The following is a 59,315-nucleotide window of genomic DNA, read 5'->3' as shown; positions in this document are numbered from 1 at the left end:
GTATGAGATAAGAATAACAAATAATTAAATAGCAGCAGTAAAATAATAATAGAGGTGCTATATACAGGGGGTACCAGTGTCGAGGTAATTGAGGTAATATGTACATGTAGGTAGAGTTATTAAAGTGACTATGCATAGATCATAACAGAGAATAGCAGCAGCTAGAAGGGGGATGAGCAATGCAAATAGTCTGGGTAGCCCTTTGATTACATGTTCAGGAGTCTTATGGCTTGTGGGTAGAAGCTGTTTAGAAGCCTCTTGGACCTGGACTTGGCGCTCCGGTACCGCTTGCCGTGCGGTAGCAGAGAGAACAGTCTATGACTAGGGTGGCTGGAATCTTTGACAATTTTTAGTGCCTTCCTCTGACACCGCCTGATATAGAGGTCCTGGATGGCAGGAAGCTTGGCCCCGGTGATGTACTGGGCCGTACGCCCTACCCTTTATAGTGCCCTGTGGTCGGAGGCCGAGCAGTTGCCATACCAGGCAGTGATGCTACCCGACAGGATGCTCTCGATGGTGCAGCTGTAGAACCTTTTGAGGATCTGAGGACCCATGCCAAATCTTTTCAGTCTCCTGAGGGGAATAGGCTTTGTCGTGCCCTCTTCACAACTGTCTTGGTGTGCTTGGACCATGTTAGTTTGTTGGTGATGTGTACGCCAAGGAATTTGAAGCTCTCAACCTGCTCCACTACAGCCCTGTCGATGAGAATGGGGGCGTGCTCGACCCTCCTCTTCCTGTAGTCCACGATCATCTCTTTTGTCTTGATCATGTTGAGGGAGAGGTTGTTATCCTGGCACCACACGGCCAGGTCTCTGAACTCCTCCCTATAAGCTGTCTCATCGTTGTCGGTGATCAAGCCTACCAAATCAAATCAAATCAATTTATATAGCCCTTCGTATATCAGCTGAAATCTCAAAGTGCTGTACAGAAACCCAGCCTAAAACCCCAAACAGCAAGCAATGCATGTGAAAGAAGCACGGTGGCTAGGAAAAACTCCCTAGGAAAAACTCCCTAGAAAGGCCAAAAACCTAGGAAGAAACCTAGAGAGGAACCAGGCTATGAGGGGTGGCCAGTCCTCTTCTGGCTGTGCCGGGTGGATATTATAACAGAACATGGTCAAGATGTTAAAATGTTCATAAATGACCAGCATGGTCAAATAATAATAATCATAGTAGTTGTCGAGGGTGCAACAAGCACGTCCGGTGAACAGGTCAGGGTTCCGTAGCCGCAGGCAGAACAGTTGAAACTGGAGCAGCAGCATGGCCAGGTGGACTGGGGACAGCAAGGAGTCATCATGCCAGGTAGTCCCGAGGCATGGTCCTAGGGCTCAGGTCCTCCGAGAGAAAGAAAGAAAGAGAGAAAGAGAGAATTAGAGAGAGCATATTTAAATTCACACAGGACACCAGATAAGACAAGAGAATACTCCAGATGTAACAGACTGACCCTAGCCCCCGACACATAAACTACTGCAGCATAAATACTGGAGGCTGAGACAGGAGGGATCAGAAGACATTGTGGCCCCATCCGATGATACCCCCGGACAGGGCCAAACAGGCAGGATATAACCCCACTCACTTTGCCAAAGCACAGCCCCCACACCACTAGAGGGATGTCTACAACCACCAACTTACCGTCCGAAGACAAGGCCGAGTATAGCCCACAAAATCTCCGCCATGGCACAACCCAAGGGGGGGGCGCCAACCCAGACAGGAAGACCACGTCAGTGACTCAACCCACTCAAGTGACACACCCCTCCCATGGACGGCATGGAAGAACACCAGTAAGTCAGTGACTCAGCCCCTGTAATAGGGTTAGAGGCAGAGAATCCCAGTGGAAAGAGGGGAACCGGCAAGGCAGAGACAGCAAGGGCGGTTCGTTGCGCCAGCCTTTCCGTTCACCTTCACACTCCTGGGCCAGACTATACTTAATCATAGGACCTACTGAAGAGATAAGTCTTCAGTAAAGACTTAAAGGTTGAGACTGAGTCTGCGTCTCTCACATGGGTAGGCAGACCATTCCATAAAAATGGAGCTCTATAGGAGAAAGCCCTACCTCCAGCCGTTTGCTTAGAAATTCTAGGGACAATTAGGAGGCCTGCGTCTTGTGACCGTAGCGTACGTGTAGGTATGTACGGCAGGACCAAATCGGAAAGATAGGTAGGAGCAAGCCCATGTAATGCTTTGTAGGTTAGCAGTAAAACCTTGAAATCAGCCCTTGCCTTAACAGGAAGCCAGTGTAGGGAGGCTAGCACTGGAGTAATATGATACAATTTTTGGGTTCTAGTCAGGATTCTAGCAGCCGTATTTAGCACTAACTGAAGTTTGTTTAGTGCTTTATCCGGGTAGCCGGAAAGTAGAGCATTGCAGTAGTCCAGCCAAGAAGTAACAAAAGCATGGATTAATTTTTCAGCGTCATTTTTGGACAGAAAGTTTCTGATTTTTGCAATGTTACGTAGATGGAAAAAAGCTGTCCTTGAAACAGTCTTGATATGTTCTTCAAAAGAGAGATCAGGGTCCAGAGTAACGCCGAGGTCCTTCACAGTTTTATTTGAGACAACTGTACAACCATCCAGATTAATTGTCAGATTGAACAGAAGATCTCTTTGTTTCTTGGGACCTAGAACAAGCATCTCTGTTTTGTCCGAGTTTAAAAGTAGAAAGTTTGCAGCCATCCACTTCCTTATGTCTGAAACACAGGCTTCCAGCGAGGGCAATTTTGGGGCTTCACCATGTTTCATTGAAATGTACAGCTGTGTGTCGTCTGCATAGCAGTGAAATTTAACATTATGTTTTCGAATGACATCCCCAAGAGGTAAAATATATAGTGAAAACAATAGTGGTCCTAAAACGGAACCTTGAGGAACACCGAAATTTACAATTGATTTGTCAGAGGACAAACCATTCACAGAGACAAACTGATATCTTTCCGACAGATAAGATCTAAACCAGGCCAGAACTTGTCCGTGTAGACCAATTTGGGTTTCCAATCTCTCCAAAAGAATGTGGTGATCGATGGTATCAAAAGCGGCACTAAGATCTAGGAGCACGAGGACAGATGCAGAGCCTCGGTCTGACGTCATTAAAAGGTCATTTACCACCTTCACAAGTGCAGTCTCAGTGCTATGATGGGGTCTAAAACCAGACTGAAGCGTTTCGTATACATTGTTTGTCTTCAGGAAGGCAGTGAGTTGCTGTGCAACAGCTTTTTCAAATTTTTTTGAGAGGAATGGAAGATTCGATATAGGCCGATAGTTTTTTATAATTTCTGGGTCAAGATTCGGCTTTTTCAAGAGAGGCTTTATTACTGCCACTTTTAGTGAGCTTGGTACACATCCGGTGGATAGAGAGCCGTTTATTATGTTCAACATAGGAGGGCCAAGCACAGGAAGCAGCTCTTTCAGTAGTTTAGTTGGAATAGGGTCCAGTATGCAGCTTGAGGGTTTGGAGGCCATGATTATTTTCATCATTGTGTCAAGAGATATAGTACTAAAACACTTTAGTATCTCCCTTGATCCTAGGTCCTGGCAGAGTTGTGCAGACTCAGGACAATGGAGCTTTGGAGGAATACCCAGATTTAAAGAGGAGTCCGTAATTTGCTTTCTAATGATCATGATCTTTTCCTCTAAGAAGTTCATAAATGTATTACTGCTGAAGTGAAAGCCATCCTCCATTTGCGAATGCTGCTTTTTAGTTAGCTTTGCGACAGTATCAAAAAGACATTTCGGATTGTTCTTATTTTCCTCAATTAAGTTGGAAAAATAGGATGATCGAGCAGCAGTGAGGGCTCTTCGATACTGCACGGTACTGTCTTTCCAAGCTAGTCGGAAGACTTCCAGTTTGGTGTGGCGCCATTTCCGTTCCAATTTTCTGGAAGCTTGCTTCAGAGCTCGTGTATTTTCTGTATACCAGGTAGCTAGTTTCTTATGACAGATGTTTTTAATTTTTAGGGGTGCAACTGCATCTAGGGTATTGCGCAAGGTTAAATTGAGTTCCTCGGTTAGGTGGTTAACTGATTTTTGTCCTCTGACGTCCTTGGGTAGGCAGAGGGAGTCTGGAAGGGCATCAAGGAATCTTTGGGTTGTCTGAGAATTTATAGCACGACTTTTAATGCTCCTTGGTTGGGGTCTGAGCAGATTATTTGTTGCAATTGTAAACGCAATAAAATGGTGGTCCGATAATCCAGGATTATGAGGAAAAACATTAAGATCCACAACATTTATTCCATGGGACAAAACTAGGTCCAGAGTATGACTGTGGCAGTGAGTAGGTCCAGAGACATGTTGGACAAAACCCACTGAGTCGATGATGGCTCCGAAAGCCTTTTGGAGTGGGTCTGTGGACTTTTCCATGTGAATGTTAAAGTCACCAAAAATTAGAATATTATCTGCTATGACTACAAGATCCGATAGGAATTCAGGGAACTCAGTGAGGAACACTGCATATGGCCCAGGAGGCCTGTAAACAGTAGCTATAAAAAGTGAGTGAGTAGGCTGCATAGATTTCATGACTAGAAGCTCAAAAGACGAAAACGTAATTGTTTTTTTTTTGTAAATTGAAATTTGCTATCGTAGATGTTAGCAACACCTCCGCCTTTGCCGGATGCACGGGGGGTATGGTCACTAGTGTAACCAGGGGGTGAGGCCTCATTTAACACAGTAAATTCATCAGGCTTAAGCCATGTTTCAGTCAGGCCAATCACATCAAGATTATGATCAGTGATTAGTTCATTGACTATAACTGCCTTGGAAGTGAGGGATCTAACATTAAGTAACCCAATTTTGAGATGTGAAGTATCACAATCTCTTTCAATAATGGCAGGAATGGAGAAGGTCTTTATACTAGTGAGATTACTAAAGCGAACACCGCCATTTTTAATTTTGCCCAACCTATTTTAATTTTGCCCAACCTGCACCCTATTTCATTGTGGAGCTAGAGGAGTTAGAGCCCTGTCTATGTTCGTAGATAAGATGTGTACTTCCGGTTTGGAGCGAGCAGTCGCACTACGCTTCACTCCACAGGTAATATTACACTTCACTACATTACAACGGTTTGATTTGTTTGATCCGAGCAATTCTTTTCTTAGCTAGCTACATAGCCGTCTTTGTATCAAAGATAATCGTGTAGCTTAGAGTAATTATCGAAGTTAGCTATCTTCGTCCTCCTAACGTAGTCATCACTGCTAGCTAGCTAGTCAACACTGCTAGCTAGCCAACCAGCCAACTTCCACCGACTAGCTGCACTGTAGAATCTATTACATTACAACGGAACGACTTGACTAGTGTAGTGTTAGTGAGCCAGCTACATAGTTGTCTTTGCATCTAAGATAATTGTGTAGTTAAGAGTAATTATTAGTAAGTAGCCAGCCGCGACGCCAGACGTAGTCAACACACCTAGTCATCATTAACCCACTGCTAGCTAGCTAGCCAACAGCTAGCCAACCGTTACCGACTAGCAGCGCTGTAGATACCAATACTTTACAACGGAACGATTTGACTAGTGCAGTGTTGGCTAGCTAGCTACATAGTTGTCTTTGTCATAGCTTGATAATTGTGTAGTTTAGTAATTACCGAGGTTAGCTAGCCAGCTATTGCCGTCCCCCGCGACGCCATTTTTCCAAACCCAGCCAAGTAGTAACACTGTAGAAACTAAAATACATTACAAAGGAACGTCTTGATTAGTGTTATGTTAGCTAGCTACAAAGTTGCTTTTGTATCATGACAAGGTGTAGTACTGAAACTATCGAGGTCACCTAGCCAGCTACACCTAGCCAGCTACACGGTCAAACAAAGTCAACAACGCAGCCACTGCTAGCTAGCCTACTCCACCAGCCAGCAGTACTGTATCATTTTCGTCATTTCAGTCAATAAGATTTTTGCAACGTAAGCTTAACTTTCTGAACATTCGAGACGTGTAGTCCACTTGTCATTCCAATCTCCTTTGCATTAGCGTAGCCTCTTCTGTAGCTTGTCAACTATGTGTCTGTCTATCCCTGTTCTCTCCCCTCTGCACAGGCCATACAAACGCTTCACACCGCGTGGCCGCTGCCACTCTAACCTGGTGGTCCCAGCGCGCACGACCCACGTGGAGTTCCAGGTCTCCGGCAGCCTCTGGAACTGCCGGTCTGCGGCCAACAAGGCTGAGTTCATCTCAGCCTATGCTACCCTCCAGTCCCTAGACTTCCTGGCGCTGACGGAAACATGGATCACCACAGATAACACTGCTACTCCTACTGCTCTCACCTCGTCTGCCCACGTGTTCTCGCATACCCCTAGAGCATCGAGCCAGCGGGGTGGTGGCACTGGAATCCTCATCTCTCCCAAGTGGACATTCTCTCTTTCTCCCCTGACCCATCTGTCTATCTCCTCATTTGAATTCCATGCTGTCACAGTTACCAGCCCTTTCAAGCTTAACATCCTCATCATTTATCGCCCTCCAGGTTCCCTTGGAGAGTTCATCAATGAGCTTGACGCCTTGATAAGTTCCTTCCCTGAGGATGGCTCACCTCTCACAGTTCTGGGTGACTTTAACCTCCCCACGTCTACCTTCGACTCATTCCTCTCTGCCTCCTTCTTTCCACTCCTCTCCTCTTTTGACCTCACCCTCTCACCTTCCCCCCCTACTCACAAGGCAGGCAATACGCTTGACCTCATCTTTACTAGATGCTGTTCTTCCACTAATCTCATTGCTACTCCTCTCCAAGTCTCCGACCACTACCTTGTATCCTTTTCCCTCTCGCTCTCATCAAAAACTTCTCACTCTGCCCCTACTCGGATGGTATTGCGCCGTCCCAACCTTCGCTCTCTCTCTCCTGCTACTCTCTCCTCTTCCATCCTATCATCTCTTCCCTCTGCTCAAACCTTCTCCAACCTATCTCCTGATTTTGCCTCCTCAACCCTCCTCTCCTCCCTCTCTGCATCCTTTGATTTTCTCTGTCCCCTATCCTCCAGGCCGGCTCGGTCCTCCCCTCCTGCTCCGTGGCTCGACGACTCACTGCGAGCTCACAGAACAGGGCTCCGGGCAGCCGAGCGGAAATGGAGGAAAACTCGCCTCCCTGCGGACCTCGCATCCTTTCACTCCCTCCTCTCTACATTTTCCTCTTCTGTCTCTGCTGCTAAAGCCACTTTCTACCACTCTAAATTCCAAGCATCTGCCTCTAACCCTAGGGAGCTTTTTGCTACCTTCTCCTCCCTCCTGAATCCTCCTCCCCCTCCGCCCCCCTCCTCCCTCACTGCGGATGACTTCGTCAACCATTTTGAAAAGAAGGTTGACGATATCCGATCCTCGTTTGCTAAGTCAAGCGACACCGCTGGTCCTGCTCACACTGCCCTACCCTGTGCTTTGACCTCTTTCTCCCCTCTCTCTCCAGATGAAATCTCGCGTATTGTGATGGCCGGCCGCCCAACAACCTGCCCACTTGACCCTATCCCCTCCTCTCTTCTCCAGACCATTTCCGGAGACCTTCTCCCCTACCTCACCTCGCTCATCAACTCATCCTTGACCGCTGGCTACGTCCCTTCCGTCTTCAAGAGAGCGAGAGTTGCACCCCTTCTGAAAAAACCTACACTCGATCCCTCCGATGTCAACAACTACAGACCAGTATCCCTTCTTTCTTTTCTCTCCAAAACTCTTGAACGTGCCGTCCTTGGCCAGCTCTCCTGCTATCTCTCTCAGAACGACCTTCTTGATCCTAATCAGTCAGGTTTCAAGACTGGGCATTCAACTGAGACTGCTCTTCTCTGTGTCACGGAGGCTCTCCGCACTGCTAAAGCTAACTCTCTCTCCTCTGCTCTCATCCTTCTAGACCTATCTGCTGCCTTTGATACTGTGAACCATCAGATCCTCCTCTCCACCCTCTCCGAGCTGGGCATCTCCGGCGTGGCCCACGCTTGGATTGCGTCCTACCTGACAGGTCGCTCCTACCAGGTGGCGTGGCGAGAAGCTGTCTCCGCACCACGTGCTCTCACCACTGGTGTCCCCCAGGGCTCTGTTCTAGGCCCTCTCCTATTCTCGCTATACACCAAGTCACTTGGCTCTGTCATATCCTCACACGGTCTCTCCTCTCATTGCTATGCAGACGACACACAATTAATCTTCTCCTTTCCCCCTTCTGACAACCAGGTGGCGAATCGCATCTCTGCATGTCTGGCAGACATATCAGTGTGGATGACGGATCACCACCCCAAGCTGAACCTCGGCAAGACGGAGCTGCTCTTCCTCCCGGGGAAGGACTGCCCGTTCCATGATCTCGCCATCACGGTTGACAACTCCCTTGTGTCATCCTCCCAGAGTGCTAAGAACCTTGGCGTGATCCTGGACAACACCCTGTCGTTCTCCACTAACATCAAGGCGGTGACCCGATCCTGTAGGTTCATGCTCTACAACATTCGCAGAGTACGACCCTGCCTCACACAGGAAGCGGCGCAGGTCCTAATCCAGGCACTTGTCATCTCCCGTCTGGATTACTGCAACTCGCTGTTGGCTGGGCTCCCTGCCTGTGCCATCAAACCCCTACAACTCATCCAGAACGCCGCAGCCCGTCTGGTGTTCAACCTTCCCAAGTTCTCTCACGTCACCCCGCTCCTCCGCTCTCTCCACTGGCTTCCAGTTGAAGCTCGCATCCGCTACAAGACCATGGTGCTTGCCTACGGAGCTGCGAGGGGAACGGCACCTCCGTACCTTCAGGCTCTGATCAGGCCCTACACCCAAACAAGGGCACTGCGTTCATCCACCTCTGGCCTGCTCGCCTCCCTACCTCTGAGGAAGCACAGTTCCCGCTCAGCCCAGTCAAAACTGTTCGCCGCTCTGGCACCCCAATGGTGGAACAAGCTCCCCCACGACGCCAGGACAGCGGAGTCAATCACCACCTTCCGGAGACACCTGAAACCCCACCTCTTTAAGGAATACCTGGGATAGGATAAAGTAATCCTTCTAACCCCCCCCCCCTTTAAAAGATTTAGATGCACTATTGTAAAGTGTTTGTTCTACTGGATATTATAGGTGAATGCACCAATTTGTAAGTCGCTCTGGATAAGAGCGTCTGCCAAATGACTTAAATGTAAATATAAATGAGAGCACCCCTCCAGCTAGGATGGAGTCCGTCCCTCCTCAACAGGCCAGGCATGGTCCTGTTTGTGGATGATTCCCAGAAAGAGGGCCAGTTATCTACAAATTCTATCTTTTGGGAGGGGCAGAACACAGTTTTCAACCAGCGATTGAGTTGTGAGACTCTGCTGTAGAGCTCATCACTCCCCATAACTGGGAGGGGGCCAGAGACAATTAATCGATGCCGACACATCTTTCTAGCTGATTTACACGCTGAATCTATGTTGCGCTTGGTGACCTCTGACTGTTTCATCCTAACATCGTTGGTGCCGACGTGGATAACAATATCTCTATACTCTCTACACTCGCCAGTTTTAGCTTTAGCCAGCACCGTCTTTAGATTAGCCTTAACGTCGGTAGCCCTGCCCCCTGGTAAACAATGTATGATCGCTGGATGATTCGTTTTAAGTCTAATACTGCGGGTAATGGAGTCGCCAATGACTAGGGTTTTCAATTTGTCAGAGCTAATGGTGGGAGCCTTCGGCGTCTCAGACCCCACAACGGGAGGAGTAGAGATCAGAGAAGTCTTGGCCTCTGACTCCGACTCACTTAATGGGGAGAACCGGTTGAAAGTTTCTGTCGGCTGAATAAGCGACACCGGTTGAGCATTCCTACAGCGTTTCCCTCCAGAAGCCATGAGAAAGTTGTCCGGCTGCCGGGACCGTGCGAGGGGGTTTATACTAACGTTACTATCAGTACTTGCTGGTGGCACAGACGCTGTTTCATCCTTTCCTACACTGAAATTACCCTTGCCTAACGATTGCGTCTGAAGCTGGGCTTGCAGCACAGCTATCCTTGCCGCAAGGCGATCGTTCTCCTGTATATTATAAGTACAACGACTGCAATTAGAAGGCATCATGTTAATGGTACTTAGCTTCGGCTGTTTGAAGTCCTGATGAACCATGTCCAGATAAAACCTCCGGGGTAAGAAAGTTGAATGAAAAAAGTTGAGTGAGGGTAAAAAGTAAAAATATACGGTAATGAAAAAGTAAAAACCGTCAGGTAGCAAAGTAAGATCGGCAACAAAAACCACTGTTGTGTCATCTGCAAACGTAATGATGGTGTTGGAGTCGTGTATGGCCATGCAGTAATGAGTGAACAGGGAGTACAGGAGGGCACACACCCTGAGGGGCCCTCGTGTTGAGGATCAGTGTGGCAGATGTGTTGTTACCTACGCTTACGACCTGGGTGCGGCCCGTCAGGAAGTCCAGGATCCAGTTGCAGAGGGAGGTGTTTAGTCCCAGGGTCCTTAGCTTAGTGATGAGCTTTGAGAGCACTATGGTGTTGAACGCTGAGCTGTAGTCAATGAACAGCATTCTCACGTAGGTGTTCCTTTTGTCCAGGTGGGAAAGGGCAGTGTGGAGTGCTATAGAGATTGCGTCATCTGTGGATCTGTTGGGGCGGTATGCAATTTGGAGTGGGTCTTGGGTTTCTGGGATAATGGTGTTGATGTGAGCCATGACCAGCCTTTCAAAGTACTTCATGGCTACAGATGTGAGTGCTATGGGTCAGTAGTCATTTAGGCAGGTTATCCTGGTTACCCTTGGGCAAAGGGACTATGGTGGTCTGCTTGAAACATGTTGGTATTAAATCAAATGTATTTATATAGCCCTTCGTACATCAGCTGATATCGCAAAGTGCTGTACAGAAACCCAGCCTAAAACCCCAAACAGCAAGCAATGCATGTGAAAGAAGCACGGTGGCTAGGAAAAACTCCCTAGGAAAAACTCCCTAGAAAGGCCAAAAACCTAGGAAGAAACCTAGAGAGGAACCAGGCTATGAGGGGTGGCCAGTCCTCTTCTGGCTGTGCCGGGTGGATATTATAACAGAACATGGTCAAGATGTTAAAATGTTCATAAATGACCAGCATGGTCAAATAATAATAATCATAGTAGTTGTCGAGGGTGCAACAAGCACGTCCGGTGAACAGGTCAGGGTTCCGTAGCCGCAGGCAGAACAGTTGAAACTGGAGCAGCAGCATGGCCAGGTGGACTGGGGACAGCAAGGAGTCATCATGCCAGGTAGTCCCGAGGCATGGTCCTAGGGCTCAGGTCCTCCGAGAGAAATAAAGAAAGAGAGAAAGAGAGAATTAGAGAGAGCATATTTAAATTCACACAGGACACCGGATAAGACAAGAGAATACTCCAGATGTAACAGACTGACCCTAGCCCCCCGACACATAAACTACTGCAGCATAAATACTGGAGGCTGAGACAGGAGGGATCAGAAGACACTGTGGCCCCATCCGATGATACCCCCGGACAGGGCCAAACAGGCAGGATATAACCCCACCCACTTTGCCAAAGCACAGCCCCCACACCACTAGAGGGATGTCTCCAACCACCAACTTACCGTCCTAAGACAAGGTCGAGTATAGCCCACAAAGATCTCCGCCATGGCACAACCCAAGGGGGGGTTGTACACACTGCTGCAACATGTCTGAATCCTTGGCACCTAAAACACCGAAGCGGGTTCAGAACCCTCACAGAATGCAAATATAACCTAACCTGATCAGGTAGAAGCTCTGTGTCAAAGCTCAACAAGACAGACAGGGTATTCTCAGACTAGCCATTGCCACTGGGTCTACGTCTCACCAAACGGTGGACACATACTCCCTTCAATTTTGTCAACCTCTACACTCAATGCTACCCCATTGATCACCACTTTTAGTTGCACCTTACTCCGGAGAGCAAAGCACACCACAGGTTGAGCCCAAACCGTATGACTCGAAGTGCCCGCTTCCTCTGGGAGGCAGATATACAAAAAATTGAAACAACCTTCACAGATCTAACCATTCCCAGTTTGTCCTTAACCCAGTTTTACACATATGGGTCAGCCAAAAAACAGGAATCCACTCTTTCCAAAAATCTCACTCCTACCGTTCCAAAATCATCTTTGGTAGGATTCTCAGAGCAAACGTTGGAAGACTCTACCACACCTGTCGCCACATTTAGGCCCACTATATCCTGGACTGCACAGGAGGCTGCTGAGGGAAGAACAGCTCATAATAATATCCGGAACGACACAAATAGAATGGCATCAAACACATGGAACGCATGTGTTTGATGTATTTGATACCGTTACACTTATTCTGCTCAAGCCATTACCACGAGCCTGTTCTCCCCAATTAAGGTGCCACCAACCTCCTGTGCTGGACTGGCTCAACTTCAGAGCTCACATCTGCTGACTGACTCCATTTTGAGATCATCAAGGTTCTCAAGACAGCATGAAGACCTATAAGTAAGACTACTTGGTTTGTAATCTGGAGATGTACACCTCGAACAAAGGTGTATACTCAGGAGACAAATCTCTGATCTTAACAGTGCCATTCTTACACTTTCACACCGTCGCACTTCTTCCAGCAGTCTAATGTCCTATCCAGATTCCCGACAATCTACTTCTGTGCAGAACAAGATTATATAGGCAGGAACTACATAAATGCTGTATACTGAATTAAGTGATGATACAACTGCAGAATTTGTTTTTAACATTCTCCGACCGTAGCTATTAAATGGAATAAAAAAAAACTAATCATACAGCTTTCAAAATATTATTTTCAGATAAAACTTAAGACTTTTATAGGAAATGGCAGTCAATGGCAGTAATTGACGTTACATAGTGTAACGACCCTGGGTTTATAAGCGCGGAAATCGACTCTGCCGGACGAGCATGCTTTTGCGGCACAGTCGATAGCGCGCCGGACTTCGGGCTTGAAGGTCGAGGGTTCGAGACCTGCTCCCTGCTTGCCTGTTTCATTACAATAGTGTATATCTGAATGAACTGATCTATCACTAAAAAAATAACAAATATTTCCTTACAGTATTTGAGTACACCTCTCAAATTGTTCCCTGTACTATGAAAAGCATATCATAAAAGCATGAAGCTTATAAAAGCCTATCCCCTCCTCTCTTCTCCAGACCATTTCCGAGGACCTTCTCCCTTACCTCACCTCGCTCATCAACTCATCCTTGACCGCTGGCTACGTCCCTTCCGTCTTCAAGAGAGCGAGAGTTGCACCCCTTCTGAAAAAACCCACACTCGATCCCTCCGATGTCAACAACTACAGACCAGTATCCCTTCTTTCTTTTCTCTCCAAAACTCATGAACGTGCCGTCCTTGGCCAGCTCTCCTGCTATCTCTCTCAGAATGACCTTCTTGATCCAAATCAGTCAGGCTTCAAGACTGGTCATTCAACTGAGACTGCTCTTCTCTGTGTCACAGAGGCTCTCCGCACTGCTAAAGCTAACTCTCTCTCCTCTGCTCTCATCCTTCTAGACCTATCTGCTGCCTTTGATACTGTGAACCATCAGATCCTCCTCTCCACCCTCTCCGAGTTGGGCATCTCCGGCGCGGCCCACGCTTGGATTGCGTCCTACCTGACAGGTCGCTCCTACCAGGTGGCGTGGCGAGAATCTGTCTCCGCACCACGTGCTCTCACCACTGGTGTCCCCCAGGGCTCTGTTCTAGGCCCTCTCCTATTCTCGCTATACACCAAGTCACTTGCCTCTGTCATATCCTCACACGGTCTCTCCTATCATTGCTATGCAGACGACACAATTAATCTTCTCCTTTCCCCCTTCTGATAACCAGGTGGCGAATCGCATCTCTGGCAGACATATCAGTGTGGATGACGGATTACCACCTCAAGCTGAACCTCAGCAAGACGGAGCTGCTCTTCCTCCCGGGGAAGGACTGCCCGTTCCATGATCTCGCCATCACGGTTGACAACTCCATTGTGTCCTCCTCCCAGAGTGCTAAGAGCCTTGGCGTGACCCTGGACAACACCCTGTCGTTCTCCACTAACATCAAGGCGGTGACCCGATCCTGTAGGTTCATGCTCTACAACATTCGCAGAGTACGACCCTGCCTCACACAGGAAGCGGCGCAGGTCCTAATCCAGGCACTTGTCATCTCCCGTCTGGATTACTGCAACTCGCTGTTGGCTGGGCTCCCTGCCTGTGCCATTAAACCCCTACAACTCATCCAGAACGCCGCAGCCCGTCTGGTGTTCAACCTTCCCAAGTTCTCTCACGTCACCCCGCTCCTCCGCTGGCTTCCAGTTGAAGCTCGCATCCGCTACAAGACCATGGTGCTTGCCTACGGAGCTGTGAGGGGAATGGCACCTCCGTACCTTCAGGCTCTGATCAGGCCCTACACCCAAACAAGGGCACTGCGTTCATCCACCTCTTGCTTGCTCGCCTCCCTACCTCTGAGGAAGCACATTTCCCGCTCAGCACCGTCAAAACTGTTCGCTGCTCTAGCACTCCAATGGTGGAACAAGCTCCCTCACGACGCCAGGACAGCGGAGTCAATCACCACCTTCCGTAGATACCTGAAACCCCACCTCAAGGAATACCTAGGATAGCATAAAGTAATCCTAACCCCCCTCCCCCCTTAAAGGATTTAGATGCACTATTGTAAAGTGGTTGTTCCACTGGATATCATAAGGTGAATGTACCAATTTATAAGTCGCTCTGGATAAGAGCATCTGCTAAATGACTTAAATGTAAATGTAATTGTATTAAAATGATAGCACGATTCAGCCTTTTACTTTGCATGACAAGGGCAATGTCAGACTCGACGAGAACGATCATTTCAAATGGGACTGGTCTTTGAAGTGTCCAAATGGAATATGTTGGTTATTATATGTACAAATCAGTATTATGAAGTCTTGGGCAAATTGTTTTCAGGTGCTTCCCAAGTAGTGAATAGCAACATTTATATGAAACATACAATAGCTGAAATATATTGTTGACAGCAGTTCAAAATTGGTATCCACATATGCTTTCAAGTACACAATTCCCATAGATCCAAATTTACATTTAAAAATGGCATGACCAACACTACAATAAATGAACAGCTAACACAATACCAAAGTAAAGCAGTGTTTTATGCCTTCAGGAGTACAACAATTTTAATCCAATCGTTTGAATTCACTCACTATAGGGCAGCATTTTTTAATTGCTAAAGGATGTGCATAGGAAGAGAAAGATATCCTGCACAATGTGTGTAATGCAATAGAATTAATCCAGGTTATAATACATACCAATTCTCATACTTAATGTTTAAAGCATAGTATCACCAAATAAATGCTTAGTGTAAAATGGGGATAAGTACATTTCACTTTAAATAATCAAGACATCAAAAGAGAATACTGTACATGGCGTGCAGTCTTTGTAATGCAAAATGTAGATTGGGAGAAGGAGGCCTAATCTAAATCACTCTATGCATGCAACGCAATAATCATAGCTGAACATAAAGTACTTTTAATGAGGCATATTGTTCAAATCAATGATTTAAGTTTGAAATGACAAAATTGCATGACAATGTACACTCAAGCAAACAGATGTGTTATTCAGTCACCAGAAATTAAATACTGAGCAGCAGTCTGAGAATTAAGACTCACAAGGAGTAAGTAACTCAACCTAAAAAACATGCTATTCAGATTTCACCATAAGAAAACAGCATTATTTCTTATAGATATGACCCCATAACCTGTGTTGCTATGCTCTACTACACAAATAAATGTCTACTTCCTAGACCTACAGTCAAACAGATGTTGGGTTAGCCACAAAACATGTCTGAACAAATTGAGAGAAACACAGAAAGCTCCAAAAGTATTAAGACAATGAAGTGACACACCAAAACCCCACCACCACTTTAACCGCATAGTCATTGTATCATTTAAAGTCTAAAGTGCTGAGTACAGAGATCATTTTTTAAATATAATAATCACTGTCCAAATAAGTTGAGCTCACTGTGAAAGTCCCAAAGCAGATATACATTACAGATTAGATCACTTGCATATTAAGTAATTTAAGACACCACACAATAAGTATTACAAAAGGCAGAGTGAGTAAACAATATGAATAGATTAGAAACCAATTTAAAGAGACTAAGGGCAGAAAGTTTCCAGATGCATCTCACCCCAAAGCCTGTTGGATGAGGTGTAGAAAAGAAAGCCGAGGGGCAAGGTGTGGGCACTGAGTTGAGTGGGGGCGCACCTCTGAAAAGTTGTGCTCAATAGAAGGGAGGGGGGGGGGGGTGACGGGGGTTTGGGCAAACATGTCAAGGCCTCCAAACAGAAAGAATGAGAAGAGACGACAGCATCAGGACTCAGGAAGACTTGCGCTCCTTCGTGTAGCATCGATGCATGATACCCACAACAACTGCAACTATGGCATGCATCAACCATGTTATCCACGAGCTAGAGGAAGACAGAAAGAGCACTTAAACATTGAGCCAGGGAACAAAAAAACTCAGTTAAGAATGATTAGGAGACAGAATACTTAGTCAATGCAAATGGAATAATCAAATTCTTATCACTTATGACTGACCTGGAGCCATCTGAAGTTGATATTAATTTTTCCTGTGGGAGAATTTTTGTTGTAGATTAAACAAAGTTCAAGACTTAGCATTAGCAAACTAGGTATAACATTATAAAACATTTTTACAGAACATTAACTTGAATACTTTACCTTTGCACTGTCCTTCTGGTCATCCTAAAAGACAAGGTGAAATAATCATTTATACACTTTTTACAATCCAAATAAATCATGCCACAGATATGTTTTTGTTCCATCATTAATTGATAACTGTTTCAAAGACACTTGTGAACAAACACATTTGCAATGATTGAGAAAAAGCAATCTCTACCATCTGGAGCTCCCCAATGTAGAACTGGATGAGCATCCCTCTGGCATCTGGAGAGTGACCAACAGACTCAAAGCTCTCTGTGGCATCTGCACCTGCCTCCATCATCACAATTTCCACTCCTCCTGGATGCTGGAAACAAGCAGACTTACTTTCATCATGATCTGTCACGACCAACAGTTGGAATGTAATCACACTACACAATTGTAGCATATGATGTCCTACATGACATGGATGGCTTGCTTATGTCAACCTAAATGTCAATATGATAAGTGTTAAATAAAACTCTGAACTCTTAATTCTCTGATATCCCCAAATGATTACGCATTGACATTATTGGGATAGATTGCATCATCATAATGGTTAAAGCTCTATTTACCTTTGTTGGCAGGCTTACTAACGTTAGGCTATGGTAGTTAGTTAGAAAGACCCATACCTTCACAGGTGCATTGTTACTTGGTTATCTAGCTAGACGTTTAGATTGGCGTTGGATACGAAATTAATTTGAAACCAGGCAACGGACAGAAGTGACCAAGATTTTAGCTACCTAGTAATGTCGTAGTTAATGTGTTACGTTAGCTAGTAAAAGGTGGTATTTTGAGCTTACCTCTTGCAAGAAACTGGTGACGTTATACACTTTATCGTGGATGATAAGCCATGCGTCCGTGATCGTATTATGAGTCTTTACTTCTTCCAAGGTGTAGTATGTCACATCGCTGTCTGCTGTCTCTTCTGCTGTGTGAGTCACGTCCATGTTATCGTTAATTTCCTCGGCCACTCTGTCTAGTTTAACACGCGAAGTCCCTTGGCTATGCACTTTGATTATCCAACGTTAATGATAAATAATGAAGGCTCGTGTATCCAAATGCCTGTGTTTCGTAGGAAAATACACAGCAAGCCACGGTTTCCCCCTTTTGAACCGGCATATGGAAAGGAAAGGACCAATGATTTCATTCCGGTGTCACCTTCCAATTAACGTGTATTACATTTTAGACAAGTAACCAATGAAAGGCAACGTTGTAGAATTGTAACCAATCACAGCTGACCTTTGAATGATCACGAGACCTCGTCAATTAGCACGTCAAATCAAATCAAATCAAATTGTATTTGCCACAAGCGCCGAATACAACAGGTATTACAGTGAAACGCTTACTTACAAGCCCTAAACCAACAATGCAGTAGTAAGGAAATACCCCACCAAAAAGTATGAGATAAGAATAACAAATAATTAAATAGCAGCAGTAAAATAATAATAGTGGTGCTATATACAGGGGGTACCAGTGTCGAGGTAATTGAGGTAATATGTACATGTAGGTAGAGTTATTAAAGTGACTATGCATAGATCATAACAGAGAATAGCAGCAGCTAGAAGGGGGGGGGGGGTAATGCAAATAGTCTGGGTAGCCCTTTGATTACATGTTCAGGAGTCTTATGGCTTGGGGGTAGAAGCTGTTTAGAAGCCTCTTGGACCTGGACTTGGCGCTCCGGTACCGCTTGCCGTGCGGTAGCAGAGAGAACAGTCTATGACTAGGGTGGCTGGAATCTTTGACAATTTTTAGTGCCTTCCTCTGACACCGCCTGATATAGAGGTCCTGGATGGCAGGAAGCTTGGCCCCGGTGATGTACTGGGCCGTACGCCCTACCCTCTGTAGTGCCCTGCAGTCGGAGGCCGAGCAGTTGCCATACCAGGCAGTGATGCTACCCGACAGGATGCTCTCGATGGTGCAGCTGTAGAACCTTTTGAGGATCTGAGGACCCATGCCAAATCTTTTCAGTCTCCTGAGGGGAATAGGCTTTGTCGTGCCCTCTTCACAACTGTCTTGGTGTGCTTGGACCATGTTAGTTTGTTGGTGATGTGTACGCCAAGGAATTTGAAGCTCTCAACCTGCTCCACTACAGCCCTGTCGATGAGAATGGGGGCGTGCTCGGCCCTCCTCTTCCTGTAGTCCACGATCATCTCTTTTGTCTTGATCATGTTGAGGGAGAGGTTGTTATCCTGGCACCACACGGCCAGGTCTCTGAACTCCTCCCTATAAGCTGTCTCATCGTTGTCGGTGATCAAGCCTACCACTGTTGTGTCATCTGCAAACGTAATGATGGTGTTGGAGTCGTGTTTGGCCATGCAGTAATGAGTGAACAGGGAGTACAGGAGGGCACACACCCTGAGGGGCCCTCGTTTTGAGGATCAGCGTGGCAGATGTGTTGTTACCTACCCTTACGACCTGGGTGCGGCCCGTCAGGAAGTCCAGGATCCAGTTGCAGAGGGAGGTGTTTAGTCCCAGGGTCCTTAGCTTAGTGATGAGCTTTGAGAGCACTATGGTGTTGAACGCTGAGCTGTAGTCAATTAACAGCATTCTCACGTAGGTGTTCCTTTTGTCCAGGTGGGAAAGGGCAGTGTGGAGTGCTATAGAGATTCCGTCATCTGTGGATCTGTTGGGGCGGTATGCAATTTGGAGTGGGTCTTGGGTTTCTGGGATAAGGGTGTTGATGTGAGCCATGACCAGCCTTTCAAAGTACTTCATGGCTACAGATGTGAGTGCAATGGGTCAGTAGTCATTTAGGCAGGTTATCCTGGTTACCCTTGGGCAAAGGGACTATGGTGGTCTGCTTGAAACATGTTGGTATTACAGACTCAGTCAGGGACAGGTTGAAAATGTCAGTGAAGACACTTGCCAGTTGGTCAACGCATGCATGGAGTAAACGTCCTGGTAATCCGTTTGGCCCTGCGGCCTTGTAAATGTAGACCTGTTTAAATGTCTTACTCACATCGGCTACAGAGAGCATGATCACACAGTCGTCCGGAACAGCTTGTGCTCTCATGCATGCTTCAGCGAGCATAGAAGTAATTTAGCTCGTCTGGTAGGCTTGTGTCACTGGGCAGCTCACGGCTGTGCTTCCTTTTGTAGTCTGTAATAGTTTGCAAGCCCTGCCACATCTGATGAGCATCGGAGCTGGTGTGGTACGATTCAATCTTAGTCCTGTATTGATGCTTTGCCTGCTTGATGGTTCGTCAGAGGACATAGCAGGATTTCTTATACGTGTGCAGGTTAGAGTCTCGCTCCTTGAGAGCGGCAGCTCTACCCTTTAGCTCAGTGCGGATGTTGCCCGTAATCCATGGCTTCTGGTTGATTGTATGTATGTACGGTCACTGTGGGGACGATGTAATCGATGCACTTATTGATGAAGCCAGTGACTGATGTGGTGTACTCCTCAATGTCATCGAAAGAATCCCGGAACATATTCCAGTCTGTGCTAGCAAAACAATCCTGTAGCTTAGCATCTGCGTCAACTGACCACTTCCGTATTGAGCAAGTCACTTGTACTTCCTGCTTTAGTTTTAGCTTGTAAGCAGGAGTCAGGAGGATAGAGTTATGGTCAGATTTGCCAAATGGAGGTCGAGGGAGAGCTTTGTATGCGTCTCTGTGTGTGGAGTAAAGGTGGTCTAGAGTTTTTTTCCCTCTGGTTGCACATGCTGGTAGAAATGAAGTAAAACGGATTTAAGTTTCCCTGCATTAAAGTCCCCAGCCACTACGAGCGCCGCCTCTGGATGAGAATTTTCTTGTTTGCTTATGGCCTTATACAGCTCGTTGAGTCCGGTCTTAGTGCCAGCATCGGTTTGTGGTGGTAAATAGACAGCTACGAAAAATATAGATAAAAACTATCTTGGTAAATAGTGTGGTCCACAGCTTATCATGGAGATACTCTACCTCAAGTGAGCAAAATCTTGAGACTTCCTCTTAATATTAGATATCGTGTACTAGCTGAAATAGTGTGGTCCACAGCTTATCATGGAGATACTCTACCTCAGGCAAGCAAAATCTTGAGACTTCCTCTTAATATTGGATTTCGTGCACTAGCTGTTATTTACATATAGTCACAGACCGCCACCCCTTGTTTTACCAGAGGCAGCTGTTCTGTCTTGCCGATGAATGGAAAACCCAGCCAGCTGTATGTTATCCATGTTGTCGTTCAGCCACGACTTGGTAAAACATAAGATATTACAGTTTTTAATGTCCCATTGGTAGGATAGTTTTGATCGGAGCACATCCAGTGATTGCACATTGGTTAATAGGACTGATGGTAGAGGCAGATTACCCACTCGGATTAACCACTCTGTCTCTTCTTCATGCGAATGATGGGGATTTGGGCCTTGTCCTGTGTCTGAAGTAAATCCTTTGCGTCCTGATATCCAGAAGCTCTTTTGGGTCATAAGAGATGGTGGGAGAAACATTATGTACAAAATAAGTTACAAATAACGTGAAAACACACACACAATAGCACACAGATTAACTTCCCTGAGACGGTTTCTGACAGTTTGTGCAGAAATTCTGTGCAAACCCTCAGTTTCATCAGCTGTCAGGGTAGCTGGTCTCAGACGATCCCGCAGGTGAAGAAGCCGGATGTGGAGGTCCTGGGCTAGCGTGATTACACGTGGTCTGCGGTTGTAAGGCCGTTTGGACGTACTGCCAAATTCTCTAAAACAAAGTTGGAGATGGCTTATGGTAGAGAAATGAACATTAAATTATCTGTCAACAGCTCAGGTGGACATTCCTGTAGTCAGCATGCCAATTGCACGCTCCCTCAAAACTTGAGATATCTGTGACATTGTGTTGTATGACAAAACTACACATTTTAGTGGCCTTTTATTGTCCCCAGCACAAGGTTCACCTGTGTAATGATCATGCTGTTTAATCAGCTTCTTGATATGCCACACCTGTCAGGTGGATGGATTATCTTGGCAAAGGAGAAATGGTCACTAACAAGGATGTAAACAAATGTGTGTCCAACATTTGAAGGAGAATAAGCTTTTTGTGCTTATATAAAATGTATGGGATCTTTTATTTCAGCTCATGAAACATTTGCTATTTTTATTTAACCTTTATTTAACTAGGCAAGTCAGTTAAGAACACATTCTTATTTACAATGACGGCCTATAATGCCAACACTTTACATGCGTTTATATTTTTGTTCAGTGTAGTATATTTCTCTGCATCCAGTGATAAGGAGGCAGTGGGAGGCTACATGTACAACATTGATATGCTGGGGGGGCACTGACAGGAGTGTAGCAGAGAGTTTTTATCAGGCCTGCCTGATAACATACACACAGATGTCGTGCATTACTGTCATCTCATCACCAATATAGACAACCCCAAGCAAACATTGCTCTGAGTTTGAACTAATAACAGCTGATAATGTAGTAACCTGAATAGGATTTCATAAAACGTCATGTAATTTTCAAGAAAACAGGAAATACTTCCACTTACATCATGCATTTCATCCTAGAAATATATTGTAGGAAGCCTTGCAATACGAGCTACGTTTCAATTCCCACCTAGTTGGTTACCTATTTGCGCGATGCATAAAATGTTTGCCTTTCATGCCAGTGACCCGGGTTCGCTTCCCTGCCATTCACTGCATTGGTGTCAGAAGTGGGATGGCGGCCACGAGGCCATCAGAACGCATGGGCAGACGTGTGAAGGGGCTTGAAAGAATGTCGAAGCACGGGGACGTGCATTCTCGTTCGAAAGGAAGCAGTGTTGCAATCCATGTTATAATGTATGAGCCACGTTACAATTCCCACCAAGTATGTTAACCCTATTGGCGCGGTGTGTAGGGTGTTTGCCTTCCACGCCAGTGACCCAGGTTTGCTTCACCTGCCCCACCGTTTGCAACAATGCTACAAAACAAAACAAAAATGGTGATCTTCACATGCTCCACAAGATGGCAGTAAGTTAATACCCTTTGGCACCTGTGTCTAAACTAAAGACCAAACCTTGAACTTTTGGATTTATTTTGCTTTGTTCACAGAGGTCCCTCTTGGGTCATCATTGCACTATTTAATATACGTACAGATGTAGGATCTTCATTTTAGCTAGTTTGCTACAGCAGGAAAATAATCCTGCAGCAACAGGAAATGTGAATTATTATTTGGATTACAATTAATTGCATTTTTTGTAGAGGTTGATACATTTTTAATTAGAGCAAATCAAGTCTGACATTTTAAAGTGGGAATTACAAACTTTGAATACACCACAAGTTTGCATTTCCTGCTGTGCAGGAAAATTCTCAGCAACAAAAGAGTGATCAAATTAAGATCCTACATCTGTAGGGCATGATATGAAGAAATGTGTAAGAATGTCAGTGCCAAACCATACATACAGAATATCAACCAATAACAGAAACATGTGTCATCAACCTCTTATACGAAAGATCTCCCCTGAAAATATCTACTCTAATGATGAGTAAAATTACAACCGGGGAATATCTTTTGGGAGGGGTCTGAGTTATCTCTCGAGCTGTAGCCACATCTCAGGGGGCCCGTGTTAGACACTTCGATAACAGAAGGAACATTGGTGGGAGGGGAGCGACAGCAGAGTGAGCAACATTTGAAGCCAGCCAGCAGCTGAACAGTGTGTCATTAATACCCCTGTCTTGTCCTCGCCCTCACAGACTAATTGCTCTCACTAGGGGGAAACAAGGCATCCCGGTGTCCCCAAAGACATAATCTGTGCAATTAGACCTGCCCTCAAGGCAGGTAGATATTGGTCTAGAAGCTGACTGGCTGCAAGCGGAATCATGATAAGACGTTTCATATTCTTGTAGAGTACCTGCTCCCCCTGGGATTTGTGTATGGAAGACCGCACTTCATCTGACCTATCTTTCCATCAAGTATATTTTCATAGCTTAAAAATGACCCTGTGTTATGACATAAATTCAGTCCACCCCTAGTCAACCACCACCTTTTTACTAAATTCAACAAACTAGTTAAAGTATTGTGAGAATGATGATATGAACCTTTGACATCTGGCATTTCCACTGTGATCGTCACGTTGGTGAGCAGAGTACAGCTGAGACCTGTGAGATCTGTGTAATGTGACTTCTGTTGGCAGGCTTTTATTCTTAGTGACCCTATTGTATGAACAACAGCACCACAGATCAATTGTATGAAGCAAGTGTTTTGCTGCCCATATTCAGGGCACAGACAACATTCTACTTATTTGCAGCCTGTCACAGACAGGTCAGAAAGCTCCATTCTACACACACACACAGTCTCAGTCATGGAGCACTTATTTCTAAATAACACATTCCCCTAATCTCCAGCAGATAGGTTGTTTAATATCATGTTGAACCAAGGACAGTTGTCCATGTAACTCCCATGAATTGCCATTGAGAATGAAAGTAATGGGTTAAGTAAGCCCGATTTAGAAAAGCATTTGTGTGACAACTCAAGTAGCTATTTCTCTGTTCTTACAAATGAATTAACTATATTACTTTCACCTTTACAGAACTTTTAGGAGAGCTGTTGTCTCAATTAGCTGTCTCAATTCATTCATTTTCACATCCAATACCTAATGACTTTGGGGGAGGAGGGTGGCACATAAACACATAAAGTAACGTGGTCACAGGCCACCCACTCATATTCATTGTTCTCTTAAACAGTCATTCCATGGCACAATACAAAATGGTCTGTGGCCACACACTGAATAATGCCTTCCTTCCTCCAGGCACTTCCCTGATGAGGAGCGGGTGGTTATTGAAATAAAAGCTTTGCTGCCTACAGTCCCAACAAGAGCACTCGTGGAGAGTGTGCCCATGCCCAGCAAACCACAGATGGTACAGATCAACAGTCACTGATTCATCAATCATAATCAGGTGTGGCACAAACATAAAACATGATGACCACTCCACAGAATGTGACAAGTAGACAAAGAGAAACAATGACCAATGAGCAGGTGGACATGGACATAACTCCAGCTACATGGAGTTTACCTGTTCACTGGAAGGCTGGATACCAGATTAGACATTTTTCTGTGCATAAATCTATACATTATTGAGTTTTACTTCAGTTCTTACAACCGACTGTCACCATAAAGGTGTTGAGAGAGAGAGCCATATGATCACATCACACATTGTGGAACCTACTGTACATATCGGTAGGCCAACATGCATGAACACTAGATGGCACTACAAGGTCAAGCTGATGCTGCCAACTTACTCCTCAGTCGCATCAATTGTTCCATTTTCTGTGAAGAGGAAGAACTGAAAAGGAATAAAACACAAAATGCACATGGTTGATTTGATTCACGCATCCAGATTCATTATTCCTATTTATAATATATTCATCAAAGGAACACCACTCAGCATGTCCAGGGGGCACGGGAAGTAAACACAGTGGGTGGTGTCACACATGATGGGAGAGACATTAAACACCAAACCAAAACAGCAATAACAAACAACAACTAACAAAGACTATCATGATGGATAATTGGGGGAAACATTTGCATGAAAAGGTTTCGATGCCACTAGAAATCCTCTTAGCCATCTAATGACAAAATTGCTATGTGCCCCATTGACAGTAGCCTATTCCTTAAAGCAGGTCATTTGATGACGACATTCTATCTGTTAGCTCCTTTATCTTGCCTTTCCATGGATTTACACTATGCACATAGCAGATTCTTTGGACCAGACAGATGGTGGTGTTTATACACAGACTATTGGACAGCGATTTCCCTGCTCTGTTTCTCTCTGTGTCTATCTGCCATGTGGAGTGGGCATTTAGATCATTTATTCTGGTCAGACTGACTGGGACTGAAGAGCAACAACAGTAGCATCCACGGCCCTTGCATAATCTTCCATTTGGTTACACAGCTGTCGACACTGTCAATCATTGCACTATATCTCAACCCAACCTGTTGTGTGACAACAACTTATTTGCAGTATAGTACTGTAATCAATGTGTGTATTTATAGAGGAACAATATACAGTATCTAGACTGGAGCGCTGATGCCCCATATATTGCCCCTGAGACAGACATACTTTATATTTGTGACAGGTTTTCAAAGTCAACACTGCAGAGAAGAAAAAAATTATTCCCCTAGCTATGAGACATGTTCAATAACCACATGCTGCAAAAAGGGAGTGTCTGTCAGCCTGATATTAATTGTATGGTAAGTCAATAGATTGGTCTGAATAAACATTTATGTGGAAAAAGCAGTAGGAAAGTAGCAGAAGCAGCTCTAATATTAAAATCTAAATACTTGATTTTTGTAAACCAGCATTGAACTTTCTTACTGACTCAACTATGTAAGGCTCACTTGGCCACAGACCATTTTGTCGACTACATTTATTCTCTGGGTGGTGGAAAAGGCAATGGGCAGGCAGTAATGTTATTGGAGTGCAGACTGTAGTACTATATATCTGCGGCCCAGTTGGGAGCAGATGAAGACATCAGTCCCCATGGCTGAGGCAGCTGTCAGATCCATCACAGCCACTCGTCAAGGAGAGCCTCGGCTGCCAATGCACAACATCACAATGCCCACGGTGACTGACAGTCTCCGTACCATGTCAAATCCTCACCGGCCTGGAATTACCTTTTTGGCTATAAATGGAATCAAAGGGGTATTCAATATATGAATAATATGTCTAGTTGTACTGAATCTAGCTGTATTCAATACCCAGATCCAGATGAAAATGAATTTTGGGACTATGATCAACAGATTGGACCAAAGCATGTCTATACATGTGCCCGTCAAACAAACACCTGATGCATATGTTGGTATTAGTAACACTGACAATTCAGTAACTTTAGTATTTCCACATCATTGTTATCGACTATGACAGGCAGTGGTTAGAGCCAATCAACTCTTCCTGGTAAATTACACACCTTTATCAAGGCCTTCTGTTGCTTTCACTATTAATCAATTCTCTTCAAACTCAGAATAATACAGAAGAGCAAAAAACTGTAATTTATTAATAAAACATTCTAGCGTTATGTGATGCTATCCCTTCTATATCATAGAGATACAGACTTAGAACTACTGCTTTTTCCAATACTTCCATTCAGAACAGAATGAATGAGTGATTCATCCCATTTAATTTGAGTGGCCAAAGGACCTTCGGAGGAAAATCAAGCTTTACACTCATGTCAGATGCACACAAGATATAAATGTCAGCCTCCGCCCTCGTATGAAAGGTCCAACAACACATTTGTGTACTGTACATGGAGCGAACATTCCATCAAACTGAGTAAAATGATGAAAAGACAGCATGCATACTCCATAGCAATGGAGGCTGGTGGGAGGAGCTATAGGAGGATGGGCTCATTATTATGGCTGGAATGGAATCAATGGAACGGAGTCAAGCATGTGATTTCCATGTGTTTGATACCGTTCCAATGACTCCATTCCAGCCATTACAATGAGCCCATCCTATTATAGCCCCTTCCACCAGCCGCCACTGCTCTCTAGCCCAATATTTTGCCCAAACCCAAGCCTGAGCCCATATCAGATGTGGTCAATATAAAAAAGGTAATTCGTCTCATATGAATTATCACCATCATATGAGACGAACACTGTACATATCGGTAGGCCAATATGCAGTGTTCGTCTCATATGATGGTGATACTTGGTGAATTGTCAGATAGTAAACTTCCTTTCCAAAGGACTATTCTTCTATTCTATTATCAAATGACTGAAAACTTTTGTAGTCCGGCTATGACTGCAGCTGAAAAGATGTACTGTTTAACTTTTGTAGTCCGGCTATGACTGTTTAACTTTTGTAGTCCGGCTATGACTGTTTAACTTTTGTAGTCCGGCTATGACTGTTTAACTTTTGTAGTCCGGCTATGACTGTTTAACTTTTGTAGTCCGGCTATGACTGTTTAACTTTTGTAGTCCGGCTATGACTGTTTAACTTTTGTAGTCCGGCTATGACTGTTTAACTTTTGTAGTCCGGCTATGACTGTTTAACTTTTGTAGTCCGGCTATGACTGTTTAACTTTTGTAGTCCGGCTATGACTGTTTAACTTTTGTAGTCCGGCTATGACTGTTTAACTTTTGTGGGATAATGAGGATCCTGCTCTACTTTTCACTGGATAAATTAGATCAATTCCTGAACATACTTATTTAAGAGGTAGCCCAGAGCTATTTCCGCCAAGTCAGACCTATGGCTGAATAACTGCATAGCACCCACTACAGTGTAGGCTAGAACTACCAATTGTGACAAATGTAATTGCATTGTGAAAATGAATTCTTAATTACAGATGTCAAAACAGTTTTTCATAGCTTGTTTTACATTTTTTCAAAACGTTATTTTCAAGTGTTTGGATTCAGTCATATTGAACTCAAATCCTCCAGAAGGGCACACAATATTGGGATGTCAATATTTCAGTGAGCAGATTCATGGAGAGGTGTTGTTCTAATAATACAAAGTACATTCTTACCAGTCTACCTCAGTGGTGTGTTGCCATGTCCTCAGGGTCTGCTGGTAGGCCAAGTAAAGTGTTCCCTGTTCTAAAGCTTGACAGATCTACCTGGATGTCAGCATATCAATGAAAATGCACTCTGTCATGGGAGCATAGACACAGAGAGAGGAGATAAAATAACAAAAACAAACCTCCAAACACTCATGAGATGAAACCAATTGTTTCGAGAGCTCAAACGGAACTATCCTGAAGTGTTTCCTTCCTATCAAGAATTCCTTCATAAGATCTGATTAATTCAGCATGTAAACAACAGCTAAGTAATTAGCACAGTCATAGTCTCTGGTGATGAGCTCATAGACAGACCTGTGACTGTTTACCTTTTCATTGGGATTGGAGGGATTGATGTTGTACCCAGTCACTGACCTATTAAATCACTGTTACAACGTGAGACCACGGCTAATGAGAGTTATCTCTGTCAGTTCAGCAAAACCCAGCTCAGCTTTAGCATCAAATCATATGCTGAATCCACTAAGCTACTATACACAACTTGCCCAAAAATTGCTGGAGGGACTGATAATCAGATTTATATAATACTAATTTGATGCTCAGATGTAGATATGATAAGGATGTACAGTGGGGGGGAAAGTATTTGATCCCCTGCTGATTTTGTACGTTTGCCCACTTACAAAGAAATGATCCGTCTATAATTTTAATAGTAGGTTTATTTGAACAGTGAGAGACAGTATAACAACAAAAAAATCCAGAAAAACACATGTAAAAAATGTTATAAAATGATTTGCATCTTAATGAGGGAAATAAGTATTTGACCCCTCTGCAAAACATGACTTAGTACTTGGTGGCAAAACCCTTGTTGGCAATCACAGAGGTCAGATGTTTCTTGTAGTTGGCCACCAGGTTTGCACACATCTCAGGAGGGATTTTGTCCCACTCCTCTTTGCAGATCTTCTCCAAGTCATTAAGGCTTCGAGGCTGACGTTTGGCAACTCGAACCTTCAGCTCCCTCCACAGATTTTCTATGGGATTATGGTCTGGAGACTGGCTAGGCCACTCCAGGACCTTAATGTGCTTCTTCTTGAGCCACTCCTTTGTTGCCTTGGCCATGTGTTTTGGGTCATTGTCATGCTGGAAAACCCATCCACGACCCATTTTCAATGCCCTGGCTGAGGGAAGGAGGTTCTCACCCAAGATTTGACGGTACATGGCCCCGTCCATCGTCCCTTTGATGCGGTGAAGTTGTCCTGTCCCCTTAGCAGAAAAACACCCCCAAAGCATAATGTTTCCACCTCCATGTTTGACCGTGGAGATGGTGTCCTTGGGGTCATAGGCAGCATTCCTCCTCCTCCAAACACGGCGAGTTGAGTTGATGCCAAAGAGCTCCATTTTGGTCTCATCTGACCACAACACTTTCACCAGTTGTCCTCTGAGTCATTCAGATGTTCATTGGCAAACTTCAGACGGCATGTATATGTATTCTTGAGCAGGGGGACCTTGCGGGCGCTGCAGGATTTCAGTCCTTCACGGCGTAGTGTGTTACCAATTGTTTTCTTGGTGACTATGGTCTCAGCTGCCTTGAGATCATTGACAAGATCCTCCGGTGTAGTTCTGGGCTGATTCCTCACCGTTCTCATGATCATTGCAACTCCACGAGGTGAGATCTTGCATGGAGCCCCAGGCCGAGGGAGATTGACAGTTCTTTTGTGTTTCTTCCATTTGCGAATAATCGCACCAAATGTTGTCACCTTCTCACCAAGCTGCTTGGCGATGGTCTTGTAGCCCATTCCAGCCTTGTGTAGGTCTACAATCTTGTCCCTGACATCCTTGGAGAGCTCTTTGGTCTTGGCCATGGTGGAGAGTTTGGAATCTGATTGATTGATTGCTTCTGTGGACAGGTGTCAATTTTTACAGGTAACAAGCTGCAGTTAGGAGCACTCCCTTTAAGAGTGTGCTCCTAATCTCAGCTTGTTACCTGTATAAAAGACACCTGGGAGCCAGAAATCTTTCTGATTGAGAGGGGGTCAAATACTTATTTCCCTCATTAAAATGCAAATCAATTTATAACATTTTTGACATGCGTTTTTCTGGATATTTTTGTTGTTATTCTGTCTCTTACTGTTCAAATAAACCTACCATTAAAATTATAGACTAATAATTTCTTTGTCAGTGGGCAAACGTACAAAATCAGCAGGGGATCAAATACTTTTTTCCCCCACTGTATGACAATAGTTCAAATCCCCTAGTAGGGCTGCTATAGTCCCACAGTTATTGGACATCACTTTGATGGGCATTTGGACCTCAAAATAAGAAAAAGCTTATGCCAAGAGTGTCTGACAGCATCAAACCCCAGGGAAGGCGGAGAGCCCTTTAAAGTGTATTCCATTTTTGAGATGATAAAGATTGCCCAGTTCAGTCTACAAAGTACCATATGCATAGAATTCCTCCGAAGTTGTCAGAGGATATGTTTTCACAAACCAAAAGATGGCAATCATCTTGGCTTGTGGAATGAATTCCAAGGAATAGGAAGAACAACATTAATTGGTGTTATGCCATATGCCACCAAAGAGGTTCATTAATTGTATAATTTCACATTGAGGTGCAGAAATTGGATCCATCTTGATGTACTTCCCCACCTCTTTTTTCATTACTCAATGTCCAGTGAGGGCAGGCCATCTGTATTATCTGATCATACGACATTTACTGCATCCAGAGGTCCTCTATAACTCCTGAAGAGGATTTCACTTTAGTTTTACTGAGCCATAAAGAAAATCTATGTCTTCAATTTATGTACAACCCGATATGACCACATTGACGTATAGTCCATTAAAAAGTAGCCGTCTGAAGGGCCTGTAAGGAGGATCACATGATGTGGAGGGTAACCCTGAGTGGTGTGGGAGCCGTCCTGTGAAATAGATCTAAATTTACTACAGTAAGAGCATTAGGCCCTGCTGCTTTATCAGCTCTTCCTTTGCCCATTTCAGAAGCAGTGAAATGCCTATAGTTTTAATCTGCCAGCCTCTGCACTGCTTTGATGGTGCTCCCCTTCACATCCCATAATAGGCTGAGGCTGCACTGTGCTGAACAGCACAGCAGGTGCTCAGGGATCCTCATCAGAATGTGTGGGGTTGCTTAAGAATTACTCCGAAAGTAAATCCATGTTACTGGCAGCTGCTACTTTCTTATCTGCTTAATCAAAATGTTCTACTTACTTACAGTATACCTAGGGCTTGATTTAATCTTTCAACACTGTGCAATGTTACTCAGTACTGCATGCAACCATATGCAACATTTTGAAATGAATTAACATTAGCCCAATTCTGGGACAAAACTGGCATGCCACTGTTCAATAAAACTGAATTGGTTGAATTCAAGAGTGGTGACACACTTCATATCCATGGATACTAGCTGGAGGAAAAATGTACAGTTGAAGTCGGACGTTTACATACACTTAGGTTGGAGTCATTAAAACTTGTTTTTCAACCACTCCACAAATTTCTTGATAACAAACTATAGTTTGGCAAGTCGGTTAGGACATCTACTTTGTCATTTTTCCAACAAATGTTTACAGACAGATTATTTCACTTATAATTCACTGTATCGCAAGAAGTTTACATATACTAAGTTGACTGTGCCTTTATACAGCTTGGAAAATTCTAGAAAATGATGTCATGGCTTTAGAAGCTTCTGCTAGGCTAATTGACATCATATGAGTCAATTGGAGGTGTACCTGTGGGTGTATTTCAAGGTCTACCTTCAAACTCAGTGCCTCTTTGCTTGACTACATGGGAAAATCAAAAGAAATCAGCTAAGACATCAGAAACAAAATTGCAGACCTCCACAAGTCTGGTTCATCCTTGGGAGCAATTTTCAAACGCCTGAAGGTACCATGTTCATCTGTACAGACAATAGTACGCAAGTATAAACACCATGGGACCATGCAGCGGTCATACCGCTCAGGAAGGAGACGCGTTCTGTCTCCTAGAGATGAATGTACTTTGGTGTGAAAAGTGCAAATCAGTCCCAGAACAGCAAAGGCCCTTGTGAAGATGCTGGAGGAAACAGGTACAAAAGTATCTAACGTAGTCAACACTGCTAGCTAGCTAGTCAACACTGCTAGCTAGCCAAATAGCTAACTTCTACCGACTAGCAGCACTGTAAAAACTATTACATTACAACGGAACGACTTGATTAGTTTAGTGTTAGTGTTAGTTAGCTAGCTACATAGTTGTCTTTGCTGTCTTTGTATCTAAGATAATTGTGTAGTTTAGAGTAATTATCGAGGTTAGCTATCCAGCCGCGACGCCGTTGTCCGTTGTCCAGACTCCAGACTTAGTCATCATCAAACCCACTGCTAGCTAGCCAACCGCTACCGACTAGCAGCGCTGTACATACTAATACATTACAACGGAACGATTTGACTAGTGCAGTGTTAGCTAGCTAGCTACATAGCTGTCTTTGCTGTCTTTGTATCTAAGATAATTGTGTAGTTTAGAGTAATTATCAAGGTTAGCTAGCCAGCCGCGACGCCGTTGTCCGTTGTCCAGACTCCAAACTTAGTCATCATCAAACCCACTGCTAGCTAGCCAACCGCTACCGACTAGCAGCGCTGTACATACTAATACATTACAACAGAACGATTTGACTAGTGCAGTGTTAGCTAGCTAGCTACATAGTTGTCTTTGTCATAGCTTGATAATTGTGTAGTTTAGTAATTATCGAGGTTAGCTAGCCAGCTATTTCCGTCCCCCGCGACGCCATTTTTACAAAAGTAGCCAACTATTACCGACGAGCAGCACTGTAGAAACTAAATACATTACAAAGGAACGTCTTGATTAGTGTTATGTTAGCTAGCTACAAAGTTGCTCTTGTATCATGACAAGGTGTAGTACTGAAACTATCGAGGTTACCTAGCCAGCTACACGTTCAAAGTCAACAACGCAGCCACTGCTAGCAAGCCTACTCCACCAGCCAGCAGTACTGTATCATTTTCGTCATTTTAGTCAATAAGATTTTTGCAACGTAAGCTTAACTTTCTGAACATTCGAGACGTGTAGTCTACTTGTCATTCCAATCTCCTTTGCATTAGCGTAGCCTCTTCTGTAGCTTGTCAACTATGTGTCTGTCTATCCCTGTTCTCTCCCCTCTGCACAGGCCATACAAACGCTTCACACCGCGTGGCCGCTGCCACTCTAACCTGGTGATCCCAGCGCGCACGACCCACGTGGAGATCCAGGTCTCCGGCAGCCTCTGGAACTGCCGGTCTGCGGCCAACAAGGCTGAGTTCATCTCAGCCTATGCTACCCTCCAGTCCCTAGACTTCCTGGCGCTGACGGAAACATGGATTACCACAGATAACACTGCTACTCCTACTGCTCTCTCCTCGTCTGCCCACGTGTTCTCGCATACCCCTAGAGCATCGAGCCAGCGGGGTGGTGGCACTGGAATCCTCATCTCTCCCAAGTGGACATTCTCTCATTCTCCCCTGACCCATCTGTCTATCTCCTCATTTGAATTCCATGCTGTCACAGTTACCAGCCCTTTCAAGCTTAACATCCTTATCATTTATCGCCCTCCAGGTTCCCTTGGAGAGTTCATCAATGAGCTTGACGCCTTGATAAGTTCCTTTCCTGAGGATGGCTCACCTCTCACAGTTCTGGGTGACTTTAACCTCCCCACGTCTACCTTTGACTCATTCCTCTCTGCCTCCTTCTTTCCACTCCTCTCCTCTTTTGACCTCACCCTCTCACCTTCCCCCCCCTACTCACAAGGTAGGCAATACGCTTGACCTCATCTTTACTAGATGCTGTTCTTCCACTAATCTCATTGCAACTCCCCTCCAAGTCTCCGACCACTACCTTGTATCCTTTTCCCTCTCGCTCTCATCCAACACTTCTCACTCTGCCCCTACTCAGATTGTATTGCGCCGTCCCAACCTTCGCTCTCTCTCTCCCGCTACTCTCTCCTCTTCCATCCTATCATCTCTTCCCTCTGCTCAAACCTTCTCCAACCTATCTCCTGATTCTGCCTCCTCAACCCTCGTCTCCTCCCTTTCTGCATCCTTTGATTTTCTCTGTCCCCTATCCTCCAGGCCGGCTCGGCCCTCCCCTCCTGCTCCATGGCTCGACGACTCACTGCGAGCTCACAGAACAGGGCTCCGGGCAGCCGAGCGGAAATGGAGGAAAACTCGCCTCCCTGCGGACCTGGCATCCTTTCACTCCCTCCTCTTCTGTCTCTGCTGCTAAAGCCACTTTCTACCACTCTAAATTCCAAGCATCTGCCTCTAACCCTAGGAAGCTCTTTGCTACCTTCTCCTCCCTCCTGAATCCTCCCCCCCCTCCTCCCTCTCTGCGGATGACTTCGTCACCCATTTTGAAAAGAAGGTTGCCGATATCCGATCCTCGTTTGCTAAGTCAAACGACACCGCTGGTCCTGCTCACACTGCCCTACCCTGTGCTTTGACCTCTTTCTCCCCTCTCTCTCCAGATGAAATCTCGCGTCTTGTGATGGCCGACCGCCCAACAACCTGCCCACTTGACCCTATCCCCTCCTCTCTTCTCCAGACCATTTCCGGAGACCTTCTCTCCTACCTCACCTCGCTCATCAACTCATCCTTGCCCGCTGGCTACGTCCCTTCCGTCTTCAAGAGAGCGAGAGTTGCACCCCTTCTGAAAAAACCTACACTCGATCCCTCCGATGTCAACAACTACAGACCAGTATCCCTTCTTTCTTTTCTCTCCAAAACTCTTGAACGTGCCGTCCTTGGCCAGCTCTCCTGCTATCTCTCTCAGAATGACCTTCTTGATCCTAATCAGTCAGGTTTCAAGACTGGGCATTCAACTGAGACTGCTCTTCTCTGTGTCACGGAGGCTCTCCGCACTGCTAAAGCTAACTCTCTCTCCTCTGCTCTCATCCTTCTAGACCTATCTGCTGCCTTTGATACTGTGAACCATCAGATCCTCCTCTCCACCCTCTCCGAGTTGGGCATCTCCGGCGCGGCCCACGCTTGGATTGCGTCCTACCTGACAGGTCGCTCCTACCAGGTGGCGTGGCGAGAATCTGTCTCCGCACCACGCGCTCTCACCACTGGCGTCCCCCAGGGCTCTGTTCTAGGCCCTCTCCTATTCTCGCTATACACCAAGTCACTTGGCTCTGTCATATCTTCACATGGTCTCTCCTATCATTGCTATGCAGACGACACACAATTAATCTTCTCCTTTCCCCCTTCTGATAACCAGGCGGCGAATCGCATCTCTGCATGTCTGGCAGACATATCAGTGTGGATGACGGATCACCAACTCAAGCTGAACCTCGGCAAGACGGAGCTGCTCTTCCTCCCGGGGATGGACTGCCCGTTCCATGATCTCGCCATCACGGTTGACAACTCCCTTGTGTCCTCCTCCCAGAGTGCTAAGAACCTTGGCGTGATCCTGGACAACACCCTGTCATTCTCCACTAACATCAAGGCGGTGACCCGATCCTGTAGATTCATGCTCTACAACATTCGCAGAGTACGACCCTGCCTCACACAGGAAGCAGCGCAGGTCCTAATCCAGGCACTTGTCATCTCCCGTCTGGACTACTGCAACTCGCTGTTGGCTGGGCTCCCTGCCTGTGCCATTAAACCCCTACAACTCATCCAGAACGCCGCAGCCCGTCTGGTGTTCAACCTTCCCAAGTTCTCTCACGTCACCCCGCTCCTCCGCTCTCTCCACTGGCTTCCAGTTGAAGCTCGCATCCGCTACAAGACCATGGTGCTTGCCTACGGAGCTGTGAGGGGAACGGCACCTCCGTACCTTCAGGCTCTGATCAGGCCCTACACCCAAAGAAGGGCACTGCGTTCATCCACCTCTGGCCTGCTGGCCTCCCTACCTCTGAGGAAGCACAGTTCCCGCTCAGCCTAGTCAAAATTGTTCGCCGCTCTGGCACCCCAATGGTGGAACAAGCTCCCTCACGACGCCAGGACAGCGGAGTCAATCACCACCTTCCGGAGACACCTGAAACCCCACCTCTTTAAGGAATACCTGGGATAGGATAAAGTAATCCTTCTAACCCCCCCCCTTAAAAGATTTAGATGCACTATTGTAAAGTGGTTGTTCCACTGGATATCATAAGGTGAATGCACCAATTTGTAAGTCGCTCTGGATAAGAGCGTCTGCTAAATGACTTAAATGTAAATGTATCTATATCCACAGTAAAACGAGTCCTATATCGACATAACCTGAAAGGCCGCTCAGCAAGGAAGAAGCCACTGCTCCAAAACCGCTATAAAAAAGCCAGACTACGGTTTGCAACTGCACATGGGGACAAAGATCGTACTTTTTGGAGAAATGTCCTGTGGTCTGATGAAACAAAAATAGAACTGTTTGGCCATAATGACCATCGTTATGTTTGGAGGAAAAAGGGGGAGGCTTGCAAGCCGAAGAACACCATCCCAACCGGGAAGCACGGGAGTGGCAGCATCATGTTGTGGGGGTGCTTTGATGCGGGAGGGACTGGTGCACTTCACAAAATAGATGGCGGCATGAGGGAGGAAAATTAGTGGATATATTGAAGCAACATCTCAAGACATCAGTCAGGAAGTTAAAGCTTGGTCGCAAATGGGACTTCCAAATGGACAATGACCCCAAGCATACTTCCAAAGTTGTGGAAAAATGGCTTAAGGACAACAAAGTCAAGGTATTGGAGTGGCCATCACAAAGCCCTGACCTCAATCCTATAGAACATTTGTGGGCAGAACTGAAAAAGCTTGTGCGAGCAAGGAGACCTACAAACCTGACTCAGTTACACCAGCTCTGTCAGGAGGAATGGGCCAAAACTTATTGTGGGAAACTTGTGGAAGGCTACCCGAAACGTTTGACCCAAGTTAAACAATTTAAAGGAAATGCTACCAAATACTAATTGAGTGTATGTAAACTTCTGACCCACTGGGAATGTGATGAAAGAAATAAAAGCTGAAATAAATCATTCTCTCTACTATTATTCTGACATTTCACATTCTTAAAATAAAGTGGTGATCCTAACTGACCTAAGACAGGGAATTCTTACCAGGATTAAATGTCAGGAATTGTGAAAAACTGAATTGTGAATTGTGAAAAACTTTAAATGTATTTGGCTAAGGTGTATGTAAACTTCTGACTTCAACTGTATCTGTAAATGGTTGTTCTTTGTTGAGTACATCAGACCTTTCCCTGACAAAACAGCCCCCTGCTGTATGGCTGAGTGCTCGTGTGTCCTCCATAAAATCACAGAGACCCAACCACACTGTCTGACAAGCCGGCACCTCCTACCCTGCAGTCAGCAGCCTGAAGTCTTTATGACACAAGGCCCTAAAAACATGCAGCTGTGCTCTCCTCCACAGCTCTGACAGACAACAGGCTCATGACACAGCCCTCTGAAGCTTATCAAAGAGGAAATTAGAGGGGGAGGATGGTTTTTGCACGAGCTGTCCCTGCTAAGTAAACTGATGTTTTAATTGCAATGTTTCTGACACCTCTCTTTGTGAAAATGTAGAACAAGCACAAAAGGGCAGGCAGAGGCGATATGTCTCTGGCTGCATTTAACCAGGCAACCCAATTCTAATATTTTTTTTCTCACTTATTGGTCTTTGAAAAAGCTCAGAAAAAGATCTGATGTGATTGGTCAAAAGACCAATTAGTGGAAGGAAAAAATATATAAATTGGGCTGCCTGTCTAAATAAAGCCTTTGTAGACTGAGAGGGTAATGGAACAAGGAGTTTAGAATGATAGGTGGTGGGCCAAAGCCGAAAACCGTGAAGTTGATCGATCCCTGTCGAGCGAGGAGTTGATTTTTTGTGTATATCACAAACCACGTTTCCATCCAGTTTTTATGCGTGTAGTCATAGCGTATATAAAAAAAATCACGACAGCTGTGATGGAAACAGGAAGTTTCTGTACAATTTTATAAATGTCGACAGATAATTTGTTTGTTCGACATGGTGGGATCTTTTTATGTCGGTAAAATGTATTATGCAAGGAAACGCCTTTATGCGCAAATATTGATATAATAACCATCATATCGAAGTAAACTTGTGAGTCGCGTAATGACATGGCGTGTGCTCTTCCCACTACGGCTCAGGAAACCATGCAGTTTATTAGCCTACAGATGATATAAACTTCACAGGGTGGTGAAAGTGTACAGTACGAGCTTGATGCTCCTTTGCAATAAATGTCGGTCTTATTCTGATGACGTGATGATCGATGCTTGACTGACTTTTGACAAATACAAATAGTATCGCTCTTATCCATAATAATCGTATCATGTACTGTAGACTAACCAACCCACAGAGCCTACCTGCACTGTATCTACGAGATGTTGGCTAGAGCGCATGTGCCAAAACCAGACTTGGCATATTTGTTATGTAACAGTTTTTGTGACAAAACTATCAGTAAATTTGAAAATTCGATGGAAACACGTTGAACATTAGATTTTGCATGAAAACTTTAGTGTGCACTACATCATCACGCACTGATTTTTATCTGCAACAAGTACGTTTGATAGAAACTCATATTTTCTTAATGCGGATTTTAGAAAATTCGCATGAAAATCTGTCGCCAGTTGGATGAAAATCTAGCTAGTGCACAGCAAATGAGGGATGCTTTCATGACATCACTGTAATAGGATCTTGGTAGACGTGATAATGTCTGAAAAAATGGAAGAGAAAGAACCTTTAATCCACATATTTGCCATTATTTTATTAATGGTCTTAAATGGTTCATTCAAGATAATTGGAGAGATATGAAAGGTGACACAAAGAGTATGGCCTTTACAGAAGAGCACAACTACACAAGTTCAAAGTCTAGATTTCTGATTCCGTAATAATGGCAATAAATGAATACATCAGTGTGTAGTGTGTAGTGCACAGTTATTCTGACTCGGTCTAGTCCACCTTTATTATTGACAAGAAAAGCTCGCCAGATTTTTGGTTCAAACCAACCGATCCTTCCCATTAAAAATCACTCCATATTACAGTTCTGAGAAATAGGCTACAACTTTGTTGTCCTTGGAACGACACATATCTGTTTCTCTGAAAGGAAACAGATATCCTGATTTACAGGAAGCTATTGTTTCTTTCGCACTCTCTCTGTCAGTGAATTCAAATGTTTAATCATGTGCTGGCATGGTTATGTGTCTCATTTCAAGTGACTAGCTGCAGGCTTAAAGAAACATTAAATCATTTAATTTGCATATAAACCCAAATAAAAGCACATTGGAAAATGCTCATCCAGAGGTGGCGGTCCTAGTGGCCAGGGACTTTAATGCAGGGAAACTTAAATCCGTTTTAACTCATTTCTATCAGCATGTTAAATGTGCAACCAGAGGGGGAAAAAAACTCGAGACCACATTTACGCCACACACAGAGGTGCGTACAAAGCTCTCCCTCACCCTCCATTTGGCAAATCTGACAATAGCTCTATCCTCCTGATTCCTGCTTACAAGCAAAAACTAAAGCAGGAAGCACCAGTGATTTGGTTAATAAGAAAGTGGTCAGATGAAGCAGATGCTAAGCTACAGGACTGTTTTGCTAGCACAGACTGGAATATGTTCCGGGATTCTTTCGATGGCATTGAGGAGTACACCACAACAGTCACTGGCTTCATCAATAAGTGCATCGATGACGTCATCCCCACAGTGACCGTACGTACATACCCCAACCACAAGCCATGGATTGCAGGCAACATCCGCACTGAGCTAAAGGGTAGAGCTGCCGCTTTCAAGGAGCAGGACTCTAACCCGGAAGCTTATAAGAAATCCCGCTATGCGCTCCGACGAACCATCAAACAGGCAAAGCGTCACTTCGAGGTAAGTAACACTGAAACATGCATGAGAGCGCCAGCTGTTCCGGACAACTGTGTGATCACGCTCTCCGTAGCCGATGTGAGTAAGACCTTTAAACAGGTCAACATTCACAAGGCTGCAGGGCCAGACGGATTAACAGGACTTGTACACCGAGCATGCGCTGACCAACTGGCAAGTGTCTTCACTGACATTTTCAACCTGTCCCTGACTGAGTCTGTAACACCAACATGTTTCAAGCAGACCACCACAGTCCCTGTGCCCAAGAACACTAATGTAACTTGCCTAAATGACTTCCGACCTGTAGCACTCACATCTATAGCCATGAAGTGCATGGAAAGACTGGTCATGGCTCACATCAACACCATTATCCCAGAAACCCTAGACCCACCCGAATTTGCATACCACCCCAACAGATGTTGCAATCTCTATTGCACTCAACACTGACCTTTCCCACCTGGACAAAAGCAACACCTATGTCAGAATGCTATTCAATGACTACATTTACATGACATTTTAGTAATTTAGCAGACGCTCTTATCCAGAGCAACTTACAGTAGTGAATGCATACATTTCTTATTTTTTTCTGTACTGGTCCCCCGTGGGAATCAAACCCACAACCCTGGCATTGCAAACACCACGCTCTACCAACTGAGCCACATGGGACTACAGCTCAGTGTTCAACACCATAGTGCCCTCAAAGCTCATCACTAAGCTAAGGACCCTTGGACTAAACATCTCCCTCTGCAACTGGATCCTGGACTTCCTGATTGGCCAGGACAACAACCTCTCCCTCAATGTGATCAAGACAAAGGAGATGATTGTGGACTACAGGAAAAGGAGGATCGAGCATGCCCCCATTCTCATCAACAGGGCTGTAGTGGAACAGGTTGAGAGCTTCAAGTTCCTTGGTGTCCACATCACCAACTAACAATCATGGTCTCAACACACCAAGACAGTTGTGAAGAGGGCACGACAAAGCCTATTCCCCTCAGGAGACTGAAAAGATTTGGCATGGGTCCTCAGATCCTCAAAAGGTTCTACAATTGCACCATCGAGAGCATCCTGACTGGTTGCATCAATGCCTGGTGTGGCAACTGCTCGGCCTCTGACCGCAAGGCACTACAGAGGGTAGGGCGTACGGCCCAGTACATCACCGGGGCCAAGCTTCCTGCCATCCAGGACCTCTATATCAGGCGGTGTTAGAGGAAGGCTCTAAAAATTGTCAAAGACTCCAGCCACCCTAGTCATAGACTGTTCTCTCAGCCACCGCACGGCAAGTGGTACCGGAGCGCCAAGTTGAGGTCCAAAAGGCTTCTTAATAGCTTCTACCCCCAAGCCATAAGACTCCTGAACAGCTAATCAAAGGGCTACCCAGTGTCACGATCGCAGTAAGAACTGGACCAAGGCGCAGCGGTCCACATCTTTATTATAAAGTGAAACTTCAGCAAATACAAAACAATAAACGAAACGTTCTGGAGTGCTCACAGGCAACTACACAAAAACCAAAACAAGATCCCACAAAACACAGTGGGGAAATGGCTGCCTAAATATGATCCCCAATCAGAGACAACGATAAACAGCTGCCTTTGATTGGGAACCACACCAGGCCAACATAGAAACATAACAACCTAGATTACCCACCCTAGTCACACCCCGACCTAACCAACATAGAGAATAAAAGGCTCTCTATGGTCAGGGCGTGACACCCAGACCCCTCTTATGCGCTGCTGCTCCTCTCTGTTTATAATCTATGCATAGTCATTTTAACTCTACCTACATGTACATATTACCTTAATTACCTCAACTAACCAGTGCCATAGCCTCGCTTGTTATTTTACTGCTGCTGTTTAATTATTTGTTACTTTTATTTTCAATTGTTTTACTTAACACTTTTTTTTCTTTTTTTCTTAAAGCATTGTTGGTTAAGGGCTTGTAAGTAAGCATTTCACTGTAAGGTCTACACCTGTTGTATTCGTCGCATGTGACACAATGTGATTTGATGTTGATAGAAATATGTGTGTGTGTCATGTACAGTCCCTATAGAAAGTCTACACCCCCTTGAACTTTCTTCACATTTTGTTGCATTACAAAGTGGGATTGAAATAGATTTAATTGTATATTGTGTCATTTATCTACACAAAATATTCCATAATGTCAAAGTGAAAAGATATTATTTATTTTTTACAAATTAACCACATTTATAATAACTATAATATAATTGTTGCATAGGTATTCACACTCTTTGTTTAGGCAAGCCTAAATTAGTTCAGAAGTAAAATTTGTGAAATAATATGGGTTGACATGATTTTTTTAATGACTGCCCCTTCCTCTCTGTGATTGGTAGATGGGTAACAATAACAAATGACATTGAATTTATCTTTAAGCATTGTCAAGTTAATAATTATGCTGTGGGTGATGTATTTAACCACCCAGACACATCAAAGACGCAGTCGTCGTTCTGAACTGACGGCATGACAAGAAGAAAACTGCTTAGGGCTGTCAACATGAGGCCATTAGTGATTTTAAAACAGCTAGAGTTCAATTGCTGTGATGGGAGAAAACAGAGGATGGATCAACAACATTGTAGTGACTCCACAATAATTACCTAAATGACAGAGTTAAAAGAAGAATACAAATATACAGAATACAAATATTCCAAAACATGTATATGTATGCAACAAGGCACTAAAGTAATACTGCAAAAAACCACAGCAAAGGAATACACTTCTTAGCCTAAATGCAAATGTTTCGGGCAAATCCAGCACAACACATCACTGAGTAACTGCCTCCTTATTTTCAAGCATGGTGGTGGCTGCATCATGGTACGGGTATAGTTGATATCGGCAAAGACTAAGAAGTTTTTTTATTATGAAAATAAACGGAATGGAGCTAAGCAAAGGCAAAACCCTAGAGGAAAACCTGCTTCAGTCTGCTTTACATGGTCACTGGGAGAGGAATTCACCTTTCAGCAGGACAATAACCTACAACACAAAGCCAAATCTACACTGGAGTTGCTTACCAAGACAGTGATTGTTCCTCCTGAATGGCCAAGTTACAGTTTTGAATCTGCTTTAAAATCTAATGACAAGACTAGAAAATGGTCTTCCCATGATCCCCAACACCTTGACAGAGCTTAAAGAATTTCCAAAATAATAATGGGCAAATATTACACAATACAGGTATGCAAAGCTCTCATGAGACTTACCCAAGAAGACTCACAGCTGTAATCTCTGCCAAAGGAGTTTCTAACATGTATTGAATTTTTCCACTTTGACAGAGTATTTTGTGTAGATAGTTGATCAAAAAAGACAAATCAATTTTAATCCTACTTTGTAAAACAATAACATTTGAAGAAATCCAAGGGGGATATAGACTTTCTATAGGCACCGTATGCAAGAATTGTGGTTTAAATAGTACAGCTGCATATTCATATTAGCCAACACGGTATATCCTACACATATACCTTGCAGTACAATCTCTAAAAACAGCTGAGCAAAATGTATATAATGTGTTCTGTAATAAGATGACCAGTTTTACTCCTACCCAATACCATGGAGGGCTTGCATAATGTTGGATGCATTGGAATATAACATATGGAGAATGATAGTCTGCAGAACTAGTTTCAAATACCCAATGTTCAGTGAATGTGAATAGATTTCTGGTGTAAATGGTTAACCTAACTTTCCTACTAACCTTCTAAAAGTTCAGTGCCAAATTCTTGCCAATCCATTATTCTACTACGAACTATGACTGAGTGAGACATACATTTCACACATATACATTCAAACAAAGAACATCACATCACCATTTATTGAGTACAGAGACAAACAGCAAAGGTGTCTCAGGCAGTATTTGAAGTATCTAAATATGTAACCTTCCAATCAATATAGAAAGAGATGTGTCGGGGGGGGGGGGGTACACTCTTAATGTTGTAGTCCAGAAATGAGAGCTTTTACCATCTATGCCAAAAGCATGATCCTCTGATGGAGACAGTAGAACTCACATGCTTCAGTATTCCCCCTCTAGGAGCAATCGTGTGCCCAGGCCCCATAGGTGTATCGAAAGGATCACACCCTGGTCACCACAGCAGAGAAGTGCTTTAGCACAATGCAATCTTAAGATCAAGTGGTCCAGAGACGAGAACTCAACCATCTACGGCAAAATCCTGGGCTCCTGACAGGGACAATAGAATTCTCCCCACTGCGTGTTACAATAGTAAAATATGTATCTGTTATCGCCTCGACAAAACTGATTCTATATTGAATTTAGTCTAACAAGCATGTGTATCTGTAGTTGGTGCTTCTCAACTCTAAAATACAAAGACAAAATCCACAGACAAATGCATATGAGGCCTGAATTTTTAATAGTGATGGCAGGGATAGTTCAAACTGCAGTAGGATGGTTCTCCAAACAGGTCAGTGAATCAGCTGAGCAGCACTTAGTTGATCTCTGGGAGCAGGACACAGGAGAGAGCTGAATAGATTGTGGGAGACAAATGTGAGAGACAAGATTGAATCAAAGAAATCACAGCAGCAAAGGATTGTAGAAATGAACATCTTGACAGTCTTAAATTACAACAACTAGGCTACAAGGATAAAGACTCTGCATCCTACTCCAACTAGGTCTATTGACAGGGATAATGTGGCAATTCTTATTTGTCAGCATTAATTCAATTAGTGAGTTCTGCCTTGATGACTATTAGCTTTACAATACTTGTCCTATAGATTTTTGTAGTCTTAAATTGCTACTTGGAATAATTATAGCTAAAGCTCCCTGTCCCAGAATGACATGCTAGTGATTACATAATCTGCTCCTGCCAGCTAGCTACATTTTTAAGGTTACATTTTAAGTAAAGTTAGGAGTTATTTTACAGATTGCATTGATGGTATCACGTCTCTATAACTAAATAGATACCAAAAATAAATAACAGTTCACCTGATAGCAGTTTGTCGGACTGAGATCTCTCGAGGTGTCACCAGCTGTGCTTATGTACAATAGGACATTGCCAACCAACAGAAATTATATAAAAATGATATATACACTATGTAAAAAACAGCTCCTCCCTCAGCAGAGACCAATCATCTCAAACTAAAGCAGATACAATGCGTCAGCCCACAACCTATGACTGGATCCCCTGAGCCAAGGCACATAAACCTGTGTGAGTCTGACCCGACCTCAAATTGGAATAAATACAGTGTGGGAAATAACAGTGATATTCAGTGAAGCCTCTTGCAGAGCATAATTCCCATGTAGGCAGCTTCTCAAATCTGCCTCTCCTTTTCCATGCCACACTAAATGACTAATTAACACAATAAAGGCATTATGCTTTATTTCCCAATCACAAACAATATTTTGGGGGATTTTCACTTATTTATAAACAATATAAAATTGTTATGTACACAGCCAAGTCACTCAACTATTCACAAAATACAAGTTAAACATACATCATTTGTAAAAGTCCAAGTACTTATTTTTACACTTGAAAGCACCAATAGAGTTTGGCAAGTTTCATAATAAATACGGACTATATTTTCAGATTTCAGCCAGGTCATGAATCTCAAAGAGATGGTTCCACAACCAACAGGTTTCACTGACAACATTTACCATAATAGCATGTCTAAAGGAAGTTGTAAATAGTACAAGAGAGCTGCCCTATATGATACAATGTAGGGAGGACAGTAGCAGTGATGGTTATGCATAAGTAGTCTTAACAGCTTTAAAAGAAAAGGGACCACGAATTGGGAGGTGACCCTGGTGATATGAGAAGCTAAGTCAAAGGGAGGGAAAGGGTAACGCCGACAGACACGAGTGTAGTGGTGACTTTTATACACTGGAGCTGATTAATTACTTTTCTCGGGATGAAATTCAATGACTTAAAGGTTTACCTTGCAAGGCTGCTACGTATACGCCGGGCCTTTGATATACAAGATATAGGTGTACAGAGTTGATGGCCTGAAGACCATCAAAGAGCTTGTAAACATTTCCTAGTGAAGTTCACCAAATACATTTTATTGTTTGATGGCTAAATATTTCAATTAATTCAACATTGACATTTAAGTGCAACATATTGATGGGCTGTAGACAACCTGCAGATAAAATTGTAGCACCACGTAAAATACTGATAATGCAAATACAAACAAGGTGGCGGGAGACATGGCTGGATGAGGGCTACATTCAGATGGATTTACAAACTAAAAAAAAATGACTAAAAATGTGGTTTAAGAGGTCTTCACTGTTGGTGCATGAAATTCTGACAACACTTGGTGTGACAGTAAAATGTAAAACAAAAAATAAATCTATAAAAAAAGAAACATTCCAGCATGGACCAAATACTGTCAATTCGGTATGAATAAAATTTCAAAGAATTATGTTTGGGTTCCAAAAAAAAAAAAAAAAAAAATTGTCAAAATAACTCAAAGTGCATAGTGATGGTGAGGAAGATAAATGCTTCAAAGCCCTGTCAAACACTACACCATGGCCTGACAGCACTCTCATGTCTCCTTGCCACACTTGATACCACGATCTCAATACAAGCAGCTCTCCTAAATGTCCTTCAGGTGTTTGGTGTTGAAACTTACCAGATGTATCATTGAATAATGTGAGTGAGTACCATGTCTATGAGAAGCATAATCCCTCAGAAGGGGGTGTCACTGGCCAGGGTTATCAGGGTACAGGTTGACGACACACTGGAGCAGCGCTCCTGGAGGGTGTTGTTATTGTCCCAGACTACAGTCTGTGAGCTGGCTGTGCAGCCCAGGGCCTTGGCCAAATCTGGGCACAATGTGAGACACAGCCGCTGGAAGAGCAGGCAGAACTTTCTACGGAAGCTGAGGTTGATCCAGAAGTAGAAGATGCAGTTGAGGAAACCGTTGGAGGTTGGCAGCCACACCACCACAAACTCCATCCACTCTGGAACTCTGTTGCCCGAGATGGCTGGTGGAAAACAAAACAGAGAGAGAAAAACAAATAAAAAGGGACAGCATAGGCTATGAAATAACTATGCACAAGCATTGTCAGTCGAAGAGCGATAACTATGGAGAGGATTCTTAAATGAAGTGTGTTGTCATTCAAATGAGAGACAACTAGTTTTGATGCAATTATTTTCACTTGAGAAATATTGCACCAAACATGTAAAATTGCACGACTAAGATCTTCTCTGTAAAAACCTCACCTAGCCGAGTTAGAGTAAGCAAACAACCTAGTATGCGGCGCCTTGCAAACACATTTACAAATAACCAATCTTCCCTTGTCTATCACGAACGTTGAATACAATTTTAACTTACTGCCGATTGTCCGTGGGATTGGTTCTTCAGTGGGTCGAAATTTGACACAAAATATCCACAGAACAGTATTATTAGACTTCAAAATGTGGGACTATGTGACAACCAAGATGCGTTTGCTCCTGATCCAAGGCACGTGCACAAGACTGAAGGACTTGCACTTTGATGCATGCATACTGACCAAAGTCTTGCAGGTGTTTACATGGTTTTCCGCATGCATGCATACTGACCAAAGTCTTGCGATTGTTTACATGGTTTTCCGCATGCATGCATACTGACCAAAGTCTTGCAGGTGTTTACATGGTCTTCCGCTGCCCATATCAGTCTGATTCATCAGCCTACCTAGGTGATCTTTCACCCAGCACATTGGCTTTTCCACTTTACAGCCTTGTAGTCTACATTTGTTACGGTCATTTTCCTGAGATCATTTAGAAGGGTGGTGAGTGACTTTGGGAAAAACATGCACCTTGTCTGAATTTTAGATGTTCCATCTACAAGTTAAAGTTCCTTCATCCCCTAAATGTAAACCAACTGGTTCCTTCTATAGACCTACTCACCATTATAGATAATTGCCGCCATGCACGGCGTCCAACATGTGTAGTACACGGTCATCACAGGGACAAGCACCCTGGAGGCTACGTCGGGTCTGTTATGACGACCCAGGTGTTGCGCCCGCATCTTTACCCGCTGTCTCTTTGCAGCAAACCAAAGGCGCAGGTTTGCGCAAGTCATGATGATTGAACAAGGAAAGAAGATGAGGCACGTCAACGTTAGAGAGTACACAACGTTAGTAGAGTACGATGGATTGCAAACCAGTGACGCTGTAGAAAAGTGGACCTCAATTATCCCGTTAGGAAAAGATATGGGCACAAGTAAAAATGGAGGAAAACACCACGCAAACGCGATCAGAAGCACCGTTCTTCTCCTTGTCATCAGTGATGAGTACTTCAGTGGGTAAAACACTGCTATGTATCTTTCTAGACTTATTGTAGCTAGTGTGTACATGCAAGTCGAATAGATCGTCGCGTTGAAGAAAGCCACAATGTGACAGAGGAAGTCTGGGCCTTCACTGTAGTCTTTCGCAAGACTGACGCACAGATTCAATGGCGTGATGATCAGTCCAAACGCCGAATCAGCACCGGTGAGTGAGAGTAAAAAGTATCGGGAGTTCCTTGACCAGCCGGACACCGATGAAGAAATCACCATGATAACTGCAATATTCCCCAACGTGATCATCGCTCCTAAAACTGATATTATGCCAATTTTAATGGGCCTGTGCCGTTCTAGAAGCATTTGCGTATCTGTGCTGGTTAGATTGGTGTCCTCGGACTCAGACAAATTGAGTGTTGCCAACATTGTCGGTCATATTGTTTGTCACTTCCTTTGTGAAACCTAAAAAAGAAAACACCCAAGGGCATGCTCTTCAAAATTATTTCAGGTGAATTTACATGATAAAATCAACTTACCAAGCCGTGGTATGCACAACAATAAATACCACTACCACACCTGTGGCACGTTAGGTGATAGTCACGTGCCCCAATCAAATACGTGGATCTGACGCAAGTAAAAAGATCAACCAAGAGGCAGATTATTCTTCCTTGGTCATTAGGAGAAATATACACATTCAAAGGACTTTTCAACACATTTTAGAGTTGGTGTCCATGTATGCCATTGTTTTGTTGTGTAATGTAGTCGACATTGTATTGAAACACTCATTTACACTAGGATTATTCTGTTGTGGCCTAGTTGTATGAGCAATGGCTCCATCGCCGCTCAATTCCTCTACAGGCGGAATCAGGTGAAGACCACCTGAGCACTGGCAGAGATGAGCTACATGGGGGAGTGGATTGGGGAGGAAGAGCGCGAGGACATTAACCTAAATAGCTGAAAGATGAGACCATCTCCTCCAAGCCCTGCGCTGGACTCCGCACAGATGGATTCGTCATTAGGACAGTGACAAGCGCATATATCAAAGGCGTATTCCAGGCCGTCCTCCTTCCACAGAGGGATATGTCCATGGCTAGCTGACACTACTAGCCTACCTGCTGGGGAAGCAGCCCCTCTGATGGGCCTCCATAGCAGCTGGACTTCGCTGTTCAAACATTGATACTGTACAGATAGCTCACATATTAGTGGCTGAGGCAGAAATGTTATTTTATCTATCCAAGGGCCCTCATGAGAAATATCAGTCGGAGAATAAGATTTTCATTACGCCCCAACCCAATACAATTTCATTTGGTTCTACAGAATATACTTCACATTGTATGAAAAAGATGTAACACATTTTGTTGGAAACCATTTTTTGGTTATTACCAGAAGGCTTATTTGTAGTCATTCCTTAACTCTTCTAAATGTGACAAGTTGATAGAGTGAATATATGTTTACATTTAAAGATTGTGCCCAGACAAATAATATTACATTATTGTCTAATGTCTGCAAAATGAATCAAGCTGTTGAAGTGAATAAGCATGAATCATCAAGAACAAATGAGACACAATCTGCCGTGAAATTTTAAAAGCAATGCAAATACATATTGGCCATTAAAAAACACCATCATGATCTCATGCTACATAAATGTTTTAGGCACATTAAAGGATGAAAAGGAGATGTATGTGTTGAGATGTAGATAGGCACCGCTATGCTTCAGAGACGGGGCATTGTACCAGTCTGAAGCTAAAAGTATGGGGCCAATTTGTGCCTTTCTGTAATCACTCAGCACATCCATGTTCTATTTTGAGCCACAGGAGAGTGGGGCTGATGCACATCTCGGTTTGCCATTGGTTACCTGAAGCATGGTGATAAGTGTCCTCGTTATTTTTTTAGATTTTCTGTGCTGATTTATGACCGTTTCTCTCTGTTAGAGAGGCTGCTCTGTGCTTGTGGGTTTTACATTGCAACTAAACTTCTACCCCAGTGAAGATGATTTACTCATAAACCAGGGTTCAAGTCAGGTAGGAGATCATTAGCCTACATTGAGTCAATAATACATGGGGCAGGATAAGGATGCTTTAGTTTTTTTTGACACATTCAATCAGAATTCAAGCACCCTTTCATAATATAATCAAAATGACACAGGAAACATAATTAGTCAGAATATTATCTCAAATGTGATTTTTTTAATAGTGCAGAGACAATATGATTGGATGCTTTGATAAATCTGACTTTGATGTACATTGTAAGTAGTGTGATCCAGGCAGAGTTAATGTGTTGCACTGCGGCAATCATCCCATACTGGACAACTGAACTTCTGAATTACCTCATGTGCCTCCTCAGAACAGCAGGACTAACAGGATTAGATTATTCAGGAAGTTCACAGAAAAGAGGTTGGCTCATCCCTGCAGAAGGTCAAATGGTTCTGGCATCGAAGCAAAACAACCAGGTTTATCTTCTTAAACCCCTCTGCAAGTTTTCCCTAATCTCTTATGTGCTATAGTTTGGTTAATTTTCCGTCTCTTTTAAATAATAATTTGAATTCCCATTAAGAAATAGGGATTTGAAGTAGAATGAATTTCTATTTTCACATTGTTTTATGGGAGTCTTTATCTGTACAGCTCAAATATGGATAGGGTGAATACTTTAAATGAGTAGCTGTTACGGAAAGAGTGTGTGTGTGTCCGTGTACATGTAGGTTTTTCCGTGTGTGTGTGTGTGTGTGTGTGTGTGTGTGTGTGTGTGTGTGTGTGTGTGTGTGTGTGTACAGGATGTTTTGTGTATCTGCTCCTGCAAGATAGGGAAAGATGTGCAGTGTTGTTTTTTGTGTGAGTGGGTGGACTTCGATTGTTTTGCGTGGGCTGCATCAATCTGAGTTCTTCCACAAGTGGATGGTGACACATAACAGATGCTGAGGAGAGATAGTAGGCTGACTACTACAAGTTGGAATGGAGGCTGAAGGGTGGAGGTGGGGATAGTAGATGGTCCACTACTAACTTTCATTATCACTAGGATATATGTGATGGGAAACAAGCAGCACTATGCTCTCTGTCTGTCTGACAGTCTCCCTACCTCCACATGATAACAGGGCTCTGCCATTGTGTATAAAAGCACTCTGACAGATGCACACTGGTATGAGATCTCCAGGGTGACGATGAAACACCCTCACTGATACACTTTGGATGAAAACTGTCATTCATAATGATTGTGGTGTCCCATGATCACACAAACTATGAAAGAGAACTTCAGAAATATATTTAAAACACGTTTACACTTGACTGTTTCATTAATCAACCCCAAGTTTGTCACATGCATTCAAAACATTGTAAAGCAAATGGCACTGTCAAGTGGTAAATGGTACAATGTGCAGCATGATAGCAGTAATATAACCACAACAGAAATTAGTAATTCGCAACTGCTCTCACCTCACTTGTACTTGAGCAATATGCTTTCAATGGAAATTCTATTTTGGGAGTATCCCCCAACCACACAGCATAATGTAGGATTTGTGCTAGGTAGGTGACAATGGAGGAATCATGCGTGACATTTTTTTTGCTTTATGATGCATATTAGCTTGTTAAAATAGTAGATTAATAACAGGACCAAGTGCATAAATATGAGTTTACAGGCACTCTAAAGCTATCACGTGATTTTAACATGGCATAGTTTCTTTCAAATTGAGTCGGAAGATGTAAAAAAACAAGGCCATTTGTAGGAGGGGATTCATTAAGATATAAGAGCCATTCATTTTCTCATGTAAATTAGATGCCATATATTGTTATTCACATCTGTACCCTTTATACAGAAGAACAGTGCTGAAAAAAGCATTCCGAATGTTTATACTGATATAGACTATTTTACTGTCACGTCTACTCTTGCTCCTCGCCTCTGGCGTTCGACGTCGCCGGAATACTAACCACCTGTCCTGGGATACATCAATACGCACACCTGGCATTCTTCATTACACGCACCTGTTGATCATTATGATTCACACCTGGACTCCATTACCTTCCTCATTACCTTACATTTGTTCCTCAGTTGGTATTGTTCCTGTGTTCATGCTTTTTCCCCACTGTGATGTTATCTCGGTTCACGGGTTACTAAATGTTTCACCTGCTTCTCGACTCACAGCGTCTTTGTTACAGAATACCGACTCAAAATAGGGAAGCAGCAGGAAATTCAAATATCTCTCAGATGGTTGATGAACAGGGTTATCTTCTATGTCAACACCATGACCAGCTGGCACAACTGGGATCGGCTATGGAGGTTCTTCGCAACGTCTCAAACACACCCGAGAGGCGTCGCCTTCATCCAGTGGAGGATACTCTTCAGCCAGTCGACCCAGCACATCAGTGACCCCCACTCAGGTCAGCGACGCCGTTTATCCCTCCCCGATAAACATGACAGTACACCATCCAAATGCCATGGCTTCCTAGTACAGTGCTCCCTCTATTTTAGGCATCAGATGGGAGTTCCTACCACTGAGAGGTCTAAGGTTGCCACTCGTAGGGTGTTGGAATGGGCTACGGCCGTCTGGGCGAGAGGAGGCGCTTGATTCTTATGAGGGGTTCATGGCTCTGTTTTAAATGTATTTTTGATCATCCCCTGGAGGGCAGAGGAAGGTGAGTGGCTACTGCAATTACGGCAGGGGAACCAGACGGCTGCTGAGTATGTGCTCACCTTTCGGACAGTAGTGGCATTAAGTGGATGGAATGAGCCGGCGCTTCGTACACTATTTAGAAAAGGTTTGTGTGAAGAGGTCCTAGACGTAATTGGCTTGTCGCGACGACAACCTCACCTTGGATGCACTCATTGCGATGGCCATCCATCTGGATAACCTACTTCGGGAGCGCCGGTACACATCTCTTCCCTCCCTCAGTGAACACTCGGGATCAGAGCCTGAATCCATGGAGGGTCACTCGTCTCCCCCAGCTATAGCCGCAAATGGATACAGTTGGGGTTCTGTCTGTACTGTGGACACGGAGGGCACAAGCTCCAGAGGTGTTCGGCATGTCCAAATCTGGAATTCACAAGATCAGAGGGACAGTCGCATGATCTTCCACCCCCTGGGACATGAGTGAGTTCCATCACTGTCTACTAGGCTCTTTTTGGTGTCCATCACACTGACTGTCCTTCATGTACGGTGTCTACAGCGTTAGTGGATTCTGGTGCCGCGGGGGAACTTTATTGACCAAAACCTTGCCTCCCTTAACATCAACTCATACCCGCTCTCCTCTCCTTTTCTGGTTCAAGCCCTGGACAGTCGGCCGTTAGGATCTGGAACCATCACTCAGCCACTCACCCTCACCATGGAGTCCAGTCATAAGGAGAACATCCCCTTTTTCATTACCAGTCCACAAGATCATCCTCGGCCTCCCTTGGCTTCAACGCCATAACCCTACCATCTCATGGCCGAGGATGAGAATTACAGACTGCTTCCCTGTCCTTTGTGGTTCCATGACGGTTGAGAGTCCTATGGTTGTCCAACATCCCAGAGGTATATCAGGACCTGCGGGAGGTATTCTCCAAGACTGTCTTCCTCCTCATTGCCCCTGGGACTGTTCCATCGACCTGCTTTCAGGTTTTGCACAGATGCATCTACCCTCTGTCGGTGGCTGAGACCCAGGCCATGGAGGATTACATCCAAGTGGCGTTCCAACAAGGTTTCATTCGCACGTCCACTTGTCCTGCATCAGCTTTTTTTTCTTTCTTCATAGCCAAGAAATATGGAGGGTTATGTCCCTGCATCGACTACAGAGGACTCAACGAAATCAGCACCAAGCACCATTGGTGCCATCACAGCTTTTTATTTAAAAAAAACTAAACTGGACCTGGAGTGCTTACAATCTCATCCAGGAGGGGGATGAGTGGAAGACAGCATTCAGCACGATGTCTGGTCACTACGAGTACTTGGTGATGCCCTTTGGCTTAGCAAATGCTCCGTTAGTGTTCAGGGACATGCTCGGACGCCAGGTTGGGTATATTGATAACATCTTGAGCTACTCTGATAACCTGGAGGATCACATCACCCCCGTTCGATCCGTCCTGGAATGCATCCTGGCTAACCATCTGTTTGTCAAGCCTGAGAAGTTCCAATTCCACCAGAGGTTGGTATCCTTAGGTTACCAAATCAGGGTGTGAGGATGGAAGGTAGATGCAGTCATGTCATGGCCAGTCCCAACCACCATAAAGGGGTTACAACGGTTTTTGCGGTTTACCAACTTCTACCGCCTCTTCATCAGGAACGTCAGCTCTGTTGCCACTCCTCTCCTTAAGGGAGGGCCCTGTATGTTGGTGTGGAGCCCAGCAGCCGACGAGGCCTTCTGTCTCAAGGAACGTTACACCTCCACTCACTGCTCAAACATTCAGATTCCACAAGATCATTTGTGGTGGTGAACGCTTCAGAGGTTGGCGTGGGGGCAGTTCTGTCTCAACGACCGGGTATTCCACTGAATTTGTTCCCCCTGTGCTTTTTTTCTCTCTCTAAAACTGTCCCCTGCAGAGGAATTCCGATGTCGGGTGATCGGGAGCTCCTGGCGGTGAAGTTGTCATTAGAGAATTGGAGACACTGGCTGGTTCCTTGGCACCCTCCATTCGTCATTCTCACCGACCATTGGAACCTGGAGTACATACGGACAGCGATGAGGCTGAATCTGAGCGAGGTGGGCCCTGTTCTTCAATGTTTGACTTCACGCTGACTTATCGCCCAGGTTCAAAGAACGCCAAGGCTGATGCCCTGTCTCGGCTCTACGATTCGGAGGAGAGGGTCCTGTCCAGAGTGCACCTATAATCCCATCCTCCCTAGTCGTAGCTCTTGTGGTTTGGGACGTAGATGCAGACATCCGCCAGGCATTGGAGAAGGAGCCCGCACCCACTAACTGTCCTCCTGAACGCATCTACGTTCCCACAGGGATAAGGGATTGGCTGCTGACCTGGGCACACAGCTGTCGTCGCTGGACATCCAGGTATTTCTCGCACTATCCATTTCATCTCTGGGAAATACTGGTGGCCCACTTGAGCGTGGGATGTCACTCGCTACGTCAACTCCTGTTCCATATGTGCTCAAACAAAATCCCCCCCAGAACGCTCCAGCAGGGCAAACTCCTTCACCCTTCCCGTGCCTCAGTGACCCTGGTCACATCTATCCATTGACTTTGTAACCGATCTCCCTTCTTCTGATGCTTTCACCACCATTTTGGTGGTAGTGGATAGATGGTCTGAATCCTGTTTTTAATCCCTCTTCCTGGTCTCCCCACTGCTCTCTAGGTCGCTGAGGCACTCTTCTGGCATTATGGCCTTCTGGAGGACATCGTCTCTGACCGTGGCCCCGAATTCGCATCACGAGTATGGAGGGCCTTTAGGGAGACGTTCGGGATCACGGTCAGCCTCACTTCCGGGTTACCGACTTCCAACAAACGGGCAGGTAGAGGCTGAACCAGGAGCTCAGGAGTTTCCTGAACAGTGACTGTCAGGACCGGCAGGGTGAGTGGGCACATTTCCTTCCATGGGCAGAGTACTCCCAGAATGCACTACATCACTTCTCCACTGGGTTGACCCCCTTCCAGTGTGTTTTGAGGTTTCAGCCAGCCCTGGCTCCGTGGACCCTGAGCCAGACCAACGCTCCTGCGGTTGATGAGTGGTTTCGGCGTGTAGAAGTGTGGCATGACGCTCTTCCTGTGTTCCATCCTGGGGATCACGTCTGGCTTTATACCAGGAACCTCCCACTCCGCCTGCCCTGCAAGAAACTGAGCCCCTGGTTTGCGGGGCTGTTCAAGGTTCTCTGGAGGGTCAATGAGGTGATGTTTTGGTTGCAGCTTCCCAGTCACTATCGAATCTCACCCGCTTTTCATGTTTCCTCAGGCCGGTGGTTCCTGGTCCTCTAGCTGTTGCTGCCCCCCCCCCCCCCCCCGACATCGAGGGGAGTCTGACATATGCTGTCAGAGCCCTACTGGACTCCCGGCGTCGTGGGGGTCAGCTCCAGTACCTGGTGGACTAGGAGGGGTATGTACGGTTCCGGTGGAGGACTTTCTGGATCCCAACATCAGCCGTGATTTCCACCTTCGCCGTCCAGACCGATCTGCTCCTCAGGGTTGTCCTCTTGGTCGGCGTCGTCCTGCAGCAGGAGCCGCGCGTCGGGGGGGTACTGTCACGTCTGCTCCTCTGGCATTTGACTTTGCCGGAATACTAACCACCGGTCCTGGGATTCTTCATTACACGCACATGTTGATCATTATGATTCACACCTCTTATCTGTCCCTCCCTTATGTTTGTTCCTCAGTCGGTATTCATGCCACTAATCTCGTTTCATGTTTGTTTTATTAAACGTTTCACCTGCTTCTTGACTAACAGCATCTTCGTTAGATTTTTCGTTCAAATTTCAATGGCATGCTTATTTCACTTAATTGACAATGGTAAATATCAATCAAAACTTGACAATGGAACTGATGTCTAGGCCCAGTGAGACTGTATCCAGAGGAATAATGTCAACCTCCCACTTGATGTGACCCCTCTCTTATGTGACTATTATAATTGAGGAAAGCTATTCACAGAATTACACTGGCTCTCTGTCCAAATCCCAACTCAAGGACACTTATATTCCCCCAGAGAAATGTACTTTCTCATATTTCTTCACTTGGGTATTGTCATTAGAGCAGTGAAATCTTATGCAGATTATTCTGCTTCTTTCAAGACCCACTACAAATCGGGAAAAGGCACTGACAGGAAGTGGTCTATGCACCACAACTGTTATTTGAACTTTTTCCTTGGCATGATTCATTAGAACATTTTAAAGGACGCATAGTGAGCCATGTGCACAATCCCCAATGCAATCTGACATCTCATTGAGATTTACATGATCAAGGGAGTCCATTTAGTAAGCACAGTGTTTTTCTTTACCAAGGCAATGAGGGCATAAAGTCAGTCATTTTAATAGATGTCTGATAACCAGACTATCATTGAACTCCACAGCTCAGAACCATACATAGTAGCCTGATGGGGATTGTGTGTTAGAGCCCTATAGATACTGGAATATAAATAGACAAGGATGTTCTTTGCAACATTTTGTCCAAACAATGCTTTATCTCAAAGACTCAATCATGGACACTCTTACTGACAGTTGTGGCTGCTTTGTGTGATGTGTTGTGTCTACCTCCTTGCCCTTTGTACTGTTGTCTGTACCCTGTTTTATGCTACCATGTTGTGCTGCTGCCATGTGTTGCTATGCTGTTGTGTTGCTACCATGCTATGTTGTCTTAGGTCTCTAATTTTGTCCTATTAAATGTTTAATCCCAGCCCCTTTCCCCGCACAAGCCCTTTTGGTAGGCTGTCATTGTAAATGTGTTTGGTAGGCTGTCATTGTAAATGTGTTCTTAACTGACTTGCCTAGTTAAAGGTTAAATAGAAAATACAGGTAGTCATTTTCAATTATCTGTGTGGTGGGTATGAATGATGACCATTAACTGTTTTTCCTCCTGGGTAAGCCTGCTGCACTAGTTCATATATTGACAGAGTTATGCAATACTTATGCCACTGTGCTTCTGCCTCACACAGGAATGCCAATCCTGAGGCTAGAGCATTTCAGCATTATATAATCACTCCTCCCCTCTCACTCGAAAAGAGCTCTGCTATGGTATGAGCTATTGACATACATTAAATGTCTTGCCTCTTCTGTTGTTTTTCTGTGCCACAACATTGATTGTAACCCCTAACCCCTCCTCTCTGCTCTTGGGAGTGTAGAGGCTAGTTGCTAGATGCAGGGAAGCTGTGCACTGCATAATGTTAACGCTACTTTGTTTGCTGCTCTCCCCACAGACTGAGCTCTCGGTGTGGGGAGAGGGCCCGGTAAGTTTCCACAACACTGCCTTCCACAGTTTGTCTACAAAGCAGGAAGATGCAGTGGTGGATACCATCCGCATCTCCAGTCTATTGGCACCTCGCCTTCGAGAGCATGATCTCTCTTTGCTATGAATAAATAAATAAAGCATAAAGAATGAATTAATAAATAAATGAAAGAGTGGCAATGGTAATCAGCATCTTGGAGAGCCTGCAGGTTCCCTTCATTAAAGTTTCATAACCAATCATTAAAATGCAGGCAAGGAGGAAGAGAACCAGCCCACACCTTTACCAGATCAACCCCCTTTTCACGAGGGAACAAAGTTTTGTATAAATGTATACATTCACCATAAAATGTGAAGATGATGTGGCTTGGAAACGTTTGGCTGTTGGAACTGCTAAATTAACTTCACCTCTAACTTACTGTACTGTAGGGCCAGTCCTGGTCTTTGAGTCATCTTACTTCATGGACAAGGTATTTACTTAGTAATCAAAACAGCACATCCCTCTGGTGGCCTTACTGAGCAGCTCTCAAAACCTGTTTGTTGATTGGCCTTTCAGACACCTATTATTTCTATCAGAGAGCAGACCTGTCCATCAGCGGTGATGACAGAGCGACAGGGACAGAGCCTCTTGTTTTTCTTTAACAGATGGAGGTGCCTGCTCTGCCGTATCCCCTTTCATATGGTGTGGAGGAAATCTATCATGGAGAGTTTTCAAGGGTAGGTAATCCAACTTGAGACTTCATACTGTAACTTTTTTTCCTGTGTAATTTGCAATGCATGTTTTCTCCCCGAGGGCTACTAATTCATTAGCAGTCTGCATGACTGACGAAGCATGGAGGTGCATTACAGAGTCAACTTAAACCTGTTTTCCACTGGAGACAGGAGCCATAAAGACATCCAGCACACCACACAGACAGTATAATAACTTTAAGTTGTTTCAACCCTAGGCAAAAAAAAGCCTCTCCTTAGTGAAACACTGCTGTAAACTTTAGGATCAAAGAGAACTATAGCTGGGGATATAATATATACCATTAGCGTGATACAACCCCAAGCTTAATAGTTTATGCTATAGTTTCGATTGGACTCAAATACATGCAAAACAATTCCAAAAGGGTGTTCAAACCTTGAATGTTTTACAGTGTAATGCAATTTAAACACTGTCATAGTTATGACTCCACACAATTATCACATCATGCAGAAAATGAAATGATAAAAACGTCATGTTCCTTTTTAAAGCATAGCTAGTAATCTCTCAAAAAGTTGTATTTCTCCTTTGAAAGGACGCTAATGGATGATCAAAACTGAGAGCTGGAAAATTGAATTTAAGGGCCACTGGGCTCTTTCTTGTTTCCTTCTCTGTGGTATTTGTCTTGTCCTCTCAAATGGGACTGCTGTATTCCAAAGAGGACATCCATTCAGGGAGAGGTGCTTGCAACTGCATACATTGTTGAATTTGTCATTTGTATTTCCAGACAGTATG

At 44.5% G+C, this 59,315-nt stretch overlaps 2 protein-coding genes across 2 annotated transcripts; both read right to left on the bottom strand.

Moving 5' to 3' along the window:
• Positions 1-14,857: 14,857 nt before the first annotated feature.
• On the bottom strand, positions 14,858-17,690 carry LOC115203074 (cytochrome b5). Its single transcript, XM_029767419.1, has 5 exons — positions 17,362-17,690; positions 16,758-16,886; positions 16,580-16,603; positions 16,439-16,470; positions 14,858-16,308 (listed from the first exon to the last, which is right to left on the bottom strand). The coding sequence occupies exons 1-5, from the start codon at positions 17,506-17,508 to the stop codon at positions 16,218-16,220; spliced, it is 423 nt and encodes a 140-aa protein (XP_029623279.1). The 5' UTR covers positions 17,509-17,690; the 3' UTR covers positions 14,858-16,217.
• Positions 17,691-45,101: 27,411 nt separating this feature from the next.
• Positions 45,102-48,465, bottom strand: zgc:162592 (G-protein coupled receptor). The gene is made up of 2 exons (XM_029767418.1): positions 47,627-48,465; positions 45,102-46,722 (listed from the first exon to the last, which is right to left on the bottom strand). The coding sequence occupies exons 1-2, from the start codon at positions 48,423-48,425 to the stop codon at positions 46,424-46,426; spliced, it is 1,098 nt and encodes a 365-aa protein (XP_029623278.1). The 5' UTR covers positions 48,426-48,465; the 3' UTR covers positions 45,102-46,423.
• Positions 48,466-59,315: the final 10,850 nt, after the last annotated feature.

The sequence above is a fragment of the Salmo trutta genome, chromosome 12, assembly GCF_901001165.1.
Source record: "Salmo trutta chromosome 12, fSalTru1.1, whole genome shotgun sequence".
NCBI classification, from domain to species: Eukaryota; Metazoa; Chordata; class Actinopteri; order Salmoniformes; family Salmonidae; genus Salmo; species Salmo trutta.
This window is presented reverse-complemented; position numbering and strand designations above follow the sequence as displayed.

Bases quoted from the DNA above. Each gene is read 5' to 3' on its own strand.
- LOC115203074 (XM_029767419.1), bottom strand. From the start codon at position 17,508: ATGGACGTGACTCACACAGCAGAAGAGACAGCAGACAGCGATGTGACA. The intron at 16,604-16,757 runs GTAGAGATTGCT...CTTGTCTTTTAG, and splicing joins ACATTGGGGAGCTCCAGATG to GATGACCAGAAGGACAGTGC. The intron at 16,309-16,438 runs GTCAGTCATAAG...GTCTTCCTCTAG, and splicing joins TCAACTTCAGATGGCTCCAG to CTCGTGGATAACATGGTTGA.
- zgc:162592 (XM_029767418.1), bottom strand. From the start codon at position 48,425: ATGTTGGCAACACTCAATTTGTCTGAGTCCGAGGACACCAATCTAACC. The intron at 46,723-47,626 runs GTGAGTAGGTCT...GTTTTCCACCAG, and splicing joins GGCGGCAATTATCTATAATG to CCATCTCGGGCAACAGAGTT.